Consider the following 72,089-nt stretch of genomic DNA (forward strand, 5'->3'; position numbering starts at 1 on the left):
GTTTTGAGTTCCCTTCCCTTAGTCTTCCTAACCTATGGCAGACTTTCCTTGGCTCCCCTTGGGCGGAGTTGTGGAGACTTCCCCTTGGGCGGACTTTGGTGAGTCTTCCTACCTTGTTGCTTGCCAAGGCGGACTTTTGGATAACCTCCCATCAAGACTTGGAGGCCTAGGGCAGACTTTGGAGGTGGCTCTTCCTTCATGACTTAGCATCTTGGGCGAAGTTTGTTGACTAGTCCAACATGGGCGGACTTTGGAGGGGGCTTCATGTATAGGGCGGAGTTTAGACTAGCTATCTCACATGGCCTAGGGTGGAGTTTAGAACACATCTCCCTAGGGCGGACTTTAGACAAGGCTCCTATGCACCCCACACACACATGGTGGACTTCTTGCATCCCTTGGGGGGACTTTAGACAAGGTCCCCACCACTTGACATGCTTGGGCGGACTTTAGGCTATACCCCTATGCACCCCACACATACATGGCAGACTTCTAAGACATCTCTATGCAACACGGAGTTTGGTGGCACCCCTTGATGGCATCACACACATGGCGGAGTTTGAATGCATGTCTAGGATGGCGGAGTTTGGAATACATCCCCTAGGGCGGACTTTGGGCTATACCCCTATGCACCCCACACATACATGGCAGACTTCTAAGACATCTCCATGCAAGGCGGAGTTTGGTGGCACCCCTTGATGGCATCACACACATGGCAGACTTTGGAACACATCCCCTAGGGTGGACTTTGGGCTATACCCCTATGCACCTCACACATACATGGCGGACTTCCTCGAAGGCTCCTCTTGGGTGGAGTTTTGGGTGTTGGCCACCAAGGCTTTTCCAAAACATGGCGGACTTTGGAGGGTCCCCAGGCATGGCAGACTTTGATGATAACTCTCACACCTTCTTTCCAAGGCGAAATTTTGCTGAGGCTTCCACATGGCGGACTTTCCACACCTATCATGACATTCAACCTTATCCATTAGCCATACTTAGACGAAATTTGGAAAATTTCAAAATTTCACATTTTAACCAGAATTAACCAGATTAACTTGAAATTTGAAATCCACACCCAGGTGGATCATCTGAAGCAGTATGATCCCTAAAATCTAGGGATTTGGCTTTTTAGGTCAAAACTTGGAATTTTTGGGTCCCAACCAAAGCTGGTCAGTGGTGTAAGTGCAAATCCTATTCCCATCCCGAAAAAGCAAAAAGCACGTATCCCTAAAAAATAGGAAAAGCTTACTAAAAATAGCCATACCAGGGATCGGGTTGAAAATGCCAAAAACAAAACTTCCTAAAAAATAGGAAAAAAGCAAAAAAGAAAACTTTCTAAAAATAGAAAGTTGTCCAAATTCGTCCAAATCAATTGCGATCTTCATCCTTTGGCCTTTCTAGGCACTCTAATGGTGTTCGTATTTCAAAATCACATAATTTGCAAAAACTAACTTTCAATCGTCAGGGCCTGAATTGTTCAAAACTGGACAAAGGCTTGGTGAAACTGAAGCGGAAGGTCATAGGACACTAACAAAACCCTAGAAAGCAGGAAAAGAGAGGGTCCCCATTTGCAATAGGGCGATGTGTGAAAAAGGTCACAACACGTTGGAAGAGATTGGCGATGGTAGCAGAGTAAGAATTGTACGTACCATTTCGAAGGAATTGAAGAGGATCCGAGGTCGGAAGGACACAGAGTGAGGAGCACACCGGAGATAGAGGCGTAGGGGATACGAGAGTGGTTGAGAGTGTCAGGAGGACACTAGAGCACCATAGCCAGAACGTTTTGTTCGGGTCTAGTGCACCGAACCAGGGAGCAGCGCCAACTAGACCTAGCGGACAGAGTGGGTCTCAGATTCCAATAGGACCTAGCAGATAGAGTGGGTCTCAGATTCCAACTGGATCGAGCACTCAAAGTGTGCTACCATAGGGAGTTAGGACAATGTCAAAACAACAGAAATTGCCGAAGTTTACAGGGGATGGAAAGGAGGACCCCATACGTCATTGTAGAACGTGCGAAACAATTTGGTCTGCCAATGGGCAGACAAACCAAGATGAGTGGGTGACCCAATTTCCTACTATGCTATGGGGAGTAGCAATAGATTGGTACTCTGAAGTTGACAAAACCAAGGTCGGTACATGGATTGACCTGAAGATAGTGTTTCGGGCTGAATTCAAATTGCTTCCTAACGATAATGAGATCGTAGCCAAAATTTATAGTACAAAACATAATAGTACATATATGCACGAAATGTAGAGAACTCAGAACTATATATTCATTAATGCCAACATTACAATGTATCTTCATAATAACATAACAACATCAGCATAATCATAATACTCTCCAAAGATTGGGGTACACAGATATATATACATGGGTGTCGACCCGCTGCCGGTGCCAACCGTCAGCAACCGTCGACCAACCACCAACCCCTAAACATTTACTAACAAATACTAATTTTCCCGACAACATCATCCTGGCAAAACAAAGTTTAAATACTAAAAATAAATATTCATTAATTGTTAAACTTGTGATAAAATTTTAATTGTGAGGGGCTGCAAGTTTTGGAAGTATTGGCCATGGAAGTATCACCAACTATGAGCATCCTTCTCATTCCTATCACAAAGAGCCTCAACACTTTGATAATTTGCGTGCACAAAATCTATCAACTCATTTGTAATTAAATCTCGCACATCATCTTCAAGAAAGAGACTAGGAATGTTGCCTTGTACCCTTCAGACACTTCAAAATCTCTATGTGGCAAGCCTTCTTGGCATATCAAGATACTGATTGTTGTATTATTTTGGAGTCAATGCTGAGGCAAAAAGATGTAATTGAGTGGTCATCTTGTTCCACCTTTCTTCAACGTTGCATGCAGTTGTTTGAAGAAAATCTCCTTAGGGTCTTTCTCTTTTGCACTTATGATGCATTTCATCTTCTCAAGCATTGAGTCGATGTCAGAGATCTCCATGGCGGTATGCAATATTTTAAAAGAAAAAAAAACATTGCTGTATAAAAGTTTATGATTGCATACCACTGTAGAAAGTAAGTGTATGAACTTTTAAATGACAGCATAGTGCCATAGAGCTATAAAATGAAAGAGTGCAACTGTTGAATGATTACACACAACTGTAGAATTAAAGTGTAATGACAACATACATTTCTCAGCCTTTTCATCAATGGAAAACTGCCACCACATACAGCTATAGAAAGAAAATTTACACTTGTTGAATCAATGCATGCTACTATGGAATAATATTGTAACCCTGTTGAATGGCAGCAGTTAACTTTCTCATCAATGGGCAATCATATGACTCTACAGTTGTAGGAGAGCAAACAAAGCATAAATGTGTATAATGAACAAAAGCATGGTTGCATACAGTTGTAAAGTGAAATGATGCATACATCAAATGAGAGGATACATGCAGTCACACAGTTTCCCATTGCTGGAAAGGGTAAGAAATGTATGTTGTCACTACATTTTAATTTATGATTTGTAGCCTTCAGGCCCTTTGTATAATGAAAGCATTGAACAATAAAATCAGAAATTTCAGTTTATTATTGCTGCTAATACACACACGCAATGCCATCCCTGTCTCCAAAATGCCATGGAACATAGTTTGAGGGTTGCCTTATTAATTGTGTCTTAACTATTTTTAATGCACTCTCATTGAATACCAGGAATTAAAATGGTTCCCAAATTACAGTTTTGATAATTACCTTTACCATTCCTCCTTGCTCTACAGTTCATTTTTGTGAAAGTTCCGAGTGAAGCTTTTGAATCAAAGTATCCATTTATGTTTTTATCATTCAGGTGCAAAAAGCACAATCTTTACCACAAATATGAGACTTACTCCTCCATCATATCAGTGTACCTGAAACAAGTCAATTTTGGTTCTAATCCTGGTTCTGATTCTCCCTAGGAATGTCTCATGTTCTTCAGAAACATATCACAAACACTGTTGATGATTCTATGATGAACCTATGGTAGACTTAAGTGAAATTTTTTAAAATACTAGTTTAATCTAGTTTAAACTACCACAACCTATTTATAACCTCAACCCATCTTTCACCCCCTCTGCATCTGATCTCCTTTCTTGCCCTTGCATTCTCCAAACCTAACCCAACCATTTCCATACCCAAATCTATTCTATAATTTGTACATAGATGCTTTCAGGACTACTGGTTCTGAGGCTCCCGGAAAGCTAAGCATTTCTCATAGTCGTTCCCACTTATAAATTAAGAGAATTACTAAAGCATTGTGATCAAGTGCTCATTCCAGCAATTTTTTAAATTAGTAAAGACTCAAAAAAGATTTTGGATACCAATGTGGAAAAAAGATCTGTTGGTGATACATATTTGATTGCCTTCCCGTTGACTGTAGCTGGGAAACTAGTTGCCATAACCTAAGACCACCCTACATATCTTATACAAAATATCTGTTAGATGAACTATTTTCGCAAAGGTTGGTAACGACTTTGGATGGGAGCATATAATTCAGAAATCAACATGGACCAACATAATTTAAGAATCCACTCTTCAATATGCCTAACTAGTGTCTGAAACTTTAGAACCAAATCTCTAAAACAGGATAAATCTGGTCACTGATGAGCCAAATGCAAGTAACATCATTTTATGCATAACATAAAGAAAGGCAATAGAAGTAACAAAATAGACAAATTTTTCCTTGCCAAGATATATGGCATTGAAATAGTTAAATACATGGAAGGTATCATTTTTCGTAACAGTTAAATACATGTTAGACAAAATCTTCCCCAGCAACAAGAGTTGCAAGGTATTATTATTAAAAGCAAGATGAATGACATAGGTTAATTGCCTATAAAAAATTGCTAGCAAAGCATGAGATGAAAAGTCCCTTTAATAATATCAAAACAGTTTTCAACAAAAAGTCTATGTTTTGTTGAGAAGCAGCAAAGTTCTTGATTCTCCTCAAATCCCGTATCCTTGCCACCATCAGCCAAAACGAATGATAGCTCTTATGAGAAGAAGAGCTCTGTGCACTGCTTGAGCGTATCTGCAGGACTTGTCACTGCACCACAAAAGTAAATATTGGATACAAATTTAGCAAAACAAAATGAAGAGGAATCAATCAGATTCAAAGCTACCATAGTAAAAAGAAATGTTTTTTAAGATAATAAAGCGAATGCTTGGATGAGGAAAAATAAAATTATATTTGAATCATGGTAGGTAAGCATTGATATGGAAGAATTTAGCAGGAATACAAGGATGCCATAAATCACACTAGGTAAACGTTGATATTTTACCAGGTATACAAGGGTTAGAATGTAGATATATAAGCTTCCTTGATAATACTAAAGGAGTAAACAGCAGTGGAACAATGCATGGTATGGGAAGGTAAAAATATCTGAATAGATAACATGGCTGCCATTCATATTAGGAAAATCTATTAAACAAAAACCTAGGCATATGGCCTCAAATGTATTTTTTCCACATGCAGAAGTGGTCTAACTACAATACTTCGATGAATGTAAAGAAAATCTAAGTTTTCTTAATTTTAATTTTCAATAAAGTAAATCACTTTAAAGCATTGTTACAACATCTGACCAGGCCTAGCTCAAATCCAGTCGGATCCAGATTTTTTGGCCCCACCAGATACATCAGGTTCAATCTAGATTTTGCAATTCGTGTAGAAATTTTATATTTCTTTAATTTTTATATTGGATTTCCCAAAAAGATATCCTCCCCAACAAGGCAAATTTTTCAAAACAGGTAAACATGCTATAAACTTTAAAGTTGCTATAGTTTCCACCATAAGAAACTAACCTGTATGACCCACTGTCTTTTCTGATTCAAAGATTTCGTGGTCATTTCCCCCCTGTTACATCAATGGAAATAATGATTTCAGATGTAAGAGAAAAAAGGAAAGTAGTAATAGTCATAGACATCCCATCTCATAACTAAGATAGATTGCATTCTCATCAACTTATATATTTCTTTTCCATAAAATTGCCGCAACTACTGTTACAGTGCAAGACTTGTTTTTATATGATAAGCATCCAATGTCCCATAGTCTCAAGATCCATACCTTGTAGGTTTTGTCCCCAAAGAAATGGATCTCGTTAAAAGAATTCTCTAAATATCTCAAGCAGTATGTTTTATCCCAGCCCTGAGGAAAAACCTGTAAAGCACATTCCAATCATCTAAGACTTGAAAAATACTGGAGTTTTCAGCAGTAGCATATTGTCATTCTTCCCAATGACACTTTTGAGAATCATACAAGTCCAAGAACTCACATCAAAGCTAATTTGTCCTCCAATGGAATAGGTTAGCTTTAAATGTGCGAATTTGTTACGAAGCACTTCAACCATTTTCATGCGTATGCCATGAATCTGCAAATGGGACAATAATCTCACAAAATAACTTCAAATAATCATGCCCATTGTATTGTGTGCTGGTAAAGAAGTTTAAACCATTATAGTAATACTAAAGCAAGGCTTTTGTATTTCAATATACCTTATCATACTGCTCAAATTCATCTCTTTCTTCTCGACTACAGTTTCTACCAATAGGTGACACATTCAGCATCCCACTTCTGAACTCTATGAAGGTACCCCTAAGAATGTAAGCAGGACAACAACTAAATATACAAGTTCTTAAGCCATGAAATATATTTAAAGATAATGCTCTGATCTCACCTTTTTACAGGGATATCCAAGTCAGCAACGTAATGAAGAGTAAAATTAATGAACTCCTGCAAATATTTCATGCATGGATTTATTATAAAAGAGCCATTTATAAGCCACAAAAAATTAAAATGCATTCACAAGTAATGTTAAACAAACTTTACCTTCAGCTTTTCCTCGCCAAGGAATTCTTTAAAGCTCTGCAGGAATCACATTAAAAAGTCTGCCAGTTACATTAAAAAATAACTAAAAGCCAAAAGTTATGAACACACTGAATTAGTATATATCTAAGTTTAGTGAGATGTGGATATGTATAGTTTCAGTTTCAATTGAGAATTTTTTTTAAAACCTAGAACAGTATATAGAATTCGTTAGGCTTTCATGCATAATAAATGTATATACCAACTACATACAATGAAGCCATGAAAAATAACTGCTATTACAGAGACACAGAATGCATGGGTTGGACTTGGGGGGCATCAATATTTTTAAGAAGCAGTTAGCTATAAGATAAAGGAAAAATACAAATTGCCACCAAATAATCATCATACAAACCTTGCGAACATGTATAACCTAGACCTACACATGCCAATAACAGAGATGGAAAATAATTGTCATAACAGAAGACTGATTGGATCTGGACAGTGTGTATTGATTAAGTGAATGCAGAACAAGACAATTACTATAGTACTTTTGGTTTTAAGCCTTTTTCAGATCCCTGCACTATAGCATTTGAAGGACATGTTCTATGCAGGCTGTAAAGGACCAACTATTTACATTCTACCTGCTGGATACACTTGTAATGAGTTAATGATGAACTCAAGGCACAACTTTGCATGTATATCAAGAATTTAAAAAAAGTAATGATATATATATATATATATAGTGTCCATTTTTTGAAATGATATTTAATAATAAATAATAATAATAATAAAATTAAAATATAAAAGAATAAAAATAAAATATAATATAATTAAAATTTAACTAAGTTTAATGAATGGTCAAAAGGCATGATATAAAGAGTTGCGACTCCCTCAAACATGAGATATAAAATGTAGAAGAGTTCATTTGGAAGGGGATATGGAGGAAGGAAGAAGGAATGAAGCATATAAATCAAGGATTAATGGAAGAAGAAAGGAATGGAAATAAAATAAGGAAATGACTCTTTCAAAGGGTAAAAATTATGAAGGGTTGTGTTGTAACGTTTTCACACATTACCCCATTGCAAATGGGGACCTCCCCACTTTTTGCTTTCTAGCGCAGTTGTTTTAGCTGGTCGTCTAGCTTGGCTGATGTTTTAGTCTTATTAACCTTTTGCTTGTGAGAGATGCAATGTCTTCGATTGTCAGGAAGAGATCAAGTCAGGTCTTCCTCCATGTTAGTTTGAGGTCTTTTTAGCTCTAGATGCTCAAGTGACAAGTGCCAGGTAATGGATAGAGGTCAAGGTGACCATTGGGTGATGTTTCACAGTGCAACTTTCAGGTCGAGCCAAGGTGTGAATCTCAAGTGTGGTGAGTAATCAATTAAGATGAAGTATTTGATGAGGATCAATCAAGGCCCAACTGATGATGAAATCCCTGATGATGAATGAAGATAAGGAGGTCTTGAAATGAATTGAATAAGGATCAGCATCATAGTAAAGGCAAATGGATAGGTTAAGAGTTGAAATTAGCAAAATTGAATAAAGAGGAACACTTCCATTTCATGTTAAATTCCACGGCCTACCTTGAGAAGTTCCACTTCCTCAACCCTCAAGATCCATTGACTTCTTAGCAAAGTGTCCTTATTGCCTCAAAAGTCCGGCCATTTTTGGCAAAGTGTCCCGACAGGCCTAAAACCCTTGCCATACTTTGTTCAAACATGCTAAAATCCATGGCCATCTCTGTTTGTCCTCTCGGGTGAATAACTTAGAACATAAAGCACGTAATGCAGAATGATAACGCCATAGATATCAGACAAGTGTCTGATATCTATGGCGTTATCATTCTGCATTACGTGCTTTATGTTCTAAGTTATTCACCCGAGAGGACAAACATTTGGCGCCGTTGCCTAGACGTACTCGGGAACAGAAGACGCGGATGGCACATGGACACGATGGGCCTACCCATTGGTGAAATAAACCCAAAGGTCGACGACGCACGAACGGAACTTTACACAGGAGAAGACACGACAACGAGAGAATTTTCAATTTTGCTCCAGGTAGCCATCCAGACCTATGTCCGACGAGAGGCGGCGGAGGTGGAAATCCCACCAAGTATCGTGTGGACAGCGCTAGAGGTTAGCCCGGTAGTAAACCAGTTGATGAACCACCTCCCCCAGTTGCTTGCACAGGCATCGCTGGCACAATAGGCTCGCCTGGAGGAGATTGCCCAGGAAGAGCGACGCCAACAGATCCTTCAACAATACGAAGATAACAGCCGACGGGAAGCAGAACGGGATGGCGCCAGGCCAGGAAGGAATTGAACCTTGAATCTTCTATATATTCAAATAAAAGTGTCATTGACACGAGTTGTATTTGAGGAAATGAATTAATAAAGACGTGTTTTGATTTATGTATTGTGAGTTATGGAAATGTGCGACAATTAATGCCCAACCTATTGAATAAAGATAGAAATAAAAAAGCAAAAACGGACGAGTGGGAGGCCACGCAGAGGGCCTTGATTTTGGAGCAGCAAGTAGAACGTAGACGGAGACTGAGGCAACTTGCCGAAGGACGACCTGCCGAAGGGTGGCCCAAGGGGAACCAAGGAGGTGCCACGGAAGGTGCAGAAGCCGACGGAAATTTCTACGCGTCGCCAGAGCATCGTAGGACGTGGAGCCACGAAGAGTTTCTGGAAGAAACAAGGTTACAGCGAAATCTAGTCGAGGAGACTCGAGATTAGTTTAGAAACTTATCCCTTACACCACGGAGTGAAGATCACCAACGAGAACCAGGAGTGGGCGCAGGTGAGAGTGAAGGGGAGGGCAACCATACGGGTGTAGGTGCCACACATGACAGGCAAAACACCGTACCTCCAGTCGCCCACGCAGGACACACCATAGGCGCCACCGAAGGAAGCAGCGCACAGCCACCCCTAGGAAGATGACCCGGGATTGCGAGTAAACGAAAATTGCCAAAGTTCATAGGGGACGGCAAGGAAGACCCCTTACGGCACTGCCGTACATGTGAAACCATTTGGTCCGCCAACGGAGTGACAAACCAAGATGATTGGGTACAACAGTTTCCAACCACGTTACGTGGAGTTGCCATAGATTGGTATTCCGATGTGGACAAGCAAAAAGTGACCATGTGGGCCAATCTACAAAAGGAATTCACGGAGGAGTTTTGGTTGCTCCGTGATGACAATGAAATTGTAACGGAGATATACAGTACCAAACAAGGTACCAAGGAGATAGTATGGGCATACAACAGGAGGCTGAAGGAAATGCTGCGTAAAATGGAAAGCCAACCAGCAAAAGGATTGAAGAAACAATGATTCGTTGAAGGATTGAAATCCTCCCTATGAAAAAAGATGAAAATTGTACCCCCGACGTCATATGACGACGCCTATAATAGGGCGATGGACCTAGAGAGCGAATACAAAACATCAAAGAAGAAGAAAAGTAATAAATATTCATCTAACGATGATGAAGACTCTGATGGGGAAAGTAGCAGCAGTGGCGAATCGAGTAAAAAGGTGCACGCTCTCCAAAAGGACATGGAACGAATGCTGAAAGAATTCAAAGCCATGAAGGGGAGTACAAGTAAGACTGAAGAAAACGACGTGTGGTGTACTGACTATAGGAGTGATGGACACACCAAGGGGTCCTGCCCCAAGAAGGCTTTCTGCGACATTTGTCAGATTGCGGGACATTTGACAAAGGAATGTCCCTACAATATGAAAACCAGGAGCCAACAAGTTCTCTTCACACAAGAGCAACCGACCGTGGGAACTTCACAAACCGCCAACAATAGTGCATCATCGGGCGGATACCGGAACAACCGGCGAGGGGGGAAGACCAATAATAATAATAGGAGCCGAATCCAATATGATGCAAAGGGACGGCCAATGATCCAGTGCCGAGCCTGCAATCAATGGGGCCACTTTGCCAGGGAATGCACCTCAGAAGAAACTCCACAAAAATTATGCAAATGGTGTGGGCCTGGAGACCACGATGATGGAACTTGCCCAAAGTCTGGAATGAACCTGCTCAACATTGACGGGACAGAGGAATGGGTATTGGCAATCACACGGTCATAGGCAAAGAAGGCCACATACCCGGACCCCCGCACGGAGAAGCAGCGGGCGCTGGAGGCGAAGGCTAAAGTAGCGAAGAAAATGTTGGCACAAGGGAACACCCAAGAAGCGGCAAGTACTTTCCGCTCTGAGGCTGAGGCCGTATCTACCGCCCGTTTCCGCTTCGCGGAAGAGTGCCCAATGTCCAAGTGCCTCCAATACACTATCACCCGAATCTTGTCTGGGTCAGTCTTGAGTCCAACCTTACACACTATGTGTCCTAACAGCTTCCCTTGAGGCACCATGAATCCAACTGGCACCACGGCTTCTTGTCCATACATTAGCTGGAAGGGAGTCTGTCCAGTAGTTACCTTATAAGTTGTTCGATATGCCCAAAGTACTGACGGTAGGCGCTCCTCCCAGTCATCCTTCTCCACTCCGCAAGACTTATAAATCACCGACACGATTATTTTATTGGTCGCCTCGGCCTGCCCGTTCGCCTGCGGATAGTAGGGGCTTGATAAGGAGTGGAAGATTTTGAACTCCATTGTTAGCAATCGGATTATATGATTTACAAAATGTCCTCCTCTGTCACTCGTCAGTTGGATTGGAATCCCATACCGTGTAATGATGTGTTCATAGATGAATTTTGCTGTATTGACCGCCGAGTTGTCTGGCAAGGCCCGTGCCTCAACCCACTTGGTCAAGTATTCTGTTGCCACTACAATGTATCTGCACCGTCGGGCTCTACTTGGTTTTAATGGTCCGATGAAATCCAATCCCCATCTCTCAAACAATTCCTGGGCATTCGATGGGTTGAGGGGCATAAAATCCCTCTTCAATGGCCATCCGACCCGTTGGCATGTGTCACAGCTCGTCACCCACTCTCTGGCGTCATTGTGTAGTGTCGGCCACCACAATCCTGCCAACAGGACTTTCCTGGCCATGGTGTCGGGCCCCATGTGTCCCCCTGCGGCCTCTTCATGTGCTTCCCTTAGGACGCCCTGAATTTCCTCTTCTAGGACGCATCGTCGTAGGATCTGGTCGGGTCCCATTTTGTACAAGAGGCCATTAATGAGTTGGAATGTCTTGCTCCTCAGTACCAGTTTCCTTCTTTCTCTTGGTGGCATCTCCCTTGAAAACCGTGATGTCGACAAGTATTCCCCCATGCTTGTGTACCAGGCGGGGAGGACCACGATGCGAAATAAGTGAGCGTCTGGAAAATCTTCATTCACTTCGGTACCAATCCAGTACGAAGAGTCCGTAAAACCTAAAAACCTCGATACGGAAGCAGAGCCAAGGAACATCCTGGTTGGCGACGACTGGAATCTAGTCTTGAAAGCCGCCGCATTTAAAATATTCATGGAATACAAGGATGTATTCGCTTGGACGTATAAGGACCTCAAAGGGGTGCCGCCAGAACTGTGTACACCAAATTTCACTCGTACCTAGGGCCGTACATGTATGGAAGAGGCCGTACAGAATGAATAAAAACTATACGGCGAGAGAAAATGATGAAATTGAATGTATGCTCGAAGCTGGGATTATTTTTAAAGTGCAGACCAGCGAGTGGGTGTCGCCCATAGTGATATCCCTTAAAAAGGAGGCAAACCAGATCCGAATCTACGTGGATTTCAGATGCCTTAACGCGGTCACCATAAAAGACCCGTTTCCAATACCATTTACGGATAACATCTTGGAGGAAGTGGCCGGTCATGAAATTTATTCATTTATGGATGGATTTTCTAGGTATAACCAGATATCCATTGCCAAAGAGGGCAAATTAAAAACCACCTTCATAGTGGAGGATGGCGTGTACGCGTATAATCGAATGCCGTTCGGATTATGCAACGCGCTAGCGACATTTCAACGGATAATCCTTCACATATTTGAAAAGATGTCAGTAGGGAACTTCAGAGTGTTCCTTGACGACTGGTCCATCTACAGTAACCAAGATACACATCTGGCCACACTTGGCGAATGTATGGAGATGCAGGCGAGCCCGCCTAGCACTCAATCCCAAAAAATGCAAATTCATGGTGCCTCAAGGGAAGCTGTTAGGACACATAGTGTGTAAGGCTGGACTCAAGACTGACCCAAACAAGATTCGGGTGATAGTGTATTGGAGGCACTTGGACATTGGGCACTCTTCCGCGAAGCGCAAACGAGCGGTAGATACGGCCTCGGCCTCAGGGGAGCCTGACAGCGGGAGGGATTCCAGTAGCACAGAGGAATCAAAAGCGGAAGAGGAGGATGATAGCAGCAGGGTGATGGAGGAGTGGGTCCTGTTTGCCCCACCCCTGCTACCGATGGGCACGCCGATGCCATCATCTGGAGTGGGCGGCACCTATATTCCAGTCTTCGGACAGAGCCGCACGCTAGTTACACTTGGCCCCCTTCAGCAACGGGTAGCATCACCGAGCCCAACCACGGCGGCACTTACGGAGGACATGGTAGAGTCAGGGATGGAGGAGTCACCACATCAGGTAGTAGTTGCCGAGGAGCAGGGGCTGAGGGAGGTAGTGGATACGGAGCCGCAGGTATGGTTGGACGTTGTGGGGACTGAGGCCGTGGTGACTATTTCGACGTCTTTGTTGGAGGAGCCGATGATAGCGGAACATCCCCCGGTTGTAGAGATGTGTGTCGACCCGTCAATTGTGGCTATGCAGAGCTGGCTCACACAACGATTTCAGATGACATTGGCACAACTGGAGGGAGCTGTTGTATTCTCATTGTGTCGAGAGACTAGAGCAGAGGTAGTCGACTTGGACGACTCATTGGGCGAGGCACATGGACTCATAGTTGGGAACGAGGCAGGGGAGGTCGCCTCTGCTGGGCAAATGCCAGGGGATGGTACACCTTCAGTGGCGGAGGAGGTACCTTCACAGCAGGATGCGGTGGTGTCCGTTCCACCAAAGACTTCATAGCCTTCGGCGTAGACGGGGGAAGATATTGAGACCTATCTAGCTGACATGGCTGACATGGTGACGAGGGGTAGTGTTGACGTGTATTTTGTACACAATCATACACAGAATAAAATACCCAAAGGCATCTTATCCTCTCTTGAATAAAGTCGCTAACTGCTGAAGATATCGCAAGAAGGATCAGTTAGGATGACTCCAATGTTCTTTTTAGTAGGGTCTCTACGTGTGGATAAGCACCATTGGTCGTTGTGATTGCTGTGTCATCAAGGGGCCTTACGTCGCCGAAGATTTTTCTAAACTAAACAAGCTTTTCAAAAAATATCAAAAGGATAGGGTTTGCAAGAGGTCTAATCTAGTCTAACCCTAAGAATGACTCAATGCAGACAAGACTTGGTGAGATTCTACCAACTTCAATATTGCCATAAATTAACAACTCGATTGAAATTGATGTGATCTTCTAAGGTAACAAATGATTTTTCAATACATCAAAGATCAAAGACACTACCACGAAGGTACATATCCAAGATACAATAACGATTGAAGGTTCAAGCGATTCAAGTATCTCCAGTCGACCACGCAAGGCGTTCCTACAATCAGCAAGAAGCTAGTGGTTTGGAAAGCGAATCCTACCAAAGATCAAGTCCAACACTTTGTCCTTCGAACTAACACACTACTTTGATTGAGAATGATTCAAGAAAAATGAACAACCATGAAGATAACCAAGAGAATTGCAACAAAACACCATAACTTCAATATTTTATTGATCTCAAAGCCATCATGTACAACAATTGTTTGAATTCCTTTCTCAAAGCTCAATCTTGCTACAAAAGTAAATTGCTTCTAAACTCTAATTTCTCTAATACATCAATAATTTCTAACTCTCTGATTTTCTAGTTACAAAATGAAATGAAATGAGGGTATAAATAGCATCCTCAATTACAATGAACGGTCCAGATCAAAAAGCAGATCAACGGTCAAGATTATGACACCTAAACCCTAATTAGGGTTTATTACAAATAGCCCCCTTTTTACTGAACAATATTAAATGCATAGCCAAATATTAAATTTGGCACAAAAATCTAGGAGACATAGACCAATGACAATTAAGGTGCCATGTCATCTATAACAACCTTTCATCTAGAATCTTATTCCCTTTCCAATGCTCCTTTTTAGCATATGCAATGAATCTTGATACGATTCCTTCGATCTCAGCAATTGGAATCTCGGGAAGATTCTTCATTCTTTCTTCCAAGTGGATGACCTGATCAAATGCCTTGAGAAGAGCAGTGTCCCATTCAGGTTCGAGTTCCTTAGTCTTTTCAATCAAGAGCATGGTAGCAAACATCTGGTCCTGTTGCTCATCTGTGATAACATTAGCATCCTTGCAAAAGATGACCTTGATTCTATCCTCCAATTCTTGCAAATCCACATCTGTCTCAACTTCGATCCTCCTGCCAAGAATGGTACGTAGTACCTCAAATACTTTGTCCTGGATCGGGTGGATAACCTCCTCAACATGGCTACATCTAGTACTGATGTCCTCAAAGAGAACTTCCTTCATCTGGAGTAAGGTTGACCACTGAAGTAAACTATGAGGTCCTCCATCCATTATCTTTTCCTGTACTAGGACCTTCCTTGATGTTTGTCTGATTACTTGCAAGACAGGAATGATAACCTCTTTGGTATGAGCAAAAGCAGCTACTGTTATCATCAAGTTGTGGATGATCTCAAGAACCTGAATAGCCCTATGAATGGTCTTCATCATCCTTGTTGCAAATTCTACGGCAACTGTATGAGATTTGTCAATCCAAGTGCTCATACGCTGGACCATACTCCTGAATCTCTCTGCCTCACCAATTGATTGAAGGGGAAGTGCCTGTATGGGTGATCTTGCTAGATCCTGACGTCCCAAAGGTTGATTAAGATGGCTGAAATATGTTCTCCATACACCGACCTCTCTCTCAAGCTTTCTATTTTTCTCCATTTCTTCCCTAAGCTTGTCTTTCAATGCCTCAAATGAATCGGTGGCATCGTCCATTGTCTATTCAGCTGTGGATGGACCTAGCTCAAATGTTTCTACATCATATTCCTCTGCAAGGATCTCACCTTCATTGTTATCCACGGCCGGTGTAGCTATCTGCAACTTTCTGGATCCAGTTTCATCTCTAATCATCTTGGACATCTTGGTAGCCTTTCTCTTCTCTGTCACTTCCTGGGAATGTCCAACAAGGCTCTCTAAATCAATCACATTGTCCTCATCCTCGATCACAATCACCTTCGTTAATCTTTCCTTCAACCAATCTGGGATGGCAGATCTTGTCTCTTTAACCTGTATTTCCTTGAGCAATTCTTCTTCTCTGGGAGGAGATGTTACTTCATTATCTTCCCTATCTTCATGCAACTCATTGTCCTGGAGAGATCCACCTGGTGCCTGTCCTTCTTTATCATTCTGTACCATTGACTCCATAGACTCCTCTATCTCAAATGTCCTCTTCTCTTGTCGAGAAGACGTACCGGATGAACGATCTCAGTTGGCCTCTTGCTTCTTTTTGGAAGATTCTCTCTTCTCAGGTCTCTCTTTCCTCTTCGAGCCTCTTGGATGGAGATTGCCTTCACTTGCACTTCGAAGGTTGCCTTCACTTGTATTTCTGGGATTAGGATTGCCTTCACTTACACTGGCTCCACCCTCAGCTGGTCTTTCCTCCAAGGTAAAAGTCATAGCTATGCCTTGCTCTCTCAACTTCTGATGCTGTACATCAACCCATCTGCGAGTACAAGACAAGACTGGAGCCATCAAAGTATCTAGATCCACAACCTCAGACTCATTCCAATCTAACCTCACTGTTTTGCTTTCTCGATCATAGGATGATTGGAGATGTCTGCCACTGTCCTGAGCTTGGTCGGCTACTCTGTAAATCTTGCATTTCCTGATGAAATCCAAAGGCAATCTAGAATGCATCTTTCTTTTCACTTGAAGATCATCTAAGAGATTCATCATAAAATCTTCTATCTGAAACTCATGCTTAAACTTCCTACCGACTGTCTCCTCTATATATCCATGTGGATCAAAGCTTTCCCTCAAAGCAAAGAATGAAAAAGAATACAAAGCTAACTCCTTCTCTGCGTCATCCATGGCTAGAGCATTAGGACATACCTCAACTGAATTGCCTAATATGATAGGTACAGGAACTCCATTCCCATGTCTGTGTCTGAATGCCTTTGCATAAGCTGCCAACTGTCTTGTTACCTCAAGTAACACTATTCTGTCTGTCGGATATCTCGGCAACATGTATGGAGGTGAAGGACATCCATGAACTCTAATATAAGTAAATTTCGGAAATTGGATAAACCAAGCACCGTACCTCTTTACTAGTTCCTGTGCATCCTGAGATAATCTATTGTGAATCCCGCCTTGCAACGTCCTTGTGATGTTCATCGTGAAGGTATCATTAACTAACTTGTAGTTACTTCCTGGTGGATGATGCAAGTGAACATAGGAATCACAAACTCTGACCTCGCCGGGTCCTCTTCCAATCACTCCTCTGTGAGGTAGTCTTGCGTACTCAAAGCTCCTGATCAAGGCATATATGACGTATGAACTCATGTGGAAGGACTTGGTAGCCTTGAGTCTCCTTAACTGTACGTCCAAGCAATGGCTAATCATTCTAGCCCAATGAATTATTCCTTTTCCCTGAACTATCACCTGGATGAAGTAGAACATCCACTTCTCAAAGTAGAAGGCTTGAGGGGCTCCTGTGACTCGGTTGAGCATCGTTATCAAATCTCTGTACTCCTCCTGGAAATCGATCCTATGTGGTGTGTTCGGGATCTTGCTCAGGCGAGGACGACTCTTAAGTAGCCAATTCTTGTTGATGATGCTTAGGCAAGCATCTGGATCATCTTCGTACATGGACCTGGCTCCTTCTATGCTTTTGTAGACCATATCTCTGTGCTCTGGAAGATGGAAAGCCTCACTTATAGCTTCCTCTGAAAGATAAGCTAAAGTGTTTCCTTCCTTGGACACGATCGTTCTGGATTGAGGATCATAATGACGAGCACACTCGATCATCAACTCATGGCACTGGACTGCTGGAGGAAAGCCGGCCGCCTTAATGATGCCACTTTCAATTATCCTCTTGGCGACAGGTGATGGCTTGCCAATATAAGGGACCTCCCGAAACTTCTTCGTGCTGAAGTTGCCCAAGTTGGTATCTCCAATGTTGCTCCACTTAGACATGATCTTGGTCTCCAATTCTTCGTTCTTTTGATCTTCCTTCATGAGAGCTGGACGACTGGTGGATGCTCCCGCCTTCGGGGTCGCCATCGTAACACCTCTCTTAAGAGCTTAACTCTAAAAATGCAAAATAAAGAGATTCGCCTAGGCAAAAATCAAAATTTGAAGCTTTCAACGTGATTCCCTTCGAACGAACATTCCCCTTAGCACTTCGCCACCTTTGGGGTCCTTGACGTGATCTTAGCAAATTCGCCCAACTCCAACCAAACTCGCACTCCCCTTTGATGATGTTCGCACCTTCCTTTGAATGGAAATTCGCACCTTGTAATAGTCCTCTCCAAATCGCATGCAAAGGATGTTCGAATGATGATTTGAAAAATGAAATAAACCACCCTTCCTTTATAGGCGCTCACCCCCTCCATTACCTCTAGGCCGACTTTGTAATTAAAAACAAATTTTAAATAAATTTAAAGGCCGACTTTGTAAAATAAAGTAAATAGAACCCAAGCGCACTAATTTATTTTTATTTAAAATTAATAATTAATTCATTTAATGCCTTCGTTTTTAATTAATTCAATTTTTTAAAGGCAAAAAATAATTAATTAAATGCTCATGCGCAAATTTTAAATGCTAACTTTAATTGGATATTCAAATTTTATCGATTTTTTAGCATTTAATAAAATTCAAAAAATGTGTTAGCGCCAAAATTTGGGAGAGGTAAAATACAAACCATATCGCTCTGGTCCCTGGCTGAGGGACAGGAGCGAATTAGCACTTTAGTCTTGAATCTCTCGCCTTTTACGTTCAAAATTACCTTCTTCACGTTGAAACTGACATCTTCATTGGGAAACTCGAGCTTGATTGATTTAATGTCGTAACTGAATACCCCTTATGATCATTATCGCCCTGGTCCTTGACTGAGGGACAGGAGCGAACTTGCATTTTTAGCTCAAACTTGTGATCTTTTGACGTTCACTTCTTGTTCATCACCTTCCAAATAATATTTCAAACCTTGTATAATCTTGCCTTGACGTGATTTTTGAAGGAAAATGAGTGATTTAATTAATATCGCCCTGGTCCTTGCCTGAGGGACAGGAGCGATTTAGCTTCTTTGCTCAAATTGATCACTCTTTAACGTTTGGTTTCTCGCATATCATCATCTCAAGAACACCTTTGACCTTGTGCAATCCTGCATGTCCTTGGCTAGACGTGATTTTTGAAGGAACTGGCTAGTGTAGTGAATATCGCCCTGGTCCTTGCCTGAAGGACAGGAGCGAACTTTGGTGTCCTGAACTCATCCTTGTTCCTATCAACTCACGTTCGCCTTCACAATGTAGACTGAGGTCCTTTGATCCCTCTTGAACACTTGAAATGTGATTAACATTCAAAACTTAAGCCTTTATAGAGATTTCGCTCTGGTCCCTGACTGAGGGACAGGAGCGAATTTGGGCATATAGTGTAAATCCTTCATCAATTTGACTTGCAATTGTCTTCAAGGCGCAAAATGATGTTCTTTACTTCCTTTCGAACACTTGAAATGTGAGTGGCAACTTAAATTTGGACACATTTGAACATTTCGCTCTAGTCCCTTGGAGAGGGATAGGAGCGAACTTCATTTTCTAGGCTTAATCACACTTTGCCCATGTTTAAAATTATCTTCAACGAACTTGTTGTGCCCCCTTTCACTCATTCTTGGCATGGAATTCATTTCAACTTGGTAAAAAATTGATCTAAGGAAGAAATCGCTCTGGTCCCTGGCTGAGGGACAGGAGCGCCTAGGCAAATATAGGCCTCACTTCGGTGTCTTGCAATCTTCAATTTGTCTTCAACGGGTTCGTTACACCTTCTTTGCTTGCTTCAAACTCAAAACTTACTTGGTCTTCGCCACATTTTGCCTTATAAGGAAATTCGCTCTGGTCCCTGGGAGAGGGACGGGAGCTATCATTAAATTTCGCCCTAGTCCCTGGCTGAGGGACAGGAGCGATTTTGCTTCTAGGTCTAGTTTTCCTCATGTTTGCGCTCTCAAATTATATTCAACTGATAAAATGCACTTCCTTGGTTCTCCTCAAATCGCGAAATTGTTGAAATCTTGCAAGGACAAGGCAATGTTGGATTTTAAGCCTCGGTCCTTCAGTGAGGGACAGGAGCGATTTTTGCTCCTGGCACATTTCCATGTTTGCGAAATTCTTCAAATTATATTCAACCGAAAGAACATGCCTCTCTTTATCTCTTCCAGTCCGAAAATTGTCTTGATCCTGCAAAGACAGTAAAATTTTGAAAAACAAGCTCCGGTCCTTTAGTGAGGGACAGGAGCGATTTTGCTTCTACAGGCCAAAATATCAAGATTTCAAGACTTTAGTCACTTCACAAGGCAAAAACAAGTCATTTCCAATACCCGGAATCAATCATCAAAATTTCCAAAATTTGGTCAAAATCATTCAATCAGACAAAATCAAAATCTCATCATTAACACTTAGGCAAAATTTGGACTAACGTTCAAAATTCCAACTGAAATTAGACCAACTCACTTGACTTCTGGCGAATTCACTTTATTTCCAAAATTGCATCCTACGGGAGGAAGCTCAAAAGCTCTCAAGACTGACTAGACTCTGGCCTGAAAACACTAAAACGAAAAACCCTAAGGCTTGACCCTAGTCCAGACAACTGACATATTAAACCAAAACCCTAAAAAAAAACAAAGAGAAGGGCGAGCAAAAACGAGCAAAAAGAGGGGGTCCCCATTTTTAATGGGGCGATGTGTGAAATGGTCAGAACTGGTAGGCGGGTGGTGGCCGCTGCCCAGACGCAAGCATTGCAGCAGGTGGTGGTGGAGCTAGAGCAGGTCTTACAGTTTATGTGGGTGGGCTGCCCGACAGCCTTTGCTACCTGCTTTGAGTCTCAGGGTTGGCCGACTATTGAGACAGAGGAGATGCTCCAGGCTTGGAGGCTGCATCAGCCCGTTGTGGAGAGTCAGGTGACGGCAATTGTCCGCGAGATCGAGTAGGTCTACCGAGATGCCTATTGTACATTGAGGCGTACACAGCAGGAGTTTGCGATCCGCGAGGTTGCATGAGTAGCATTGGAGATGGAGGTGACTAGTCAGTAGGTCTCATGGGCAGTCGAGAGGGCGCAATTGTTGGCACAGCTAGAGGTGGCCCGCGCAAAGACGGCTGAGACCCAGACAGAGAAGGCCGAGGTAGAGATTCGTCTGGCGGCTGAGCAGAGTGTGAGGAGCCACGTGCAGCAGGAGTTGGATGCCGTCAGTACCGAGAGGAGTATGTTGCAGACTTGGTTGGTCTGCGCGACGGAGGTAGCAAATACAAAAGAGGAGTTGCTGGAAGCCGCACACATGGTGAAGACAACTTTGGAGAAAGTATTAGTGGCAGAGCGGGATGTGACTGTACGCACTCAGCAGGTGTATGAGCTCCACGCCCGCTTGGCGGCCCAGACACCGGCATCTCAGCCTTTTGCTTCAGGGACGCTTCCTCAGCCCCCTCCCTAGTTTTTCTGATATGTATATTGTATAGGTTGCATGATCTCCATTTTTGTTGTAAGTCGCCTGGAGACGACTTTTCTTTTGGGGGGGATGATGTTGGCGGCATTATTGTATATGAAAATACGACTAGTTAATTATGTGTAATTGTTTTGGTTAGTTGGCAACTGAGGGGTGGCAGTTGCGGTGCGACGGTTGGCGCTCGCACCCCCTCGGTAACTTTATATACTTCAGAATGTAACTTGCAACACACAAATTATGAATGGAATAACATCTCTTATACTTGTCTGATATCTATGGCGTTATCATTCTGCATTATGTGCTTTATGTTCTATTATTCACCCGAGAGGACAAACAATCTCCTCTCAATATCCTCATCACACCAAAAAGTTTGGCCATCCATCCTTAGCATTTTGTCTTCACACCCCAAAAAGTTTGGTCTACCTCCAAGGTTGATGAATGGCTTGGCAAAATAAAGGGCAGCAACATGATATCAAGCCAAATAAATGGCTAGTTTGATGAGGGAATGAACATGATTGAGACAATCAGCAATTTAGAGAAGTTAGGAAGGAAACTTCCTTCACCTATCTCAAACCCCGACCATGTCCTTTCTTGCACCCCTCAAATCCCTGGCCACTTTTCATTCACTTCCTTTACCCCTTAAGATTCACGGCCACATCATGTCTCCATACCTCCAAACCCCGGCCATCTCATGTTCTCATCCCTCAAATCCCTGACCACTTTTCATTCACTTCCTTTACCCCTTAAGATCACTGACCACATCATGTCTCCATACCTCCAAAACCCCAACCATCTTACGTTCTCATCCATCCAAAACTGACATTGTTTAAGGAGAAGCACTCTTGGGCAGGGTGGACTGTGTTGTGACCCTTTTCACACATCGGCCCATTGCAAATGGGGACCCTCTCTTTTCCTGCTTTCTAGGGTTTTGGTAGTGTCCTATGACCCTTTTGCTGCAGTTTCACCAAGCCTTGTCCAGTTCAGAGCATTTCAGGCCTTGACAATTGAAAGTTAGTTTTTGCAAGTTATGTGATTCCGAAGTGTGAACACCACCAGAATGCTTAGAAAGGCCAAAGGTCGAAGATCGCAATCGATTTGGATGAATTTGGACAACTTTCTATTTTTAGAAAGTTTGCTTTTTTGTTTTTTCCTATTTTTTAGGAAGTTTCGTTTTTGGCATTTTTAGCCTAATTCCTGGTATGGTATTTTTAGAAAGTTTTTCCTATTTTTTAGGGATGTCTACTTTTTGCTTTTTCGGGATGCAAACCTAGGGTTTACACTTGCACCACTAACCAGCTTCGACCGGAACTCGAAAATTCCAAGTTTTGATATAAAAAGCTAAATCCCTAGATTTTAGGCTTTTTGCTTTTCGGGATGCAAACCTAGGGTTTACACTTGCACCACGGACCAGCTTCGACCAGAACTCGAAAATTCCAAGTTTTGATCTAAAAAGCTAAATCCCTAGATTTTAGGCTTTTTGCTTTTCGGGATGCAAACCTAGGGTTTACACTTGCACCACTACCCTGCTTCGACCAGAACTCGAAAATTCCAAGTTTTGATCTAAAAAAGCTAAATCCCTAGATTTTAGGCTTTTTGCTTATTTGGGATGCAAACCTAGGGTTTACACTTGCACCACCAAACCAAATACGACGAGTAGTTGGGTCCTGGGCCAAGCCTTGGCTGAACTTTGGAAATCTTGATGCCATAATGCTTTTCAAATCCTCCTAGTCATTATCCTATTGCAATAATTCTTGCTAGGAAGAACGCCCATGTTGTGACGATTCCACCCAGAAGGTAATGAGCTACTCCTACAGCACGTCCTTGGACAATACTCAAGGCTCTTGGCTGGGTAGCAGGAGCAACTTTTAATTTATTATGAGCCCAAACAATAGATTCAATAAGTTCTTGCCAATATCCACGGCCACTAAATAGGAACATTAAACTAAAGGCCCAAACGAAATGAGCACCTAAGAATAAAAGGCCATAGGCAGATAATGAAGAACCGTAAGATTGGATTACTTGAGAAGCTTGTGCCCATAGAAAGTCACGAAGCCACCCATTAATTGTAATGGAACTCTGTGCAAAGTTTCCTCCTGTAATATGAGTTACCACTCCTTGATCACTTATACTACCCCAAACGTCAAACTGCATTTTCCAACTAAAATGAAATATTACTACCGAAATTGCATTGTACATCCAAAATAATCCTAGGAAGACATGATCCCAGGCAGATACTTGACATGTTCCTCCTCTACCAGGCCCATTGCAAGGAAAACGAAAACCAAGATTTGCTTTATCGGGTATTAAACGAGAACTGCGAGCAAATAAAACACCTTTCAGTAATATTAATATAGTCACATGGATAGTAAATGCATGAATATGGTGTACTAAAAAATCCGCAGTTCCTAATGGAATAGGTAACAAAGCCACTTTGGCACCTATTGCTACCAAATTGCCACCTCTCCAGGTTAAGCTGGTGCTTGCTGTTGCATCAGGAGCTGTCAAACTAGATGCTAAAGCATGAGTGTTTTGTACCCATTGAGCAAAGATAGGTTGTAATTGTATAGCAGTATCTGAAAACATATCTTTAGGACGTCCTAAAGCACTCATAGTATCATAATGAATATATAGACCAAAACTATGGAAACCTAAGAAAATACATGCCCAGTTGAGGTGTGATACGATTGCATCACGATATCTCAGAACACGGTCTAAAAGATTGTTGTATTGAGAAGTCGGATCATAGTCTCTTACCATAAAAATGGCTGCATGTGCAGCAGCACCAACTATAAGAAATCCACCAATCCACATATGGTGCGTGAACAAAGGCAGTTGGGTACCATAGTCAGTAGCTAGATATGGATAGGGAGGCATAGAATACATATGGTGAGCTACGACAATAGTTAAAGACCCTAACATAGCTAGGTTAAGAGCTAATTGAGCATGCCATGAAGTAGTTAAGATCTCGTAAAGACCTTTATGTCCTTCCCCTATAAATGGACCTTTATGAGCTTCCAAAATATCCTTGAGGTTATGACCAATAACCCAATTGGTTCTATACATATGACCAGCAATTAGAAAAAGAATTGCAATAGCCAAATGGTGGTGTGCAGTATCGGTCAACCACAGAACCCCCGTTACTAGGTTGAGTCCTCCGCGAAAAGTCAAAAAATCTGAATATTCTGACCAATTCAGGGTGAAAAATGGGGTCAATCCCTTAGCGAAACTGGGATAAAGTTGAGCTAAAAGCTCACGATTTAAAATAAACTCATGAGGAAGTGGTATCTCTTTAGGGTCCACTCCAGCATCTAAGAGTTGATTAATAGGTAAAGAAACATGTATTTGGTGTCTTGCCCAAGATAGAGAGCCAAGTCCTAGTAACCCTGCTAAATGGTGGTTCAACATGGATTCTACATCTTGGAACCAAGTCAATTTTGGAGCAGCTTTGTGATAATGGAACCAACCAGCAAAAAGCATTAACGCTGCAAAGATCAATGCACCAATTGCGGTGCAGTAAAGTTGCAATTCACTAGTTATTCCGGATGCTCACCAAATCTTAAAGCTACCGCAAAGGCTATGAACTAAAAAGAAATTTAAAGAAACAAAATGAACCTAAACCTTCGTGTAGTCACTCCCAATCGAGTTGTTTGGGATTCAGAAGTTCAAGAAATAATACTAGCTACTAATAATGGTCAAATGGGTGTATTACCCAACCATACTGCACTTGTAACAGCTTTGGATATAGGAGACATTAAGATACGACTCAATGCTCAGTGGTCCACTATGGCTTTGATGGGTGGTTTTGCCACGATAGACAATAATGAAATCACATTATTGGTAAATAATGTAGAAAGAGGTATTGATATTGATCTTCAAGAGGCTCAGGAAAGTTTTAGACTAGCTGCAGCTGATCGTGCGCGAGCTGAAGGCAAGAGACAAGCAATCGAGGCTGATGTGGCTCTCAAAAGAGCTAGAACACGACTAGAGGCTGCTGATGCTCTTTTGTTCAGATAAAGAAATATTAATTTATGAAATTGGAAGTAAATGGATAACGATCATAAAGAAGTCTTCAATTTGCCTGAGCCAATAACTAGGCACATTTTCACCTATGCCCATACGGTCTGCTATTGCAATTTTTTTCTCATTTTCTTTTTCACCTAAAATGAAGAAATCTATATTTTTTTTCTATATAAAATGAGAATTGCGGAAAGGTCCTTAGGTCAATCGAAATAAGAAATTGGGTTGCGTCATACATACATAACATGATACAATATCACTTGAAAGAAAAGCCTTTTTGACAATAAAGGCTACAAAATGAGTATTTTGTATTACAAAAAATTTTGTAATACAAAAGTGATTCTTTATGTTCGACACCCAGGTTGAGTAGACCTCGTTCTTGTAAGAGCTATTAACCAATCAATCATAGGGAGGGACTTATTTATGTCACCAAAAACAGAGACTAAAGCAAGTGTCAGATTCAAAGCTGGTGTTAAAGATTACAGATTAACTTATTATACTCTGGAATATCAGACCAAAGATACTGATATCTTAGCAGCATTCCGAGTCACTCCTCAACCTGGAGTACCCCCCGAAGAAGTGGGAGCAGTAGTAGCCGCCGAATCTTCCACTGGTACGTGGACGACTGTTTGGACCGATGGACTTACCAGTCTTGATCGTTACAAGGGGCGATGCTATGATATTGAACCCATTCCTGGAGAGGAAAGTCAATTTATTGCCTATGTGGCTTACCCTTTAGATCTTTTTGAAGAAGGTTCCCTTACTAACCTGTTCACTTCTATTGTAGGTAATGTTATTTATATTGTGTGTTTATAATACTATATGAGCTTAATGACTTCTATAGATAGCACTTCGAAGTGTCAACGACCAAAGTGTTATTCCTCTTATGAATAAAAGGAAATCGATGAATAGTGGAAATTATCTTGATCGAATTGTAACTATGTTATTCTATTCCTATTTTCCTTTAGAAGTTCTTTTACAAAAAAAGGATTTCAGGTTTTACTTAAAAAACCTGCCCTTAAAATTAAAGGGGCATATGGAAAAAGTGAATACATTTATAGCGTACGGTGTTTTTACTATGCTTGGCTGTAGCAAAAAAATTTTTCGTTCTAAAGACCAGTAGAGATAATGTAAGGTGATTTAATCAGAATCATTGTCAAATTCATTCATCTAATACTTGGTATTAGACTATTATGTAGGATAAATTGTAAAATTACTACACAATTGGTATTTATTTTAATTATGAGTGGGAGATTTCATCTTCACTTTTTTTATAACAGAATACCTTTTTATTGTCTATTCTCTCTATGTTTGTTCATAACATTAACAATTGTTAGATATTCCATTCTAACTTTGTATGTATTTATTTAAACTCTTTTTTCTGCTCCTAAATAAAAAAATTGAGGTAATTGCCTGACAAAAATATGTATCAATCATTGCTTTTTTTCATCGATCTCTTCCATGCTTACTATAATTAGTTATTTTGGTTTTTTATTAGCTTTGCTTATTTTCACCTCAGTCCTATTCATCGGGTTAAGCAGTATACGACTTATTTGAAATAAAATAAAACCAACAATAGGGATTGAGATTCCGAGTCAATTTGAGGTACTATGTAGATTAGCTATTAATCCTTCCCTATTCTTTTTTAATTAAAAAAAATATGATTGAAGTTTTTTTATCCGAAATTGTGTTAGGTCTAATTCCTATAACTTTGGCTGGATTATTTGTAACTGCATATTTACACAGCTTCAACCGGAACTCGAAAATTCCAAGTTTTGACCTAAAAAAGCTAAATCCCTAGATTTTAGGCTTTTTGCTTTTTCGGGATGCAAACTTAGGGTTTACACTTGTACCACTGACTTGCTTCGACCGCAATCCAAAATTTTCAAGTTTTGACCCAAAAAGCTAAGTTCCTATATTTTAGGGGGTCATGGCACCTTCAAAGGATAATCAGCTCGAAAAATCATCCTGATCCTTAAATGTCCCAAAATTTGGCTAAGTTTGGAATGTCATCCTGATCCTGAAATTTGACTGTCTGGAAAATTGGAGAATCCTCCAAAAACTAGATTTTGCATTATTAGTCCTAGAGGCCCGAAACCACTCTCAAACATCATCCTGACAATATATATGAAATATAACTTAAAGTATAATACCACTTATACTTAAATGTTATATTTCATATATAGTCCGCCCTCTTGAGAGACCTTCAAAGTCCGCCATGGGTTGGGAGGTCATGTGGGAGCATTCTTCAAAGTCCGCCCAAGCATGTGGATAGCACCTCAAAGTCTGCCCAAGGTGGAAAGCGCCTCAAAGTCCGCCCAAGGTGGAGAGCGCCTCAAAGTCCGCCCAAGCATGTGGAGAGCACCTCAAAGTCCGCCCAAGGTGGGAGCACTCTTTAAAGTCTGCCCAAGCATGCCAAGTGATGGAGAAGTCTTGTCCAAAGTCCGCCCAAGAAGAGAGGTCATGTGGGAGCTAACTTCAAAGTCCGCCATGCCTTAGGAGAGTCATGAGGAGGGACCTTCAAAGTCCGCCCCATGCCTTCGTTAAATTTACACCTTGATGGAGGCCATGAAGGAACACTCACCAAAGTCCGCCCAAGAAGAGAGGTCATGTGGGAGCTAACTTCAAAGTCCGCCCCATTCCTTAGTCAAATTTACACCTTGATGGAGACCATGAAGGAGCAAAGGCTAAAGTCCGCCCAAGGTCTTCAAGGCCATGTAGGAGAGACCTCCAAAGTCTGCCAAGGGTAAAGAGAGCCATGAGGAGAGGCCTTCAAAGTCCGCCCCATGCCTTAGCCAAAAAAATTCGCCATGAAGGAGCCTCGTCCAAAGTCCGCCATGCCTTGGGAGACCATGAAGGAGCCTTGTCCAAAGTCCACCATGCCTTGGGAAGCCATGAAGGAGCAATGTCTAAAGTTCGCCCCATGCCTTAGCCAAAATTTCGCCTTGATGGAGCCAAGTCTAAAGTCCACCAAAGGTTAGAGAGCCATGTAGGAGGTGCCACCAAAGTCCGCCATGCCTAAGGGGACTCACCAAAACTCCGCCCATGGTGCTGGTCATCCAAAACTCCGCCCAAGGTGCTGCTGAGTGAATGGCCTTGAAACTCCGCCCTATCCTACCATGTTGGTGGCCAACCCTTCAAAGTCCGCCATGTTTTGGAAAAGGCCATGATGGCCAACACTCTAAAGTCCGCCATGTGTGTGGGGTGCCCAAGGGGTGAAGTACAAAGTCCGCCCATGTTGGAGATATCTTAGAAGTTCGTCTAGGGGGTGTGTTCCAAAGTCCGCCCTATGCCTTAGCTAAAAATTCGCCTTGATTGAGCTTTGCTCAAAGTCCGCCCTCCATGTTGAAGGGACCCTTCAAAACTCCACCCAAGGAAGTAGATGCTAAGTATGATGTTGAAGAGCCTTCTCAAACTCCGCCATGCCTTGGAGAGGTAAGGAAAGTCCGCCCAAGTTTGAGGAAGATGAAGGTAAGCCTCCAAAAGTCCGCCTACACATAAAAGTCAAACAAAATCAACAAAAATACAAGTGATGTCATGAAAATCCTTCAATATTTCGAACTTAAATCCAAAATAGAAAGTTTTCAAAAGGAGAATATTGGAAGATTGATAAGGATTTCGAACTTAAAATCAAAATGGAAAGTTTTTATTTAAGAGAATATTGGAAGATTAATAAATATTTCGAACTTATAGCCAAATTGGAAACTTTTGGAAGATATTTTCTTCGAGTTTGGAAACATGACAACACTTTCCAAAAGAATAAAGTTAAAATTGGAAACATGATTTGGAAGATTTTAAGGGTTTCTGATTGAGGATTTAACTTTATCTACAAATACTTCGTTGTAAACTTCATTTCTACACCAAGAAGTTCGAAAATATTAAGGAGAGCATAGTAAAATACTTTCAGTTTGGAGTTCATCTGGAGAAAGTTTTGGATATTGTTCGAAGTTGGATAAACTTTTTTGACAAAAGTTTCATAGATTTTTGGAGAAAAACAACCAGTATAAGGACGAATTATTGAATCTCTCCTGAATTTTTGAGTATTTTTGAAGGTGAAATTAAATTCATGATGCAGATTTATGTATTTTCTGAGTTTTTCCGGAGTTTGAGAAATGATTTTTAGTGAATTTGTTCGAATTTCTAAGGGAGGAAAATAATTTTTTTTGGCTAAGTATAAGAAATTTTCGGAGTTATAACACTTGGTGTTGGATTGTGATCATAGTTATCTTGAAGGTTGGAGAATTTACATGTGAAAATCCCATTCTCATGGCTAAGTATGAAAATGAAGTGAAATTTTCCAAACACTTAGCCGTTCGCAGCCTCGATTTTCTTTAATCCAAGATAGATTTCTAACTTATTTTCCTTTGGTTTTACAGGTCGCAGGAGGAAATAGAAGCAAGATCATCATAGAGATCGTAGTTGGAGTTTCAAGCCAAACAAAAGATTGAGGACAAGTTCACAGGCAAGGTTCATCCGGGCATGAAGATAGCCAAAATTTGGCTAAGTATGGGAAATGTTTCACAAAGAAAATTCCAATTTCCCCAATTATGATGAAGGCATGTCAGGGTATCGAGAAGAAGGACATGATCATAGCGAATGCTTGAACAGCTTCATCCTATCATTTCATATTTGCAAGGGGTTATCTAGAGCTTTTACCCTCCTCCCACGCAACATAAATTGGCAGCTAAAGGCAGAATCATCACAGAAAACACAAATGGAGTTTCAAGCCAAATTCAAAATTGAAGACCGGACCACAAGCAAGTTTGTCCGAGTATAGAGAGGGCCAAAATTTGGCTAAGTATGAGAAAAATTCTCAGACTTGGTGAAAATATGGAAAAGTTAGATAAACTTCCAACTTCTTGAAGAATTTCATCTCTTGAAGGACTTAAAAAAAAAAAGACAAGCTCCCAAGCAGAATCAAATGGCGACAAGAAGGAATCAAATTTCCACTGTTAGACGATTTCTTGACACAGATTGGAGAATTCAAGAAAGACATCCAACACGTTGAGGTGGCGCCTCGTCATTTTCCAACCAATTAGATTGCTCCAAGTCAACATGTCCAGGTTTGATGAACCTAACTTATCCAGAAGCTTCTAGAAGGGCACACTTCACAATGCAACAACCTTCTATTTTCATTGATGATTCATATTTAGCAAGAAGGACAAGTGTCCCAAATGTAATTGGTCAAGGGTAGTTAGTTTTGGGAAACCCTAATTAGGGTTTATAGGTTTCTTTCAATCTGGGCCCTTGATCACTGTTTGATCTCGGCCGTTCATTTATTCTTGAAAACTATATAAGGCTACATCCTCTCATTTGGAGAGGGTGAGGTTTTTGATGTATTGTTGCTTAAGGTCATTTCGAGATAACATATTGCATGTGCACTGCTTTGTAATCTCTATTATTTGAATGATTTGCATGGTTTCAATTGCCTCAACACTTAGTTAGAATTAATTTAGATTTGCTTTCATTGTTGTTAATTTGAATGAAGGATTTGATAAGTGTCAATTGATGGTGTATTTCCGCTCATACTTTTGGTAAATGGATGATTTCCATTCTACCGTGCAAAGTTAGTCTGAGCGCATCCCCTGTGCATCCCAACATCTCGATCATAAGCACAACCCATTGAAGATTGCAACGGCCTTGTGTAGTTGTCCCTAGTGTGGCGAAGCAAGGTTTGGTTTCTCGAAAGCACCCAGTTGATACTGTCTCCAAAATTCGTAGGATTAGATTAGCCTTTCTAAACCCTATCTGTTTTCTCTTTCTTTTGAAAGTCTAAATCCCAAAAAATTCCCAAAAAAAGAAGAGCCTAAAATTGCTAAATCCATCTAAGTCCAGTAGTTCAAGATACTTGTCAAAAGTAAGTCCCCCTTGAAATTTCAGCATACACTACCCAAGAAGCTATTCCATTAAAGTCGCTTGTTCGCACATATAGACCTTGGAATCAGTAGTGATTTTTCAAGAGAGGATAGAATGCCTTCGGGTATCCTATCCTAATGTTTGGTAGATGATAAAACAGACACCAACAGACTGTAATGTCCCCTTTTTGAAATAGGATTTAATATTAAATAATAATAATTAAATATAATTTTATTAAAATTTAATATTAAGTTTAATGAATGGTCAAAAGGCATGAAATGAAGAGTTGTGACTCCCTCAAACATGAGATATAAAAGGGAGAAGAGTTCATGTGAAAGGGGATGTGGAGGAAGGAAGAAGGAATGGAGCATATGAATCAAGGAAGGGTTAATGGAAGAAGAAAGGAATGGGAAGAAAATAAGGAAGTGACTCTTTCAGAGGGTAGAAATTATGAAGGGTTGTACTCTTCCAAAGGGTGGTAATTGTGAAAGGTTGTGACTCTTTCAAAGGGCAGAAATTATGAAGGGCTGTACACTTTCAAAGGGTGGTAATTGTGAAAGGTTGTGACTCTTGCAAAGGGAAGACATGATGAAGTGGTGTGACTTATCCCTCACATTGGAAGATATAAAGGGAAGAAGGTTTCATTTGAGGTGGAGATCCAAGGGAGATAAAATTCGAAAATAATTTTTTTTTCTCAAAGGCAGCAATGAAGAGTGGTGACTCAATTCTTATAAAAGGTGGTGACTTTTTCACTAATATAATATAAAGGAGAAATCATTCCAAGCATTCAAGGATCACTTATTAATCATCACTCATGAATCCAACAGCAATCATCAATTATCAAATCAAGTAAACGATCAATCAGCAAATCATCACTCTATCAAATCAGTATTCATTCAATCATCATTCACCAATATATCAAACTAGCATTCATGGCATCATCACTCATCAAATCATCAAATCAACAATCACTTAATCATCAATCAACAATACCTCAAATCATACAATCAAAGGGACTCATTCAATCAAATCAATCAATCATTCAACAAAAATCTATCAAGGAATGGAAGTCATCAATTTGCAATAGAAACTGATTGCAGCAAATAATAATATTCAGAAATATAATTGTATTAACCATTTGAGAATACATTTATTATTTCATCAAGATACATTTAATTGGAAATAGTCTAGCCAATTCCTTGAGTAATTATGTCTTGGATTTCTAGAAATGTTTTGCAAATAGGAAGGATGGCCAGCCTTCCAAGTTCATAAGAGTTGAAGGACCAAAACTTCTGCATGCATCTTATCAAGTATGTGACCCCGAGATGGATGGAAAAGGAATCCTGCCATGCTCATGGACCAAGGGGCCAAATGGACCAGAAATACATTCCATTCTCTTGGGTTTGGTAGAGAAGGACGGTCTTCATGTATCTTCCAGCCTTCCAAGTTCATAAGAGTTGAAGGACCCTAAGATGGATGGACCAAAAATCCTGCCATGCTCATGGGTTGGGAAGCCAAATGGACTAGAAATCCTTTACGTGTTCTTGAGCTTGATTGAGGAGGATGGCTAGCTTCCAAGGTGGACTAAGGGATGGAATGGACCATAAATCCTTCCATGCTCCTGCAATACAAGGACGGCCATCTTTGAGATTGTCGTTTGCAAGCATTTCCAATGAGTTCCTAATATTGTGTTGACTACAGGAATATACCTGGAACTAAATATTAGTGATATTAGGGTGTATTTATTTAGATATGAATGATTCTTATATGGATTTAGGTGCTATATGGATATTTTAATACTAAAAGATTTTTAATATCAATTTTTAGTGATTAATCTTGTTTGCAGACCTAAAAACGGGAATTTTTCAAGAAGGGATATTACAACATATTTTGTAATATTTAACAGCAATTGATTCTCTCTATGAAAACCATCAATATATGAAGCTTAATTCACAATACAAAAAAAAACTTTTCATAGATTACGGCTTTGCTAATTTTGGCATGTCTCTTATAGCTTTTTTTTGCTAATTTTCACGATATTGTCATAATTTAGGTGTCCCAACCTCTTGTGCCATAGCCAACTCTCATCTTCTTGCCTCATGTAGCAATTTTCACTTCTGACCTCATTGAGAATGTAGAGATTTCCATCCATTCTGTAGGCATCCATTATTAATTTTCCATCTTTCATAATTTTGCATCCTCTAGAATGAAATGTAAAGGTGTGCCCTTCATCACACATTTGACTCACACTTAATAGATTATGCTTCAGTCCTACATATAAAACATTGTTAGTTTTGGTTCATTCATTGTCTAAACTAAGTGTGTCTTTGCCTTTTATATTTTTGTTGTAGCATTGTCCCCGAACTTTACCATTCCTTCATCTACCTTCTTCAAAGAGAGAAATTTGCTCTTGTTGCCAGTCATGTGAGTTGAGCATCCACTATCAAATACCATTGGTTTCTCTCATCTTGAGCATGTCAGGCAACCTGTACAAGCATGGATCTCTCCTTTGTCTGTTGCTCCTTCTTCTTCCAAACTTTATTTGGTTCATTCTTTTTCTTATCACCAACATCTTCTTTCTTTTCCTGTCTTGGAGGCTCAATACTTTTGCAGAACTTGGCTATGTGCCCAAAATTGTTACATTTATAACATATAATGTTATAATTCATCAGAGGAGCGAATGAGTTGAAGTTCCTTCTTGAAAATCCAAAATCATTCCTTGTACGACTCTACAATCTACTACTTTATGACCATATTGATTGCATGAAAAAAAATATCCATGAAAGGAATAATTGAACCTGGTAGTGTGAGGCTTTCTTTTAGGAAATGACCATTTGAAATCATCCTTGTTGGCTTTTTGAGACTGCGAGGCTTTATCCTCTTTCTTTCTTTCTTCTTTGTTCACCTCCTTGCTTACTTCTTTGTTGGAACTTTTGAGGGCCTCATCATAACTCTTACTATCCAACTGCTTTGTGATTTTTTTCCTAGCACTAACCCTGAACCCCAACCAAATTTTTTCCTGATTAACTGAAAAAATATTTATCTTTTCGTTTGTCAATTTACTTCTGAGCAGATTCTTGCTAATATATGAAGACAGTAGAACAATACAAAGAACAGTCTGAATTGCCTGTATTGCAACTCTTTGAAATGTAGTATTCTATTTTGGCATGAAGATAGGCAACCTATAGTTTGTTGCATTCTAATGATGGCCCAGAAATCCAGCGTGCAAAAAATAATGCCAGAAATTTGTCATAAAGAATCTGAATAACAATAAAAACTAGAGGCAATTTGAGTTCATTTTTGTACATACCAGTAGGGACAGAGCCGTCATTATTGATTTCCTTTGTTTAATAAGCACAAATTCTCTTCTTATAAGCCACTGAAGATTTCTGTTGAAGTTCTACTAATTTGTGTGTCGACTCTCATGTGAACTCAATTCAACTCTATTAATTTGTTACATAATGTGGTTTATCATGAAGATGATGAACAACTTATAGAATGAATAGTTTAATTTTAGTTGTAAAACTCTGTGAGTAGTTATGAGCTAAAGCCTGCAGCAACTAACTCGCCATATTACTTGGCCCCAGGTAATTTTAAAATTACAGCTAGTAATTCTGAATCGTGTGCCAAACTCACAGGTTTAATCGACAAAAACCTGAGATTCAGGGAAAAAATTGTCTGGCATTAAAAGGTGGGTTCTGTGATGATTTTTTCACATTTAGAGGTTTGTTTTTTGTCTACATTTTTCTGCAAGGGTGTTGAATGAAACTTCCAGGGGCATTTAAGTGTTGAGAAAAGCTTATTTGTAAGCTAAGATGCTGAGGCTTTGGTCTGGTTGACTAATAAAATCGCAAGTTTGAGGCTACAGCATGGGTTGCAGGTTGTGGCTGTGTAAAAAAGTAAAATCTTAGGTTGTGGGTCTCAGTCTGTGTCAGTATAATTGTGGGTATGCACATTGCATTCATCACAATGTTTAAAAACTTGAGAAAATAAAATTTAAATCTTTGACCAAGTTTCTCTATATTTAACTTCTCAATACCAATTAGCGTTGCCTATAATTTACATTTCACAGTGTATTGAACTTATTTGGATTTAAATATTAACTATTAAGGAAATCAGTAATATGCTCCATAAATTCAGTCATGCATGTTTTTTAAGAATATTTTTTTATATTTGATAAATTTGCCAAGTTTATCCTTGAGATATTGCCAAGCTCTAAGTTCTTAAAAAAATTGGGTCAGCCAAAGTAATTGATGAATCCAAGTTTTTCAACTATCATCAACATATTCTATATTTTTCAAATTTCCCTTTTTTTAACTTTCCATACCCTGCCATCACCTGAAAAAGAGCCTCCCATCTCTTGCCATCCCAGAAATCAGAAATGCATTCTCATGTTTCCTACCATCCATGTCTCGAAAACACCATGGAACATGGATTGTACGTTATAACTCTCAACTTAAGCTTATTTATATCCAATTTGCAGACTTGAAAAAAGATATCCTTTTTTAACGCATCCTTGTTTTTGGCCCTTCCCATGTATAAGTAATTAACAATTCTAGCACCCAAATACAAGAAGAGGAACCTAAACTATGGGATATTAAGCCCGGTTAGTGTTTCAAAGACACTTTTGTCTTGATGACCTTACAACAAAATAGAGCATTGCAGCATAATTCCCCATCGCAGTCATCTATGTATCTTTACTTTTATTATTGAGAATTTTGGTACAATATTACCAAGAACTGATTGGGTGGCCTACCCATGAAGAATAGAGGATGAAACTAATTTGAGAGTATTAAAAAACAAATACAATTTATGTGAAGCACTACTAAAATTTTGAAAATAAAGCAAAAAAGATTCAGGATACAAATGCTGGGTGTCAGATAAATTCCAAAGACACAAGGAAAGAAAGAAATTATACTAGAAGTAGTTCAATTGACTCAAAAGTACAAGTTACATTACAAGTGGGTGTTAAAAGGAAATCCAGGAGCTAAAAAAATGTAAATAAAACTAAACCAACGGAAGGCCTGACAGTAAGGGGTGAATCCAAAATAGGTAACCAAATATAGGTCACAAAAATAAGTCATGTGAGTAAAAAACAAGTAGTGACATGGATTCACATATGAACAACAGAACTCAATAATGAGATAGCCACCAAAACCGATGTCTGTACACTTTTTGTTAGATGTCAAATATATTTACAAGGATGGGAATAAATGGTAGCTAGATAAGGCTAAGCACATACAAAATTTCTGAGATTTAGGAAACTAAAGAAAACTCGGCTATTCAAGTATATATGCCACTAGTTAGCACTATGGAGACCTGTGTCAAGAGTACATGCAGATATTTACAATGAGGGAGATATTAGAAAGTTATAGATCACTACAAGAAGTGAGAGCCTCATTTCCTCCCTTCTTAGAAGAAATTATCCACAAATTATAAATACAATAAAGAAACCTCCCATAAAAGCTCTAACCGAGATTGACTTTGCTAGAATCAGCATCTTTGTTCACATAGTTGTATCTCATCTACAGCAAGAATGATGTCTTGGTCACTGTAGGAAGGAATATAATTTAATCTGATAGATCAATTCAAATATGTGTTCATTTTAAGGCCTTAGTAGCATTTTGACCAAGCATATCAGTATATATTAGTCTGTTGTAATAAGTGAGATCCATCAAATATTTGCAATGATTTGCATTATGGGGATGATTTTATTACATAGTTACGAATGTCTACTCTGGAAAAGACTAAGAGGATGGTAGTGTGCCTAGCAGGTTCTAATGTCCAAGTGGCAACACATATCCTATGACATGGACCATATTATAATATACAATCTACATAACACAAAGAAGAAAAAATGAGTTGACGTTAATTCTATTATTATTTCACAAATCCATTTGCTGGGAAGAGACTTACCTGATTACCAATCAATTTGCCATCTTTGTAAGCAACAAGACCGTTTTCTGAGAAGACATAATCATAATCTGTAATAACTGCAAGTGGAAAGATCAAAACAATGAGAAAATAAATCATGTTCAGTGGTTCATATTTTAGGAAAAAAAATTACAGAGAAATTAGATTCTAAAATTCATCTCGGTCGACACTGTAACAATGAAGAGTCTTCATCCATTTATGAGTCAAGTGAAAATTCAAAAGTTAAAAACATAAACAGACTATTATGAACAGAATACTCTACATAGCAAACAAGTATAATATCTCTAATAATAACAGTAAATAATTTCTTAATCCTTGACTATATCCACAATGGAAGTTTATCCATTGAAAATCTCATGCATTTAGGTACTGTTGTTTTATTAAGAGTAAAGAATCTGCACCTCCATTTTATGAGCCTTGTTAGATCTGTTTGGAAAAATATCTAATGTTCAAATTCATATTGTGGCTTGTGTTCTTACCAAATGCACATGTAGACTAGGTCATAAGAAACATAGCCTCTTACATTAAATACTTTTGCACCTTGATATATTTCATATTTGAAGATTTTTTCTTCTGGTTGAAGATAAACCAGGGACATACAGAACCACAAAATCCCAAGAATACTTGGTAATCTGCATAACTTTAGTTCATGAGAATTATTAGAATTTATAACTGCTTGACAAAATTCTAGCATTTGTAGACTTTTGTGACTTTAGGTCTTGCCAAAGGTTGTGCATAAGCGGGGTAATGACCTCTTAAATCAAAATAACTGCACCCCCTTCATCTCAAACTATACGATAATAAATTTTCTCTTGTTGAAAGAAGGGAATCATGACATACAGAACTGTAAATTGTCAAGAATAATTCATACTAATATTTTTCCACATGGAGCGAAGTGTGAAATTATTTTTCTTATTTTTCCCTAATCTCATTTTTTCTTCCATTTGAAAGAGATTTGAAAGCAATTAGTGCAAACCACTTTGGCCAAGCTGTTCGGTTATTTTTACTAGGTCTGAGCCACCTACAACTCCTACAGCCACAACCTGCACGCCAAAAAGTATTGCTATTCCACATATTGTAACATAACAAAAACCAGTACACTTAATATTATTTTCTAGAAATGGAAAGAACTTCAGAGAAATATCAATGTTAGTCAATGAATGGAGGCCAGTGCTAGAGAGAGAGCCATTGATGCGATACCTTACGCAAGTTTTGCATGAATTGTAACATCTCTTGAGATATCTCCTGTACAGCAAATAGATAAATGAAGACAAGTTACAAAACATAATAAATTCAAGGCCGATAAATCGCAAACAATCATCACCCAGAATTTCAGCTTTATACATATAGGTACCACATGTGTTCCCAGAGACAAGGCAAGTATTTCAGTAGTCCTCTTTGTGACATCCCTTAATAAATACAAAAGACAAGAAATGGAAAAATAAATTCTATAAGAGCGACAGATTATTTAGATGCATAGGAGTATTTATTACAAAAGAAAAGGTGCAGATAGGAACAACTGCATCAACAGAAAAATAAGAACTAAAAGAATACTTTCCAATGAGAGCTAAATTCCGATGGAAATATTTGTAGGAATTCCCAAATTTGCAGCATTGTAAATTCCCAATGTGGGTTAAACATCTCCAAATTTCCACAATATTTTTTGGCAGAAATCTATATATATGACATAACCAAGATGGTTAAAGCCTTTGCATTATTCATGTATATACTTATATGAATGTTCAAATCAGTAATTGTTGTCAACTGTGTTATGATTAAATTTTTAAACTAAAAATCCACAGCTGTTTTAAATCTTACGAAATTTGAAACTGAAATCAAACAACAATCTGAAGATCCAGATTCAAATCACCCTGGTAACCACTGGGCTTGCTTCTGTTGCAGTGGCATTAATGCCAAGTGAATGTGTTCAGGAAAGTGCATGAGATATGTGCCTACGGCCCAGGCTCTCATTTGTGCCTCAGAGGCTGTGAGACCATTAATCCCTAATTTACCAATCCATAGAAAAAAACAAAGACTGAAGGTAGCACAAATTCTCAAATAAGCATCCTCCAAATTCATACAAGATTTGATTAAATCAATACTTATCCATCAATATCAGGCAGGATAACTACAGTTCTACTAAACACTGTGTTGTTACTCAAATATAATAGCCACCTGTTGTAATTAGCCAGATGCACTTTATGTCTGCACCATGTGAAGAGCACAACAATGGGAAACTCTGCAAGCGTGAGACTTTGCATGGAAATCTAAGTTGCCAGATTCTGCAAAAATTCCCATGGGTCCTGGTTCGGTTCGCACCAAATACTGGTCCGTTACAAATTCTCCCCAAATTCTGTCAGGGTTTGATTTTGGCCCAGGAAATTCTCTCAGAGGAACCCTGGCCGAATTTTGACGTATTTTGGACGAATTTCAGTGCCAGCGGCCGAACGTGGGAAGAATCTGGGTGAAAAGACATTTTTTTAAACTTTTTAAAAGTTTTCTTTTGCCTAATTTAGTCTATTCGACCCTCCAACCCTAAATTCGACCACTAAAAGGTCAAATAGGTAAAACCTATCTCATTTGTTCAGTGATGGCTGATTGTTAATGTTGACATTATTATTTTTGAACATAAACATTGATATGGTGGTGTATTTTGGCATTTTGCTATGTTATTTGCCATTTGGACTAAAAGTCTACAACATTAATATATATGGTGGTGTATTTTGCTATTTATTTGCTGCTGCATATATGTATATATTTTTATTTTTTTATTTCTATATGTTTTTGTACAGACGAACCCAAAGCAAACCCCCAAAAAAATGAACGAATTTGCGAACCCGAATCTCTAACCAGAATCTGAACCAGCAACTTAGATGGAAATCAACAAGAGTTGAATGGAAGGCTCCTTGTAAAATTTTCAATAAATTGTCACTACCATACTTAAAACAAGAGAAAAAGGAGAGATGCAAAAAGAAACCCTATTTTTTAAGGGTGGAGGTGTGATAATCAAGGCCTCTATACTGATTGCTAGAATAAAATAGACATATGAATAATAATCCATAGACAAATAATATATAAACAATTTGAAAGTAACATAAGAATTCATTCATACATAACTCATAAGAGACAGAACAAGCAGAGATCAGCCACGGTTTCTATGCACTTATTCATCAAGATTCAATTCTGCATACAGCAAAATGCTTGGAGTCTGGACACATACAAAGCCTGACATCCTAGACTTCAAAGTAAAGAAGCAAATTGACAAAACTATACATAAAACCAGATTAAAAGCACAAATGTGCAAAATTCCATCTGGAGTCCTAAGTATGTGGTCCCCATTTATACGAACCAACGAGGAAAAGGGGATAAAGAAGGCAAGGATTTTCGGAAAAAAGCATAAATAATAACCCTAACTCACAATAATTCTTACAGAATAAATTGTCAATATTAATTTATCCTTAAAACTTATAATTTTAATAGTTACATACTTTGGATTTAAAGCTTATAACATAATTTTAAAAATATTGAACTTATTCTTGAGTCTCTGTTATAATCTTTCCTTTAATTTGCAGTTATTTCTCTTTGTATAGATATCTGGAAATGTTTCCAATTTCTGACAAGTTAGGGGTTTTTGTCCACCAACTTGACAAAAGAAATTAAGGGATTTCGTCCTTAAATTTCTTCTGTTTGAAGGGTTTCATCCTCGGGTTTGCTAAGTAATTCACAAGGAAAATATATAATTTCTTCTCCCAATTGATGTCTTCTTCCCCTTGATTTATCTTACTTTTGCACCCTTTTTTCTCCAATGGTCATAACCCATTGCATTCCTTTTGACTTTTAGTTAATTATCATTTAATCTTTGTTTGAGGGAAATTGAGGTGTAAGAGTAATTGCCACGTGATAACTATTAACTGAAGATCGGCTGCTAAATTAACTGCCACTTCCTAGCATCTTCTAGCATTTTTTTTATCAGCCTTTATAACATTTCAAGACCTGCAGAAATCAATGGGCACAGAATTTAAAGGCAAGGGCATTACAGTGTCAAACAGTCTCTATTCAATGCACATGGGCATCTCAACTGCCTATCAAGTGCCTCTGAAATTGTTAATTGTCCTTCAACAAGCCAAAGAAATGCTAGTGTGTGCTAAACCAGGAATGATGATTGAGGTCTCAACTGTGTCACCAACAATGCAATTGAATACTCTCTACCATCAAAGTTATTTGGCAAAACCCCAAACGGATCATTGGATAGTTGCAACATAATGGCGCCTGATGAAATATTGCCTTTGGTAGGTAACTGCCCACATGTATCCAGCTTGATTCTAGAATGCAGATTATCATCAATCAAAGGGATAACAGGGAACCCGAATGTTTCTTCCTTTCATCTCCTCCAAGCTTCCACCAACAAATGGAATTGTCATTTTAGACATGTCACTTGAACACTATTGAAACATCGTAGCCAAGGTTATAAAAAAGCTAGGCCCCATCACTAAATAAACTAATCAGTGGGAGGTACAGAGGACAAAAATAGAACCAACTCCCCTCTAACCTCCCACCAACTGCTAGATCTAGAGACAAACAATTGGCAGACCTTGAAACAAAATCATATGCTAGATCATAAAGGAATCCCTTAGATGGTCATATCAAGGAGATCAACAGCGTACGAGAAGCAACAAATCAATGTCAACATACCACCACATGTGCTACCAACATACAAACAACCAAGCTGGAGAAAAAAAGGAAAAAAACACCCAATGGGGAACATGTAGTGAACTTCCACTATAGTTTAGGTGGCTTTTAGGGAACTTTCTAAGTAAATTAACAAACTCACATCCATTGGGCATAGTTTCCCTATCAAAACCACAACATAATGGTGCATATTGAAACATTGCCTTTGGTAGGTAACTGCCCATGTGAATCCAGCTTGATTCTAGAGTTCAGATCACCATCAATCAAAGGGATAGTGAGGAACCCAAAGGTTTCTTCCTTCCATCTCCTCCAAGATTCCTCCAACCAATGGAATTGCCATATTAGACATCACTTGAACACTATTAAAGCATCCTAACGACCGTTACAAAAAAGGTGAGCCCCATTACTAAGTAAGCTAGTCAATGGTAGTTGCAAAGGATAGAAATAGAACCAACTCCCCTCTATCCTCACACCAGCTGCTAGATCTAGAGACAAACAATTGGCAGACCTTGAAACAAAATCATATGTTAGATCATGAAAGAATCCCTTAGATGGTCATATCAAAGAGATCAATAGCGCATAGGAAGCAACAAATCAATGGTCAACATACCAATGCATGTGCTACCAGCATGCAAACAATCAAGCTGCAAAAGAAAAGGCAAAAACCACCCAATGGAGAACATATAGTTAAGTTTCACTATAGTTTTGGTGGCTCCCAGGGAACTTTCTAGGGAAAGTGACAAAGCTCACATCCATTGGGCATTGAGTTCCTAGAAAAATCACAAAATTGCAAAATTGACCATAATAAAAGGGGAAAAACTATAAGGAATCAAGGGAAATTTTGACTTGCCCCCAATTCCTACTCTGAAGGAATCTCCAACATGTTACAAATGGCAAATCTGCATTCCAGCCCAAACAACTCGTATTAAGAAAAATTACGCACTTTGGTCATAGGGTTTCACACTTGAACTTCAAGTTCAAGCAAGGGCTTAATGACGGTATTATCTCTTAGACCAATGGTGTGAGAGATTGGCCTTGGAATATAGATTCATCAGTCTTGTTCTCTTAATACATCTAAGGAAGCTTTGTATAAGAACTTTCCTTCCATTGTCATTGAATAGTGACAAGAGTCCTTGTTGTACCAATTGATTAATGTGTCCATAACATTTGTCACCATCTAAAGTGAAAACAACTAGGCTTTGCAATGCTGGGCAGCTGCACCCTTGGCTTGAACATTTTACTCCAATTGTCATCTTCATCCTATTTGTCTTGGCTACACTCATGAGGACCTCAACCAAGAGTGTGGAAAGTTTTTGTTAGAAGCTCTCATCAATGGCCATCATTGGCATCAAGATTGTGGTGATTCCATCCAACTTAGATTGGGTATCCTAGGCCTAGACATGTGTAACATCCACAAAATTCATTGCATGTTTTAACCCACCACCTGCTTGAGTGATATTCTTTCACTAGCTCCAAGGATGTTGATAGTGTAGCTCTAGTTTTAGCTCCAATTTGATCATTTATCTCCTTTTCCATGTCCCTCAATTCACTAATATATTGATGGAGCTATGTAATAGTGTTATCTTGCTTTAACTTCTTTTGTTGTGCAAATTCCAAGTTGGTTTTGAGGTTACATTTGCTAAATTTCAAACCTTCAATCTATGTCTACAATACTTGCATCCTTTGCTTTTGTTCATCCACTTTCTTTATCTTTTCAATTTGTTTGTCCAACTCACTAACCTTTAGATTAGAAGCAATGGCTCACTCCTCTACATCCTCCTTTCCTACCTCTACAGCCTAGGTTCTCTGATATTTTACTCCCAACTCATCCATCTACTCTTTAATCCTCTTTTGATGTTGGATGACTTGGGAAGTCAAGGATTCCACTTATATTTTCGCTAAGTAATGTCCTTTTGCTTGTCACTCATTTTGGCAATTAGAAAATTAACTTGTGCTTTGAGAGCATCAAACTTGTTTCTTAGAGCAATGTTGACCAACTTAATGATAGAATTTATTTGCTTCTCTACCAGCAATTGGATCTTGAGGGTGGGAGCACTCAACTTTAGCTCTCTTAGTTTTGCCTCTATAGATATGGCCGTAGCCTTTAAGTTATTTTCCTTGTCCTTTTCTTTAGCAACTATTGCCTCAAATAGCTTGCCAACCACCATCTTTTGCATGCTACTAAGCTCCTTTAAAGCATTTGCTTCTATGTTAGCATTATGGAAGCTTCACATGATATATGTGACATTCACCTTAGCCTTATCTAAGGTCTATTCAACTTCCAAGTAATTAGTGGCAACTATGTGTGTGCTTTCTTTCATTAGCTATACTTAATCAACCCATCCTGCTTGCTCCTTTCTAATGTTGATGCCCCACATCTAATAGTTAGTAGGCTGCATTTGTTCCACTAGTTTGATAAACTTAGGGGTGATGCAAGAGAGGAACATAGTTTTGATGCTGAGCATCATATTTGATATGCATCCTATAGTAACCAATTGCTTGGCAGTAATAGCTTTTTCTCTTTTATCCTTTTCATTTGACTCATGCTCTAGTCGTTGCATCACCTATCGATATGTGACAAAGCCCTTGACCCAGATGGGGATGATCAAAAGTTGAAAGGGAGAAATTGGAGTGAAAAATTAGGCTTGAGGGGTAAGATGTTATGGAGGCTTGAGAAAAAATAGGAGTGGACAAGGCTTGGTATTGAGAAGAAGGAAACTAAACCAAATCTAAATCTAGGATGATGTGTCCCTTGAGAAGATCTTATTGGCCTAGTGGGAGAAGATGAGGAGGCGGGAATGTAGAAGAGATCTACTTCCTACTAATACGCTCCTTGGGTCTTTGTCCTTTTACTCATCCCTCCAATCACACTCTTCTCTTTTCTTTTGGAAAAGGCACTCTAGGCACTTAGAGTTGGCTACAAAGTTGATTTCTTACCTCTAGTGGATGTCTAAGTTTGCCTTGTACATTCAATGCAGCTTCTCCATGTTGGTGCGAAAGGGGTATTGTACCTAGTAAGTTCGACACCTAGGTCTTAATCACACATGTTACTTAAGTTTACTTAGGGAACACATAGGATACTTCCCACTTTTAGTGGATAGTTATCATTTTTCCACCTTAAATGGACAATGAGTTATCGTTTTATGTCTCATATCATAAGATTAAGATACTTGCAATCTTATGATATCTTATCCCTTGCCTCGGCCTATATAACCACGGGGTTCCCTTTGTAATAATGATTCATATTGTATATTTGCATTCTTGATAGGAATACGGTTTATTCTTGTCATATTGATCTTCTAATTTCATTGTGCTTCCATTAGGCCTCTAGATCTTAGGTGGTTATCTCCATAGCCAAATCCAACATGGAAAAAAAGCTTGTGGCGTGCCTTTGGTTAATCTTTTTGAGAGATCTTGTATTTTCTTCAAGCATTAAGTATGCTCTTCTCTTGTGTTTCAATGCAAACTTGAGAATCAGAAAGGTGTGATAGAAATATCAAATTATGAGAGGTCCTCTTTGTGGCTTTGTATTGTAGGTCAAAACTGAAGCTTGTTGGTGCAAATCTAAGCTTACCATTGCGTTTAGTGGGTTTGAGAAAGTCAGTTTCAATAGCAATCATGTAACCAATCCACAAGTTTCCAGCCACCCTCCTAGGGTTCATTCAAGCATTCAATAAAGTGAAAAACTAATAATATGATCATAGAAACGGGACTCGCCCAGACTTGCCTAAACTCGGCGAGTCCGAGTCGGAGTCCGAGTCATGCTCGCCGAGTCTCTAGGGCTTGGACTCAGACTCACCGAGTTGGCGAGTTTGGCTCAAACTCACCAAACTCGGCGAGTCCCAAGCCTCAAACTCGGCTACTGGCTGGGTTAGTAAAATGACAAAAAAAATACAATTTAAATTTTTTTTTTTAAATGAATGGTATCGTCTTTGTTCACTACAACCCTCGCCTGAGAATGAGAAAAATTAGGGTTACAACATGCCAGCCAATAGAAAAATAACACCTAACGGCTTTATTAAATGATAAGTTTTTTTGGCCTCGCGGGGCGCTGCCCCTCGACCCCACCTTGTATTGCGACAAGGAGTGTGCAAGGGGCAATGCCCCTTGACCCCACCTTGGGGGCGCTACCCCCAAACCCCCGTCGAAAAATATGAGGGGAAACTGCGTCGATAGAAGTAGGGAAAATTTAAGCTCCGAGTCTGACACTGATTGGATCGACCAGGTAGATATAGATGCTGAGACTGTAGCCATGGCAGAGGAGGAGCGGAGAGCACGAGCACAGACATGAGATTCAGAGGCAGATAGTGACACGGATGTTCCTGATGTTGGTGAGCATGGAATGGTGTCACGGAGAGCGGCTATGGCTGTCGAATCATCCAAGACCTACCTTAGATGCCTTCGCAGGGGGCTGGGGCCGGAGGGTGCAGGCTCCTCCGAGCCATAGGCTTGTAGTTGTATTTACCTTTGGTATTTGTATGAAACATTTGATGATGATCATATGATGACATGGATTTTTTATTCCATGAGTTTTGTAATATTGTATACATTTGACAATATTTATATATCTATGTTTGTTATTTCCTTCAGCTACAATTTGCGTTTGTGTATGTGATTGATGTATACTTGTGTATGTAATCAAATGAGCCAAGTTTGATGATGTTATTGTGTCTTTAAGGTGTATTCAATAAAGGGTGCCTGAAACAAGTTTTAAATATTTAAAAATCTCTAAATTTCTTGAGTTTTTCACTTTCCCGAGTCTAGCCGAGTCTGGAGCCGAGTCTGACGCCGAGTCCCGAGTCCGAGACCGAGTCGGCCTTGCCGAGTCCGAGTCCCGTTTCTTTGCTAATAATACAAAATGGCATTTATTCATTCAATAATGTTGGTTTGGGGCGACTGATCATGCTAGCAATGTATCCTCATCGAGGTTCAAGGTTGGGCCCTAAGCGGGGGTTTGGGGGTGTAGCCCCTGAGAAATTTTTTTTTGCTGTTTTTTTTTAGAAAAAAAAACTGACATTAAAAAAACCCTAAAAAAGTCGACATTGTATGTGTTGTGATGTCTTCACACATCGCCCAATTGCAAATGGGGACCCCCACTTTGTTTTTCTTTCTAGGGCAGTGTTGTGACGTTTTTACACATCGCCCCATTGCAAATGGGGACCCTTGCTTTTTTGCTTTTTAGGGTTTGTCTTTTTAGGTTTTTTAGGGTTTTGTCAGTTAGCCTTTGCATTTTGAGTGTCGCCGAGGGGATCACATGGATAGCAAGTCCAGCTTGAGTGATGTCTTGATCCTGAAATGTGGCTAAGTCCTGATCCTGAAATGTGGCTAAGTCTAAAAGTCCTGATCCTGAAATTTGACTAAGTCTGGAAACTGAAAAACCTCCAAAAACTAGATTTTGCTATATAACTCCTGGAGGTCTGAAACCACTCTCAAACATCCTGAAAGTATATATGGAATATAACTTAAAGTATAAGTTCTTATACTTAAATGTTATATTCCATAAAAATTATCTTGATAGAGAGTTCAAAAAGTCAAATTTCGCTCCTGTCCTTCACTGAGGATCCAGAGCGAAAAGCGCTCTTGTCCCTCTCCAAGGGTCCAAGGCGAATCACTCCTGTCCCTCACCAAGGGACCAAGGTGAAAAGGCCTATTTGAGTCATTCCTGGCTTTGTTTGGTCAAATTGAAACATCAAAGGCATGGTGAAGGACGAAATGAACGTGATAGAGCATCCAGACTTGATCAAAGGCAATGAAATGATGGAGTATTTGTCTAGAAAGGTAAAAGCGCTCTTGTCCCTCACCAAGGGACCAAAGCGATTTTCTTTATATACACACCTTTTAGACCTTTTTTGGACTCGAACTCTTATTCATGGTGTGTAACAAGATGATATCTTCCTTAGCCAGGACATTTCATGGTGAAAAGTGAAGCATTTTGGCCTAGAAGACAAAATTCGCTCTTGTCCCTCACTGAAGGACCGGAGCTTGAAATCCAAATTTGCATTATCATTGCAAGATTTAAGTAATTTTGCGGTTTGAGGAGGCCAAGGGAAGCGATTTCTGTCTGTTGAATATAACTTGAGTGGGCCACAAAGGAGAGAATCAACCCAAAAGACAATAGGCGCTCCTGTCCCTCACCAAGGAACCAGAGCGATTTTCTCACAAGGCAAATTTCTTGCAAGGGTAAGGCAAGTTTCGTGTTTGAAATGAATGAAAGATGGCGTAATTGGTCCATTGAAGATAATCTCGAAGGCTAACAAAGCACAAGAGAGCTTATAATTGCAAAATCGCTCCTGTCCCTCACCAAGGGACCAGGGCGAAAAACCTAAAAGACTACCTCTCCTCCCCAAATTGGGACAAATCCAGACCAAGGCACGAGATTGGAATGATATTTAATGTGCTTCAAGAAGGAATGGAGTTGCAAAGACCACAAAATTCGATGAAAATTGGCTAAATCGCTCCTGTCCCTCACCAAGGGACCAGGGCGAAAATGTCCTAAGGCACTTCCCTTCTAGAGATCAAATAAAATTAAACTCGAAGCTCCAGTTAAAAGTACCATTTAAATGCCTAGATGAAGTTTTGGACGAAAAAAGGAGATATGCAAGGTCTAGATTGAAAAATCGCTCCTGGCCTTCACCAAGGGTCCAGGGTGAAATTGATGATATCCTTCATTTGTTGCATTAATTGAACGTTGACATTCCTTGAAATTCAACAAAATTTGCTAACTTTGGAATATTTGAAAAAAATTAATTAAATTGGCATTTAATAAATTAATTTTGGGCCTCAAAAAATCGAATTTCTATTATAAAGGCATTTAAAATTAATTTTTGTGAAATAAAAAATTAAAAGTTGAGCGCACAAGGCATTATTTTGCCTTTATTTGCTAGGTCAGCCTACTCCTTTTGAGGTTTTATTTAGTATTTCACCTTTTATTTGCTAAGTCGGCCTCATGGTTGTGGAAGGTAAGCGCTCTATATATTGGAGGTGTTTTTTCACAAATGCAAATCATTCATTCATTGTTTCAAATGCGATTTGGAGAAGCAAAGAAGAAGTGCGAAAGCTGGCCTATTTGGAGCGAATTTTCCTCAAGTGTTGAAGACTTAAGGTGGTGGAGTTGATGCTTGTGAAGACTAAAGGAGGCGCATTTTGCTAAAGGGAGTCTTGATCTACATTTTGCCTAGCAAATTCACCTTATTTTTGCATCTTTTTTTAGAATTAATTCCCAAATGGAGATATCAAGATGGCGACTCCCAAGCTCGAAGGATCTACAAGTCGGAAGGCTCTCCTCAAGGAAAATCAAGCCAGATCAAGGACGACCTCCTCCAGTCTAGCATCGACAAGGATGGCCTTCTTTGGACTAACGTCATCAAGGGCGACTTCTCCAATCCAGTATTCCAAGGCGAGGTACATCAATCGTCCTACACATCAAAGACGAAAGAAGTTAGAACAAGGGTTCGTTGAAGAAGCAAATAGTTCCAGATGAATGAATTAAAGCTAGCTTCTCAACAACATCAAGTTTAATATCTACCAAGTTACAAGTGTCAGACGAGGTGGCATCCTAGTCATCACTTCTCCAGTCAGTGTGGTCCACCTCAGCACGTCCAGATTCAATGTACCTAACTCATGGAAGGTGACACATACTTCGATGTACCTACCCCAGCTATTCATTGGTGGAATTTTCCAGAGAGGACATGTGTCCAAGCAATACAATTTTATCATTGGTCAAGCATTAAATGTTATGTAATGGTTGTAACAAACCCTAATTAGGGTTTTCATTGTAAAATCTTGGCCATTGATCTTAAATTGATCTTAGCCATCGAATTGTATTGTGGGCACTATATAAGCCCTGGCATTTCATTTTGTAAAGGCAATATAGAAGCAGATAGATAGAAATAATAGAAAGGAGTTAGTAAATAGAGAGTAGTTAGAAGGTGATTAGAATAGCAATTAGAATAGCGTAGAGAGAGAAGGCAAAGATTGTTGCCAAGATGTTGTTGTAAGAAACTTGTAAAACTTCATTGAAGAAATGGTGAAATTTATGGGTCTTCGACAATTTGCATGGTCTTTATACTTCTCATATTTGATTTCATGTTATTAGATGAGTGGAAGAAATGTGCTTGATTGATGGTGAAATTCGCATATCCATACTACTAGCAGTTTGTTGATTGCAGACTTGCCTTGTGTAGTCAACTGGAATCATTCAGCTTAAGCTTAACTTCAATTGTCGTTTCTTCATTGATATGCATCAACTTGATGGTGTCTACGCTTGCAGTGATGATTTGAACATCATAAAGCTTTCCTTCGAAGATCGCACTAGCCTTGTGGAGATGGTCCTGCGATGTCAAAACAAGACTTAGTTAGAATTTCATCAAAGATCATTCATTGTTCCTACATTCTTAGTATTAGGATTAGATCCTCTCCTCGCCCTCGTCTTTTTTTTCCTTTTTCCAAATCAAAGCTAGCAAGAGCCTGCGTTCCAGCAATATTCAAAGCAGATCAAACGTTCAATCATCAAATGTAAGTCCCCTTGTGATTCCAGCAAATCACATCATACCACAAAGAGCTTATCCACACGTAGAGATCCTACAACGAAGAACCTTGGAGTCATCCTGATTGATCCTTTTTCGAAATATCTTCAGCAATCAGAGGCTTTATTCAAGAGAGGATAAGGTACCCTTGGGTATTTTATTCTGTGTTTGATAGTGTACAAAATACACGTCAACAGGCAGTACTTAGAGTCTTTTGCTATTAGCCTTTGCATTGGAGAGGTATAGCTATTCAAGAGGCCAGGAGTTAGGAGGATAGCCCGTCTTGTGAGAGGTGAAATGAAGTGGTGGATGAATGGAGGAGTCTCTTAGATTGAGTCTAGTAAGCAATGCAGTGTTTCCTTAGACCCAATTATACTTCAATGAGAGGTGAGATTCGGGAGCAAAATTTGACTAAGTATGCTAAAATTTCCTTTGTTCCAGTCTCGAAGCGAATTTTGCTTCCATTGCCCTCTTTCAGGAGCGAAACCCTTCGTTGGGCCTTTCAAGTCACTAAATTTACCTTTAATCATCATGAGATGTCTTGTTTTGAGTAAGGAATGCAATGCAAGATCAATAACCCTGAATTTGGTTAAGTACGGAGGCAACTTCCTTTGCTCCCTACTTGGATTGAAATCCTCTTCCATTGCCCTTACCTTGGAGCGATGTAGATTTCCTGAGCATATTGGGGGAGATGAGTAAGTTTTAAAGCCTCTAGCATCATTTTGATCATAGAAGAAGCCAAGAGCATCATCATTTTGGTTAAGGAATGGAAGGGAGAAGACAAATTACGGTCACTTCCATTGCCCCTCTCTAGGAGCGAAAAAAACTTCCATTGCTCTCCTTTGAGAGAGAATTTCGCTTCCATTGCCTTTAGTTGAGGGTGAAATCATATTCAAAGCAAGCATTGAGGGCTTTTGATAACCTTTTGTGCATGAAAGCTAAACCCTAGGGTGCAAGTTAGTAAGACCGGGCTAGAAGGTAAGTTTAAAGTCACTTCCATTGCTCAAGATTGAGGGTGAAAATCATGTCCATTTCTCCCTAGTTGGAGCGAAATCCACTTCCTTTGCCCTTGGTTTAGTGCGAATTTTCTTCTAGAGCCCTACATGAGCATAATGCAATGCACTTGAGTTGGTAGACTGAAGGTTGATGAGTAAAAAGGAGTTAAGCTTCAACTTGAAGTCATTTCCATTGCTCCTCCTTTGGAGTGAATTCTACTTCCATTTCTCCTCATTGGGAGCGAAATTGCCTTCCTTTGCCTGAATTTGAGAGCAAAGTTGATCTAGAGCCTAACTTAAGATTGAATTGATGCCTCCTTCACTTGCATAGATAGCAAAACACCCAAGCTTGAGTCAATGAAGGGCAAAATTTGATCAAGTGTGAGAGAATTTCCATTGCTCCTCTCGAGGAGCAAAATGTTCTTCCATTGCTCCTCATTGGAAGTGAAATTCACTTCTATTGCCTCAATCTTAGAGGGAAATCATCTTCAAGACATCTGTGAAGGGAATTTGACAACTCTTGCATATGAGGACTTAAATTCAAGAGATAAGTTGATGCCTCAATCTTAGAGAGAAATCATCTTCAAGACATTTGTGAAGGAAATTTGACAACTCTTGCATATGAGGACTTAAATTCAAGAGGTGAGTTGATGAATGAAGAACAAGAATTTGGCTAAGTATCAAAAAAATTCCTTTGCTCCCCTCTAGGAGCAAATTCTTGTTCCATTGCCTCTCTTTGACAACGAAAAACTCTTCCTTTGCTCTTAAATAGGAGCGAAGTTGATTTCAAAGCTCTTCTTGAGGTTATTTGACCAATTTTCACCCATGGATGATTGGAACCTAGAATTTGAGTTGATGGATTGGAGATATTGAATGAAATTTTGACTAAATGGTTACCTCCATTTCCCTTGGAGTGGAGCGAAATTGCCTTCCATTGCCCTTCTTTGAGAGAGAAAATCATCCCAAGGCAATTTTGATGACAATTTCAAGTATTTGACATGGAAGAGATGGCGATTTTGAGACATGAGAGGTGGAAATCTAGCTTAATGATTGAAATTGATGAACTTCCATTGCCTTGATGTTGAAGCAAAAATCACTTCCTTTGCCACTTTGGAGGAGCAGATTTCCCTTTTGCTCATTGAAAGAGATGAATATGCCAAATTTTGCTGTGTTGGAAAACTTCCATTGCTCCCTGATTGGAGCGAATAAAACTTCCTTTGCTCCTCATTAGGAGTGAACTTGATTTCCATTGCTCTCACATTGAAGCAACTTCCATTGCCTATCCTTAGGAGCGAACTTCCCTTTGAATGCACTCATCAAACCTGCAACACATAAAAAATCAGAGATCATATTAAATTAAGAGCATATAAAGGTTATATATCATGCGTGTTTGATACCCATTTGTTCATTTTGCAGAAAGTAAAGAAAGAAATCAAAGGGACCGGGTTGGAGGAAGATCGGAACAAGTATCCCAAGGAGGAAATTTTAACATCAAGGTCAAGATACAAGGCAAGCATGACTTCAAGAGGAAGGATTTCACTAGCAAGCACAATGATATCAAGGAAGGTGACTATACAAGAAGCATTCACTTATACAAGAACATGATCCACACATCCAAAGATGTGAATGAAAGAATCAACAACATGAAGGGAATCACAAAGAAAGATTTTCAAAGGAGTGAAGAAGCAGTTATGACATCAAGAGTTCATTCCAAGGTAATATCAAGATTCAAAACTGAGAGGAAGCCAACATCTACACCTTGCACCTTCATGACGTTCAGCATTGAGATATTCAAGAAGATAGTTTCAAAAGAGTTAATCAAAGTTAGAAGACACACCTCGATCATCATCGCCCCAACCTTTGAGCAAGTGAATAATATTGAGTATCAAGAGATATTGCTCAACATTTCTTCATGATGATCTACAAGTGCAGTTTGAGGTGGCATCCCAGTCACTGCTTCACCAATCAGAGGGTTCCACATCAACATGTCCAGATGCAATGCACTTGAATCGTCCATGATGGCACAAACTCCAATGTACCTACCCCCGTTTTCTATTGGTTCACATTTGGCATTGAACCTAAATGTAATTTTCTCATTGGCTAGAGGGAGTTGCTTTAAAAAAACCTAATTAGGGATTCATTGTAAAATCTTGGCCATTGATTTCTAATCGATCTGAGCCTTTGAATTGTAATGAGCTCTTTATATAAAGCTCAAGCTCTCCATTTGTAAAGCTGAATAGAATAGAATAGAGAAGAGTTAATAGTTAAGAGTCAATAGTGAATAGTTGATAGATATTAGATAGCAAGCAATTAGAATAGATTAGGAGGAGGAATTGTTGTTAAGAAGTGTAAATGCAGATACTCTTTTCATTGAAGTTATGGGGAAACGTGTTATTTCAACAAGTCCCATGGTTTCTACTTCTCATTTACTTTCATGTTGATTAGATTGAATGGAGGAAGTTGTTGAGTGCATTTGCGTGGAATCCATTTAGTCCATACCACTAGCCTCTTGCTGATTGTAAGTGAGCCCTGTGTGGTCAATTGGAATGATACGAACTTAATTTCAAATTGTTATATGTCCATTGTTTACGCATTAACTTGAATGGGAATCAATGTTTGATGGTAATAATTTGAATATCTTTGAATTATCCTTAGAAGATTGCACTGAGTTTGTGTCAAATCGTTCAATTTGATGGTAAGACCTTGCCCAGTAGGATTCCATCAAATCATTCACCCTTCTCTTACATTCTTAGGAATAGTGTAGTCTCCCTAAACCCTATGCCTTTTGCTCTTTTTTTTATTCTCCAAGCAAGTAGATAAAACCTAAGTTCCAACAATTCAAGCATTCATGTACAATGTAAGACCCCTTGAAGAAACAACAATCACAACAACCAACTATGCTTATCCACACATCGTGATCCGACATTAGGAACCTTGAAGTTATCTCGAGTGATCCTTATGCGAATCTTCAGCATTTGAGAGACTTTGTTCAAGAGAGGATAAGATACTTTTGGGTATTTTATTTTGTGTTTGCATGTGCCTAAAAAACACATCAACAGTATGTTGCCCTAAAAATTGTATGTTATAAGTGGCTGGAATGTAAAAGGCATTGTAATGGTGTTGTACTGTTTTATTGGATAATAAGAAAATGTTGGATGGCTGTGTTCTGTGGATGCAACCCATCTTGGGTGAATCACGTTAAATCTCTGAGTTATTTGTGTTGTGTATGATTCTTCATCTTTGTGTATTCAAATCTGCATATAATTGTTAATTTGTATTTGCTCCGGATCTGCCTAAACCCTAACAAATAAAGTGAAAAACTAATAAATACACCCTGAGTTGGCCTAGTGGTGGAGAACTTGTGCTCTTGTAAGAGAGGTCATAGGTTCAAATCCCATGGGGGGTAAGGTATGTATGCCTTGTTTCTAGCACAGTTAACTGCCTCCTGCAAGGAGTATGGGGTAGTCCCATATTGCTATAAGCCATCTATAGACCCATATACAGACCGCCCAGCATCGTAGACTATAAAGGAATCTTTCTTTATTTCTTTCTTTCATTCAAAGAAATCTATTAAGTATTACAAAGTTACACAACTTATCTCAATTAATAGGCATTCCAAGATAGTGAAAAAAATTCAGATTGATATTTCTCAATAAGATTCATTTATTCAGTCAAGGAAGTGAATTCTGCACTATGAGAAAATCATTTATGTGCAGATGAATGAACAAATCAAGCTGGCATTCACCTACCATTGAAACTGGTCAGCATAAAGTTTAAAAGAGTTGAATTATACCATGTACATGCCATTTCATTACCAATGATTTATGTCAAAGTGATTTTTGAATCATAAATAAGAAAAATAAAAGACAAGAAACAGAATACCTTTCTTGCAAGAGTAAGGGTGCCATCAACATCAAACAAAGCAATCACACCTGGCTTTCTCTCTGCCATCTTATTCAAGCAGTAAATTGTACCTGCAAAAGTTAGAATGTAAGTAAACATCTAGAGGAAACTTGAGGTGCAAAATAAAAAAGCCTGGTGACATTCTTGTAAAGTTTATCCACGATTTTCAGAAAAATTAGGTGCCAAATACAAGTCACAGATTCAGAAAACTTTATTCTGCATAAATACTATAGAAATCTGGATTGATTTGAATGTAAGGATATCAAATTTGTAATCTAGATATCACTACGTAGACAATACATGCAGTCCAGGAGGAAGGTTTTTCTGCAACTGTATAGAGCAAACAAAGGTCTTGAAAACCATGTGAAAACCTTGGAAGCATGGCTTACATGGTAAGCTGTGGGAGATTTAAAAACTGGACTAGATATGCAAAAGGTGACAGTGCTCTCAAAATTCTCATTTTCTCATATATGCTTGAGACTCTGGCGCATGAAAAAAATTTACATCCATATTCTCTATCTCAGAACCTTTTGTAAGCCAATAAAATCCTTTATAAGTTTACCACCTTGAATTTTCCCAGAACAAGTCAACCATGACTTTTTTCAGAATTCTTATATCAACCCCAAAAAATCATTTTTAGATCCATAATAAAGTAAGTTTACTTTAACTGTTAGAATTGCCATTATATACTTTAAACTCCAGAGGTAATTCAGAGAATCAGACTGCACACAGACCATATGTCTCTTGCTTTTTAAAAACTATGGGCAATTGGACTTAGGAGTTAGATGATATGGACCTTACCAATACACAATGAACATACAAGATGCCCTTGAAAACATCAAATGCTCTAAAATATAGTGATGATGAAGGAAAATCTCACGGTTTTCTTTCTCTAGATCCAATTATATCTGCCTGTTTTCTTTCAAATACAAAACCATTGGTGGAGGAGATTACCAAATAGGTTTCTTCATCAAAAGATTGAAATAAGGAACCTAATAGCTAGCTAATCATTACAGAAATAAACAAAAACAGCCCTTTATGGACTTCTCTAGCTCAGCGATTGCATGTAAGTTGGATAAGAGCTCAACAGAACAATATTTCTGAGATACTTGTATTCTCAACCTGAACTCATCTTACAAAAGAAGTAATCTGATATTAGTGCCTTAAATTGTGATCTTAGTTCCTTCAAGCTGGTATAGTTCAAAAAATATGAATTGAATGGCAGTGGCTTGATGGTGAAAACTTCATAGCAGCACTACTTCATGACTTTATGACTAAGAGGTGTTGAAAATAAATAGCCACATCAGATTATACTTGATTAAATTTTAATGTTGCCTAGTGGCAATTAAAATTTAATAACTTAAAGCGATTACAATAATATAACTTGTAATCATATGAGACTCGTCCTATTTGGGTGTAACGTGCTAAGGCAACATGTAACTTGTGATGATATGATAGGTCAAGACCTATTCATGTAACTTGTAAACAGAATTCAAATTTATTGTATTTTGGCGCCAAGTTTATTATAGCCGACTAAGGCAAATAAGTTACTTGTATCTCCTATATAAACAAGGCGATGTAGTCCATTCTACACACCAATTATGCATTCATCCAATTCAGCGATATGATCTGCAAGCAATTCAAGACACAACGAATATACATTGAGGGCCTGCCTTTATACTCTGGGGTCAGCGAACTCACCTTGAAGAATAGCGAATTCACTCTAGCTGTGTGAATCCAGTCAAGGGTGGTGATTATCATCAGATTGAAGGACAAGTCAAATTGTGATCAGAATTCAAGATTCAGATAAGTTAGTTTGTTCATGCCCTAAGTGGGCAAATTTGTACTTGGCTATCCCTTGACATTAATATAATCTGATCTGAATCTTGTTGCTGGCTTTTTCCTCCAAGAGGAAGGTTTTCCTAGGGTACTGCTGTGTTGTTCTTGTGTTGTTTTTTGTACTGTTATGTGTTGCATTTCCAGTTTCAGTTATTTACCTTCTGTCTGATCACTAAAATTAACATGAGGACCATCATGAAGAAAGATGAAAATCCTTTGGATATATGGAAAAAGGAATATCAACATCACTGGTTTCAGCATTTAGATTAGCTTTCTAGATATGTTCTTAAAATCCATGGATTCAGGATGTTCAAACAAATGGAAAATTGTGAGTTTTTATGAACAACTTACAACAGGAAACAGATTGATAGACAGAACTGAGAATACGATGGGAGGGCAGAGTATGCCCTACAAGCCATGTTGGTGAAGTGGAGGATGAACAGAAAAAGTGTTTAAGTATATAGACTATAGATGAGGCCAAAGTTTGAGGATAAAGCAGATCATGTCGCTTACACAGATATGGAGCAATAAATTGTCATCAATCATAAATGTCCAGTGAAATCAAAAGACATGACACTATCATTTGTCAAGTGTTTCTCATCTTAAAGGTGGATTGTGGAGTACAACCGAAACATCAATGTAAAATTTAACAAATTTATTTTCAGAAACTCTTCTACTAAATATATCAAAGTTCCCTATGCTAGACCAATGCCTTTTCCTTTGTTGACATACATTAACTAGCACAACGCCTCTTCCCTTCTTTACATAAACGAAACTATGACTCCGATTGGAAGATCCCAATCCAATTCAGAGATCAAAAGACATCCCTTACTAGTAAAGACATATTTGCCTACAACAAGGTCAAAACACATCAGGGATCCAAATGCCTTATTTGATCTAGCCAAAACTACAGCTCCTGAGAACAATGCCAAAGTGATGACACATTACAACTCCTGAAAATAACTAATACTTGGAATCCAAAAATCAAAGCAAGCTACAAATTATTTCATTATAATTGGTTTCTTCTAAGAATAAAGCTTTAATTTTCATTTCAGTTGAGATCTAAGTGAAATTCAGATCCAGAAAGAAATTGGTTTGGAGTAGAAAAAAAAAAGGATAGTACTTACTTCAATAAGCTGAAGGTACCGCAACCAGAATGGGAATCACCGGAGCATCTTCCCCTCAGCCTCCGCGGTGGATATTAGTAGCAGATTGTTAATTATTTCCTTGAAAAGCACGCTGTTGTCACTCATTCGACACATGGAAGTTGCAAAAATTTTATTGTCAGAAATATTGTACCGCACGTTGTACGATATTCTGAGGTATATGGAATGAACTCCAAACTCTTTGGATTGAAGCTGCGCCTTTCAAATTCCTATACGTAGCTCGCAAGCAAGGCAGCGAATTCCCAAAAAGGTACCATTCATGCTTCTATCTATTTTCTTTCCACAAGATTCATGCGATTACATTCTTACGAAAATATAATTGTTTTATTCTTTTTATTTTATCTATTTTCCTTCCACAAGATTCATGCAATTACATAATTGTTCTATTCTTTTTATTTTATCTATTTTCCTTCCACAAGATTCATGCAATTACATTTTTCTTTATCTTTTTATTTTATTTTCTTATAAATACAATTCTCTCTCTATCTTTTATATATTTACGCCGAAGGCGTCTCTTATTTGAAAAGGGCAAGGTGATCTTTAAAAGCAATGGTTTAAAACTTACAATAGCCTATGCAAGACGATTGAAGCTCTTTCCGTCATTGATTTTTAATCCTCTCGCTCGCTGTACCAAAAAACATTTATTAGCCATTATTTTGAACACATAAAAATAAATTTGTCTGACAAGTTTTGCAGAGGACACAATGCCCTGCCCAACCATTAATGCACCCGATGATACCATGGGTGCGTCTATTCTGGCTCCAAAAGTGACCTATCGTACCAACGACATGCATCGACATACATGTTCAAGACATGTATACCATGCCAATTTGGCACAATCGTCGGACCCACAGAAAATGATGTGGACTTGTCCTAGACTCCCTGGTTTCAAACGTTGGGGCCCATGTGAAACTACGTGGACATGCCGGAGGATAGCGGATCCTAGGTCGCGGCTCGCGGCGGTGTGTTGTGCATAATACACACATTAAAAGCCATGAAAAACAAACAACTGACGGCAACTGTAGATGATCACGTTCGGATGACAAAACGATGAGAAAAAGAGGGCGCGGGCTTCCAAAACGTGTTGACTCCCTCCAAAACCTCTCGTACGTGTTAGTGATTGGTGGCTTAGTCCTTAGTCAATCGTAGTCGTTCATTGAAAAATTGACAATGTACAATGTGCCACTAACACACGTGTTAGTCAAACTGTACTACGCGTCCCTATACCTCTGTTTCAGAATACCTCGCGCCATTTTCTGCCTCATGTGGAAAAAAGGAGGACTAATGCGCGATTAAAGCAAGTGTCCTCATTGTTGGGCGTCCTCATTGTTGAAGTATTCTGCTATTGTTGAAGGGAAAGAAGGGCTTGAAGAAGGAGGCTGCAAGTTATTGTTGAAGGGCAGGCTGTGTAGTTGAAGGAGGCTTCATTTTTTAAGGTTGTCAAGTATGTGGACAAGTCATTTTTTTCTCTGTTTCTATATTCTGGGTTTCAATTCTTTGTTTTCATTTCTTATTTTTCTTTATATGCAATGGGAAAAATTTCTTGTTTTGCTTCATATGTAGTGGCAAAATTTTCTTGTTTTGCTTTACATGTAGTGGGAAATTATTCTTGTTTTGGAGGCAGAATCGTCCGAAAAATTACTTGTCTAACCTTTGCATTACGGTTAGATATTGCGCTGGATGTGTGTTTGCTGGCTCCAAAAAGCCGTGGTAAAACATGCAACTAACACACATTTAGTCTCGTTGTACTATCGTTTTGGAGCCAGAATAGCTGAATCCACCATATTAGGGTTAGAAGGAATTGGTGTTAGGTTTTTGCTTGGTGGCCTGTGTCTATTTGGTCGGTCACGTCTGGGCAAATCTATTTGGACTTTCTTTTCGCTACAACCTTCACCGATGGACATTTCCACTATTGCACTTTTCGATATAAGTCTTACCGATAGCCTCATCGGTTATCGACAAGACAATTTTATGTTTTTGCCACTTATGTTCACTATGCTGATGAGCCTTATCAGTATATGCTTCTTCGATATAATCGTCATTGACTTCATAATATAATCAGCGAGAGTGATGTCGATAGGTCCGACCTTGGATTTCCATGCATTGTTATCGGTATATGATACGTCGATCAACAGCTAGTATTTGTTGCGTGTTTTTATCGGGGTGACTTATCCCGATGGTGTAACTTTCCATTATTTGTAATTTTTACTTCCATAATCAAGCAGGAACTTCTTCCATCCATAAGGGAGCACCTTTTCTCATTATGCTTCCTGAGATGCGCACTCATCTATTGTGGCTCCAAAACCATAGTAAGGATTTACTAGAATAGTCGCACGTGTGTTAGTCATGCAATAGCCGTGGCCATGTAGACTCTGCCATACGGATTGACTAACATTCGTGTTATTCATGCATTTTACACCATCAATTTTGCAATTGCTACGGTTGACTAACCTATCACTAACACTTTGTGCGAAAAGGTCGGTTTTGGAGCTGTAGCCGAACACGTCTATTCTGGCTCCAAAAAGATAGTACAGATTTACTAACATGCATGTTAGTCGTGCATGTGTGTATTCTAGTTGGAAAACGATAGCACAGATTTTCTAACATGCAGGTTAGTAGAGCGTTTTACACCTTCAATTTTGCAATTAACGGTTGCGATTGACTAACTTGTCGCTAACACATTGTACGAAAGGTCCGCTTTGGAGCGAGAGCACCTATTGTACAACATGTTAGCGTTGTGTTAGTCAATTGCTGCCTGTTGATTGCAAAATCAACGGTGTAAAACGTGCGACTAACAGGCATGTTAGTCATTGCATACTACCATTTTGGAGCAGTCATGCGCGAAAGCGCATAACGCGCCTTGTTAGTTGAAGAAACTTTTTATTAGTTGTGTGCATCATATGAATCCAAGGTCTTCGTAGGATAACATGATATGGATATGTGTAAGTGTACAAAAACGTCCATAGACTATGGTGCAGAAACTTAGATTCTAGAATAACATGGAACATGTGGTAGATGAACTTAGTTATTAGAAAGCGCTAAAAAATTAAGGCATAGGTTGATAAAAATTCAAATAATTTATAGACATCGCTGTTAGTCTGACAGATTTTCATGTCCATTTTGGAATCATAGGTATCTCGATTTCAAATATGGAGGCCAACCTTTCTTTAGAGACAAGCAAAACATAGGTCGCATTTTGGGGACGAATAAGAAATGATAGGTTGATGAACCTGTTTATCTATGAAGACACCGCATTCCTTTCCGCGGTGAAGTTGATCCTTGGACTTGAGTACGTAGACGGTGGATGGAAGTACAGAACGAATGCAGACATAGTGTCTCTGTTTATGGCATGGTGTCTGGAGCTCCGACCTGTTCTGAAAGTCAGAGAAATCATGAATAGGTGTGTCAAGAAGGAATGACTAGGCGGAATGGAAGCTTTATTAGGTTTTGTAAGGAAAGCAAGTGCGGAAATTCACTTTCCTAATGTCAGTTTGCAGGGGAGAATAGACTAGTGCATACAAAATTTCAACATTTACAGAATATGGCACAAGCATGAGCAAACACAATTAAACAACACAGAGAGAGAACACACATAGTTAACGTGGGAAAACCCTTTCGGGAGAAAAACCCACCACCAACAGATAATCGACTTTATTAACAGTATGTCAAAAACAATACAATAAAGTCCAGTCTGCAGACTTCCTTCACTCTATCATACAATCTTTCCAGACGTAACATACAACACTCAGATAACAATTACAACACACTCAATGGCCATCATAACTCTATCTACATTCGGTTCACATTTTTCTTCTAATACCAAACCAATTGACCATTCATCTAAGCAACTACAACAACGGCTTGAAGTCTAACCGTCTGCCTGCATCGGTCTGCATTCAAAGAAAACCAATTATCCCACATGTAATAGGAAGTCAGGTCGGTTCGTATTCACATACACCGACAGCCTCATCCTTAGTGTCTGAGTGGTCACCTTTTTTGGATCTCGGTTCATTCTCACACTGATGTCGGTCTTCGCTCCATCGGCCATCAGTATAGCCTTCAAATGGTAGAGTCGATCACCTGACAAAAACTGATCGCCTAAAGTGACTCCATCGGGTCATCGGCTAGACAGATGAACTGTTACCCCGATCTCCAGTAACTGAGAGCGGTCTCATCAGCTCATCAAATCAAGCACTGTGAGGTTACTCCGATCTCCGATAACAAAGAGTGATCTCATCGGCTCATCGGATCAACCCAAAATTGCTATCTTGATGAGCGAAACACTTCGAGACAGAACAAGACAAACTTATCGGGACTTTGACGTAGCCTTCAGTACATTAACCCGATGGCCGATATTGACCCGAACCGCCTAAGACAACTCCATCGGGTATCAAAATAGCTTCTGATAGAAACACCCGATAGTCGATGACAACCCAGACCGCCTAGGATAGCTCCATTGGGTCATCGACACAATTCCGATGCAGTCTTCCACTCTGCTATTCCATTGGTGTAGGCTAGCCCGATCAACCCAAACATGTCAAGTGAATTAGAGGCACATTTCCAACAGGTTTGGCACGAGACATGGATGACTTTGAAAGTGTGGATGAAGTGTGGATTCACGTGAGTGAATACACTCCTCCCTTGCGACCGTTCTTGCTCTGGAGCACCACATTTGATAAAGAGGCTAGAAGAAGTGTAGCACAAGCTAGAATGTATGGTATTGTGCAATACCTTAAGACGGTCGACGTCTGGCAAGTGTGTGTGGAGATGGCAAAATGGGGACCTTGGTCAGAATATAGAGCACTTGTGCAATGAATGGTTTTTGCATGCACAAAACGACGGGGTCGACCTTGTGGAAGAGGAACAACTAAGAAGGTTCGTGTGCTGCAGTTCGGTGAAGGCTCTAGCAGGGAGACAAAAATGAACCAAGTTAGGAACATGGAAGTGCTGGATGTCAAAGAGGGCACAGTCACTATTCACCTGGAGTAGCGAGATGGCACATACAACCTTTTCTGAAGCAAGGATTGTGTTTGTTTTTTTAAATGTTTTTGAATGTGTTATGTATGGACCGTTATGTATACCGGCTTTGATGGTCTAGTCGGCTAGCCATGGAGTTTTATCTTTTAGAATGTAAACATTTTCAGAATTAATATAAAATATAGCTTTATTGGACAAAAATAAAAATTGTTGACACCAACTGATACTCTTATCTTCCCCATTTTGAAATTGTTGTTAACATTTCATTATATATGTTGAAAAAACAAAAGTTTTTGATTGTATGTGCATGAAATTGTTCTATAACATCAAACCCAAGCATTTCAATATATATGACTACAAATTAAATTAAATTCTTGTAGTACAATTGAGTTTCTATTCTGGCTCGGTAAGAAAATGGAGGATTTCAATATATATGGTGGAAAAAGGCCGATAACCTTATCTTCCTCTTCTGTGCTCGACTTTGTCTCCCTCATTGGGTATCGATGTAACCCAAAAATCCTCTCACCGATGATTTGAGTTATCCCGATGACTTAGTATTTCTACCTTTTGGTATTGCCTCATCGGAGTAAGTTATGCCGATGATACCGCCTTTGCCATCTAGCCCATTGGGTATCGAAGTAGAGTGGGATGACATTCTCCGATGACCCTATTGGTCGCTGATTCACGATGGGTAAAAGGACTTGCATCTTCCCATCATGGTCTCACGACCACTGTTGATTTTCCTTGGACCTGACCATAATTTAAATCGCTTTTTCTTCTTCACACTTTCCGGGCCCACCATTCAGTCGCTGATCCACGAAGAGTAAAAGGACTCGCAATTCTTCATCGCAGTCTAGCAAGAACCATTAGATCAAATCCTTACTGCTCAAACTTTAAGATCCCTTCATCACTTAATTGCCAGCGCTTAACTACCAGTGCTAGATCTTTGATCGGCCCTGCCACTAGTGGCTTGTTGCTGAGTCGCGATGGGTATTCAACGTGCAACTTCCCATTGCGGTATCACGACCGTCATTGGATCAAAACATACTTGCCCAACTTTTAAGAACCCGATGCATATGTTAGAAAACCATACTTAGACTTAAGAAAATTAAAGCGATCCAACTTAAAAGATGAAACTCGCCTAGACTTAAAACTCAAATGGCCTCTTTTCAACAACATAAAGACCCTTCCGGTTAAGTGGAGAAAAAGGTAATGGACAAATAGATTTTCTTTAGAGACAATAAGACATGAAGGCTTTTTATCAAATGTTCACGAAATTATTAAACCCAAAATTCATAATTCATGGACAGATTGTTGTGGCAGTACGAATTGACTAACATGCGTGTTAGTCGTGTGTTTTACACAGTCGATTTTGCAATAAACGGTTGCGATTGACTAACTTGTTGCTAACATGTTGTACGAAAGGTCCATTTTGGAGCTAGAATAGATGCAGCCCGGCTATTCTGGCTCCAAAAAAGACCTTTCGAACAACATGATAGTGACGTGTTAGTCAATCCCAGTCGTTTATTGCAAAATCAATGGTTTAAAACGTGCGACTAACACGCGTGTTAGTCAAACTGCTCGTGAACCCTTGCTCAGGCGAAGAGCAATACAAATTTGTAAACACACCTCAAACCTACACCAAAAGAAATTACAAACACCTCCTGAGCAATAAAATAACATACACTAAACCACTATGAAAGAATAGTAGCAAGGTCAATCCATTTGGTACAGACTGCTGCTACAAAAATGACAAAATTACAAGGTACAATCTGGAAATTGTCTTCAAAATCTATTCAAACTTGCTCACAAATGTTCCAACCTATGTAGAATCATTTTCAGAGCATTTTATATGCCATTTTGGTCATAATCAACTCTTCATTGGTTTCCTAACCACCGATTTGCTAAAAAATTGCAAAGTTTCTCAAAAAAATGCAAAAAGTTGTCAAGCAACAATGACAACTTTTGCTCAAATGTGCATTTTTGCCTTTTATGCATGTTTACTTATACTGAACCTCCTAGCATGACTTCCTAACATTAAACTGACATTCCTAAATGCCTAAACAGGATTTACAAGTCGTTTTAGATCATAATGCAAATTTATGCCATTTTAGGCTTACGAGGGCTCATAGGCCAGATTTGAGAAAAGTAACAACCTAAGTGACAATCATCCTTCAAATGACTATCAAACACACATGTGGAGCTCTGATTATTCCATTATTCAAACATCTAATCCAAAATATGGATCATCACCTCAAAATATGGAAAATGCATAAAAAATGGTTAAAAGCTAGGCGCTCCTGCACCAATGGGTGTCCAACTTACCTATTTCAAGAACTTTGGAGATTCAACATTAAACATTACGATTGTAATTAAATGTTAGACTATGTAAACAAAAAATTAGAGATAGACTCATTTAATAGTATTTGGAAACCTTGGTAAATAGTTTCCTAACACCTCACTTGGTATGATGAATCTACTTAGCATGGTCTTAATTTCCCTATCTCTTCCATTTGGTGGAACAAGCTATTTTGGTATAAGGAACGCCCTTTATGTCAGTGAATGTGGATCGAGCATGGGAGCTTTGTTTTAGCTAGAGGTAGGCCATACCTTAGTGGAAGGACAAACTGGAGACCTCTATTTTCTCATGCGCTTTGGTAGATTGGTATCAGGCCGGTTAGATAAAGTACATACGAGCAGGGACTTGACAAGTTCTCAAAATAGTAAAGATATGCTATTCAGATGAACCTTGATTGGAATTTGGGCATGTTCTGGTCTCTAGACTTCTCTAGAAGTCCAAAACTTTATATAAGGAATGGTTTGGATTGTAGCCTTAAGCCTGGAAGTATCGATCTGAACCGATGGTGCATCATTTTGGTCTCAGTTGCCTGTGTAGAGAGGAATCGATCCAGGCCCAATGCAGTCAACTATTTCAAGAAAATGATGTGCTCTGGAATGTTGTATGGAGGGTGGCTAATGGTATATTGGGTGCTAATCAATGCTAGTGTGATGGGTTTGTTTATGAGGCTATCATTTGCCCTATGGTTGACATATTCGATTCAAAGGAAGCGACCATACAGAAGATCGACGATTTTGTCTACCCGTCTGATGGATAGGCCCTAGCAAATGCCATTCTAGAGTTGGATTCTGATTGTTGGGTAAGCGCCCTCGACATCTATTTTAACCACACCAACTACATCTCCTTTGAATCAGAGGAGTCAAACAGTGAAGACGAGTAAATTGCCCAAAAAAGGGCAATAGGGGAGAGGAGGAAGAACTTCATCCAGGAGGCATGGGAGGTGTTTAGGGTAGGGGTGAGGAATGGGAATCTAGATCCCTTCCGCAGACTACTCAACTCTGATGATAACTGGCTCTCGACACCAACCGTTATCAAAGTAATGGAGATTGGAGAGAACATGGTTGTCATACTCCAATACATTGGGAATTAGTTTTGTTGCTTATCTACAATTTCTTGTTTTGCATATGTCACTTGAAACTACACTTCTATGACCCTATTGCAGACAATAGGAATAATTTTGTAAAATTAACAGTAGCACTATTTTAGGTACTTACCCACTATGTTATAAAACATCTTGTTATGGTAAATAGGAAAAAGTGTCAGCTGACACTATGTTAGAAATGACTCACCATTGTAGGTGCATGGAGCACCTTTGATGGTCATTTTGTAGCCAATATTTTGATGTTTAAAGATGTCATTTTCATCTACATGTATTGATGATGGATGGTGGACATTACAATTTGTAAAGAACCAATGCTTCTTACACTTCATGCTGCCAATTTTTTAACACAATGTTTGTTAAGTATTGATGTAGTCAAATACAAATTTTCTGTCACATGAAGTATTGATCTATAGTCTTTAGTTTTGCCTTTTCTGTAGTTTAATATTGCTTCAATCTCTCTGTTAGCTTCAAATTGTTATGCAAAATCATTGTACTGACTCATCATATATGGATTTGACAAATTAGAAGCATTTTCTCAACTGAAATCCTCCTATGATTTGCCTCGTGTGAACACCAATCTACCTGTTCTCTGCATTTAATAATGGTGGGTTTAGGGTTTTGCAATCAGATTTCGCAATGGCTAATCGGCATAACTTTTTCGATAATTCAATTATTTGGCACCACCCATCCTTCAGCCAGCATAGGTCTTACCGATCACTTCGCCTCCTAGCTAGGTTCTACTTTCACCTTTATATCACATCGCATAGGTCATTCCGATACACCCTCCTTTTATTCCTTTGTGGTGTTATCAGTGTTTTGGATGTTGTTGGAAGTTTTTCTTGGTATCCTTAATTTTCCAAATTTTGGATTTGATCCCTCTGAAAATCTTTTAAAAAAAACCTTTGTGTCGCATTATTTCCAAATCACTTCTATTTGCCCGTTGCTTTTTTCACTTAAGTGGAAGGGTCACTGTGTCATCGAAAGGGGCCATTTTGAGTTCTAGGTTTGGGTGGGTTTTAATTAAATTTGAAATGTTTCATAGTTTCCTAAATTCCTAAGTATTTTCCTTTATGTATGCATCGGGTTCTTAAAGGCCGGATAAGTTTCTTTTGATCTAACAGTTGTCGTGACACCACAATGGGAAGTTGTGTGTTGAATATTCATCACGCCCCAATGACAAGCCACTAGCGGTGGGGCCGGTCAAACAGTTAATCCATATAGTTAATGGAGATAGCTAGTGGTGACAGTTTAGTGGTGACAACTAAGTAACGAAGGACCTTAAGGATTGAATGGTTAACTAATGATCGAATGGTTGTCTCTAGACCGCAATGAAGAGATGCTCCTCCTTTACTCTTCACAGACTAGCGACTGAATGGTGGGCCTAGCCAATGTGACAAATTCTAGAGGAAATTAACGGTTGTCACTAGACCGCAAAGGGAAGATGCTTGACCTTTACCCATTGCGGATCAATGGCAAAGAGTAGGTGAGTGACGAAATGATGGGCCCACTTTGAAGGCTAAAGTGATAAAAGGGAGCGTTGAATCCGCATGATCTAACGGTTCTTGGTAGACCATGATAGGAAGATGCTCGACCTTTACTCATTGTGGATCAGTGACTGAAGGGAAAAATACTCAGAAGAAGCCCTTTTGGTCTATTGGAGCCGAAATTTGAAATTTAAAAGAATTAATTGCAGAAGTGCATGGCCATATTGATGATAATTAATGCTCAGTTGTCACTAAGGTGCCTCCATAAGACATTGTTTTGAAATTCAAATTGCAAAAAGTTGTCAAGAGGATTAGTAGAGACTAGGTGTGCGGTTTTTGTGATTTCTCAGATGACAAGGAAGTTTTTATGCGATTGTGCTTTGCAATACCTGTTTGTGTGACATTGTTTTGTGTTGAAAATTTAGAAGGGGTTATTTGAATAACAATTGAAGTGATGATAGCTTTTCATTGATAAGATGGCACCATGAAGAGAATTTAAGGGAAAGATAGATTACCAAGAGAGGGCTATTTGCGATGACTTTCTTGAACAATTGGTTCAATCCACAAAAAGAGCAACCAAGATAAAGGAACTTGTGCCCAAATCTCCTCGCCTGCAGATTGGTGACGGTTTATATGACAAGGGATGTTGGCTGAGAGATCCCCAGATAGGCATGACAAGTTTAGGTCTGTTTAGGGTAGGGTTTGGCCAATGGAATACACCTGGTCCTATAAATAATATATGGGAATTAGATGTTAGGAAACGGGTGGTCCCTGGAGTTTTCATGGACATTAATTTGTTGACCTAGATTGCAAAAAGTTATGACCCTATCACTAGGATTGTGAGGAATGTAAATGGGGACCCCCTAATTGAAATCACTGATGATGAACTCAGAATGGTATTCTGGCTGAATGAAGCCTCAAGTTATTTAGAACCCATTGATTTTGAAATGCTCAAGAAGGTCTATGATGCCCAGAAGGATCATCTTAGGAATGGGCCATTGAAGGATTTTTTTGCAAAGATAGGAGGGTTAATATTGGTAGGCCCTAGCACAATGGAGCCTTTCCCTATGAATTTCTTCACTTTAAGGGCTAAGGATGTATATTGGTCTCTATGTCAAATTTTTGAAGAAGATGCAGAGAAAGTCATGCCAACTCATTATATGCTTATGATGGCATGAATTTTGAATATGTCCTTAGCAGTAGCATATGATTTTGCACCTTATCTTGTAGATGTCATTCATGAGGGTTTAATTGGGATAAATAATGCTAAAGTAGATAAACCTTTTGGCTGGTATTCCATGTTGATGCATATGTTCTTGTTTAAAGGCATGGAATATTTTGGAAAAGATATGGACCTACTAAGAGAAAGGGATTGCGAAGACATGCCAGTTCAGTTATGGAGTGCAGATCTCTCTTGGGACAGAGAAGATGCTAGCTATCTGAAATTTGATAGATGCTTTGCATCTAAGCTTAGAATTCTTCTGTGTGAAGAGAACCCTAGGATCCCAAAGGTTCTACTTGAATTCATCAGACCTAAGAAGTTTGTAGAGAGCATCAAGATTGTGCACAATTGGGGTGACATAATCTTATATCTCGTTTCCACCATTTTTAGAGTATATAGTTTCAGTGGAACCCCATATTTGCTCCCCTATCAGGTCCCTTTGAAGATTGGTATTGCTAAGATTATGAGGCAAATTGGAGGCCTACAAGAAGCAGAGCTGATGAATAAAGGAATAGGGACAATCTTCGCAATAGTCACCATGGCACATCAATTTGTAGTCACCAAAGGTGGCTGCCTACATTTTGAGAAGTTCCTTTAGCCATATAGATTGTCAATGACAGTGGCTAGATTTGTTGATCCTGAAGACTTCTTCAATGGTATGTTTAGGAAGAAAGTCAGGTGTGGTCACATAACTGATCAATTTCACTTCCCTGAAGATCTGATAAGAAATGAATTTAATTTGGATGAGAAGGAAGTAAAAAAGGAAAAATGGTTGGCATATAAGAAGACCCTTGATTTTGTCCAATTTTTTTACAAGAATTATGATCCTTTGAAAAGATTTCACCCATTTGAGGAGAGGATCAATTATTTGATAGGATACTTTGAAGACGCAAAGCAAACTCTGAATGAGAAGAATGATGTTGTAATGAATGCAAACCTTGAGAAAGCCAAGCTTGTCTTGACTAAGCCCATTTTGGCCAAAGTCATTCCCCCTAGAGAGTATGTGATGTATAAGAAATCAGGATATAATGTGGTAATTCCTAGGAGGGATGAACCTTCTACGTCAAAGGGAAAGAGGCCAATGGAGGATGCCCTTTAGTCACAACCTTCCCCAAAAAGGTAGAGGTTGGAAAAAGAGGCACAATCAAGTGAATCCCTATATACTCCTTCTCAATCCCCATTATTTATAGGTGATGAGTAGGCAATTGCTGAGAAATTACTACAACTAGGAATCTTAGGGGAGATTGCATGTACATATGGAGAATTGCAAGAAGGGATGCCAGAAGAGCCAACAGGTGCCAAAATGGACCTGACTGTTGAAGAATTTGCAGGTAGAGAACTGAATCCTATCATTAAGCGGGCCAGTGATGAATTTTTGGCTGATAACAATTTTGTAAAGACAGGAGCCTTTCTGCAATTTGTTTGGCGAAGGCATATAGGGCAATTTAAAGAAAGGTGTGAAAAGGGGAAAGTTGAACAACCCCATAAGGATACATCTGTTGTTGAAGCAAAAATAAAGAAGGAAATGGTGAAAGAGTTTGAAGCAATTATCCCCGAGGAAGGGAGAAAATTGATTGTCGATGCTAGAGTGCTAATTCTCCCAGAATGGGACATAGTTGATGCAATAGTTTTTGATGCAGTAAGGAAGGAGACCAAGCCTTTAGAGGGAATGAATTATAGTAATGGCCATGCAACCCTCATAATGTGGTCACTTAAAAGAGAGGAAAATAAAAGGAGGGGAGATTTCTCAGAATCTCATTAGTCAGGGGGCATGATTGTGAAAGAGTCAGAGACACAGGGGTAGTAGAAGTTGCTAGCACGACCTTAGAGTCTACTAAATTTGGCATGGCAGTGGCTAAAAAAGAGGCCAAGGAGAAAGCTGATCTCTAGGTGAAATTAGAGGTATTCCTAAAGGCTTATAATGAAGCAAAGCTTGAGCTAGCTTCTAAAGATGGCACTATTGCAGAGCTGAAGAGTAAATCAGAAGGACAACATCAAAGGGGTGAGTCTTCCCAACTGATGATTGCTTCTTCTCCTGCTAAGCCCCCTCCTTCCAGCCCAATTATTGAATTCCCTCCTTCTCCCATGACTCTTGGTTTCCAATCAGTTGAGAACATTGAGGATGAGATTGAGAGATTGAGGCAATCTCAAACAATTTTTGCAAATAAGTATGAGGAAAAGATCAGGGGTATTGTTTTGAAGTTTGTCAATAGTATTGGGTCAGCAATTGTGCATATACATATGAAAAGGGTAATGAGTCTTTTATATTCTTTGAAAGAAGAAAAGGCTACTTTGGAGCCAATTTTGGATAAATGGACCGCTAGAGAGGTGGATTTGAAGACTATATATTCTTTGTCTTAGGGAGAAGAAGGTGTTGATGTCATAATTAGACCTACTTGTGAATTAGAAAATGAGTTGTCCAGGTTTGCGACAGAAGGAGTTAACGTCAAAAGGAGGGTAAACTTGTACCGA

The 72,089-nt window shown here is 39.3% G+C and overlaps 2 protein-coding genes across 2 annotated transcripts; both read right to left on the bottom strand.

Moving 5' to 3' along the window:
• Positions 1-4,659: 4,659 nt before the first annotated feature.
• Positions 4,660-58,834, bottom strand: LOC131052125 (phosphomannomutase). Its single transcript, XM_057986726.2, has 12 exons — positions 58,435-58,834; positions 55,448-55,539; positions 38,557-38,601; positions 38,333-38,399; positions 37,339-37,415; positions 6,825-6,860; positions 6,673-6,728; positions 6,491-6,590; positions 6,271-6,366; positions 6,063-6,155; positions 5,801-5,852; positions 4,660-5,045 (listed from the first exon to the last, which is right to left on the bottom strand). The coding sequence occupies exons 2-12, from the start codon at positions 55,514-55,516 to the stop codon at positions 4,993-4,995; spliced, it is 744 nt and encodes a 247-aa protein (XP_057842709.1). The 5' UTR covers positions 55,517-55,539; positions 58,435-58,834; the 3' UTR covers positions 4,660-4,992.
• Positions 20,436-25,292, bottom strand: LOC131052124 (photosystem I P700 chlorophyll a apoprotein A1-like). The gene has a single exon (XM_057986725.2). The coding sequence runs from the start codon at positions 25,024-25,026 to the stop codon at positions 23,281-23,283; it is 1,746 nt and encodes a 581-aa protein (XP_057842708.2). The 5' UTR covers positions 25,027-25,292; the 3' UTR covers positions 20,436-23,280.
• Positions 58,835-72,089: the final 13,255 nt, after the last annotated feature.

This window comes from Cryptomeria japonica, chromosome 4, assembly GCF_030272615.1.
Source record: "Cryptomeria japonica chromosome 4, Sugi_1.0, whole genome shotgun sequence".
Taxonomy (NCBI): domain Eukaryota; kingdom Viridiplantae; phylum Streptophyta; class Pinopsida; order Cupressales; family Cupressaceae; genus Cryptomeria; species Cryptomeria japonica.

What these genes read in the sequence shown, in the direction of transcription:
- LOC131052124 (XM_057986725.2), bottom strand. Translation starts at nt 25,026, where the DNA reads ATGCTTTTTGCTGGTTGGTTCCATTATCACAAAGCTGCTCCAAAATTG.
- LOC131052125 (XM_057986726.2), bottom strand. Translation starts at nt 55,516, where the DNA reads ATGGCAGAGAGAAAGCCAGGTGTGATTGCTTTGTTTGATGTTGATGGC. An exon ending in TCATGCAAAACTTGCGTAAG is followed by an intron (nt 38,400 to 38,556) that starts GTATCGCATCAA and finishes TTTGGCGTGCAG; the next exon opens with GTTGTGGCTGTAGGAGTTGT. An exon ending in GAGGACAAATTAGCTTTGAT is followed by an intron (nt 6,156 to 6,270) that starts GTGAGTTCTTGG and finishes TGTGCTTTACAG; the next exon opens with GTTTTTCCTCAGGGCTGGGA.